This window comes from Procambarus clarkii, chromosome 25 (assembly GCF_040958095.1).
Source record: "Procambarus clarkii isolate CNS0578487 chromosome 25, FALCON_Pclarkii_2.0, whole genome shotgun sequence".
Taxonomy (NCBI): domain Eukaryota; kingdom Metazoa; phylum Arthropoda; class Malacostraca; order Decapoda; family Cambaridae; genus Procambarus; species Procambarus clarkii.
The window spans coordinates 5,223,227-5,295,315 of NC_091174.1; the positions used below are offsets into that span (position 1 = coordinate 5,223,227).

General features: G+C 38.8%; 3 protein-coding genes across 9 annotated transcripts in view; 2 read left to right on the forward strand and 1 right to left on the reverse strand.

Moving 5' to 3' along the window:
* Positions 1-8,160: 8,160 nt before the first annotated feature.
* Positions 8,161-16,941, forward strand: LOC138368614 (reticulon-4-interacting protein 1 homolog, mitochondrial-like). 3 transcript variants are annotated; one of them, XM_069331202.1, is made up of 10 exons: positions 8,161-8,253; positions 9,542-9,738; positions 10,213-10,381; positions 10,751-10,846; positions 12,276-12,415; positions 13,441-13,638; positions 14,518-14,627; positions 14,856-15,003; positions 15,428-15,553; positions 16,738-16,941. In XM_069331202.1, exons 2-10 carry the CDS (start codon positions 9,571-9,573, stop codon positions 16,846-16,848), a joined length of 1,266 nt encoding a protein of 421 aa, XP_069187303.1. In that variant the 5' UTR covers positions 8,161-8,253; positions 9,542-9,570; the 3' UTR covers positions 16,849-16,941. The 3 variants fall into 3 exon arrangements, with proteins under 3 accessions (XP_069187303.1, XP_069187304.1, XP_069187302.1); XM_069331203.1 differs by lacking the exon at positions 8,161-8,253 and adding an exon at positions 8,277-8,454; XM_069331201.1 differs by lacking the exon at positions 8,161-8,253 and adding an exon at positions 8,461-8,609.
* A 15,689-nt stretch (positions 16,942-32,630) lies between these two features.
* On the forward strand, positions 32,631-59,146 carry LOC138368615 (uncharacterized). Of its 3 annotated transcripts, none has more exons than XM_069331204.1 (21): positions 32,631-32,999; positions 37,279-37,468; positions 38,352-38,767; positions 39,915-40,033; positions 41,038-41,174; positions 41,920-42,102; positions 43,402-43,664; positions 44,294-44,380; positions 44,661-44,848; positions 45,277-45,418; positions 45,724-45,883; positions 46,381-46,562; positions 47,147-47,310; positions 48,536-48,637; positions 48,730-48,841; positions 49,214-49,380; positions 51,537-51,633; positions 52,314-52,555; positions 54,339-55,458; positions 56,654-56,794; positions 56,898-59,146. In XM_069331204.1, exons 2-21 carry the CDS (start codon positions 37,279-37,281, stop codon positions 57,075-57,077), a joined length of 4,392 nt encoding a protein of 1,463 aa, XP_069187305.1. In that variant the 5' UTR covers positions 32,631-32,999; the 3' UTR covers positions 57,078-59,146. The 3 variants fall into 3 exon arrangements, with proteins under 3 accessions (XP_069187305.1, XP_069187307.1, XP_069187306.1); XM_069331206.1 differs by having other exon boundaries at positions 32,632-32,999; positions 41,041-41,174; XM_069331205.1 differs by lacking the exon at positions 32,631-32,999 and adding an exon at positions 36,092-36,237.
* Positions 59,147-63,054: 3,908 nt separating this feature from the next.
* Positions 63,055-72,089, reverse strand: part of LOC138368616 (unconventional myosin-XV-like) — a 114,310-nt gene continuing 105,275 nt past the window's right edge. For all 3 annotated transcript variants that reach the window (XM_069331208.1, XM_069331209.1, XM_069331207.1), the window contains 11 exons: positions 69,649-69,766; positions 68,813-69,030; positions 68,238-68,591; positions 67,546-67,716; positions 66,800-67,013; positions 66,364-66,545; positions 65,799-65,960; positions 65,477-65,632; positions 65,160-65,364; positions 64,851-64,984; positions 63,055-64,649 (listed from right to left, as the gene is read on the reverse strand). In XM_069331208.1, coding sequence (XP_069187309.1) covers positions 64,413-64,649; positions 64,851-64,984; positions 65,160-65,364; positions 65,477-65,632; positions 65,799-65,960; positions 66,364-66,545; positions 66,800-67,013; positions 67,546-67,716; positions 68,238-68,591; positions 68,813-69,030; positions 69,649-69,766 — 2,151 coding nt within the window. In that variant the 3' untranslated portion in view covers positions 63,055-64,412. The remainder of the gene's footprint in view (positions 64,650-64,850; positions 64,985-65,159; positions 65,365-65,476; positions 65,633-65,798; positions 65,961-66,363; positions 66,546-66,799; positions 67,014-67,545; positions 67,717-68,237; positions 68,592-68,812; positions 69,031-69,648; positions 69,767-72,089) is intronic.

The window sequence follows — 72,089 nt, forward strand, 5'->3', positions numbered from 1 at the left end:
TCCCACCTCCCATCCCTCTCCCCCTTCCTTACACACCTGCAGGATGATCGACCACGGTTGTGTGTGTGTGGGGGAGAAAGGAGGGGGCAGGATAGTGTAGGCAGACTCCATTCCAGTGTTGTGGAGGCAGGTTCCTTACACGGGTTGTGGAGTGGTGGAGGGAGACTCCGTATAATGTACATGTATTCAAAATAAGACATAACAGAACCCAAATGGTAAGGGACCAACTAAATCGGTCGCCTGAAGGTTGAGAGGCGGGACTTGGGAGATAAGGTTCAACCCCGCCAACACAGCTAGACATGTAGAGAAAGCAGAGACATGAGCGGACATGATGTTAGTGCGTGTGCCAGAATTGGGGTGAGTCACCTCCCCACATCCTCTGCTGCTCTCACTCACACTCTCACTCACACTCTCACTCAGCCAGTAAACTCACTCAGCCAGTAAAATCACTCAGGCAGCAAACTAACTCATGCACTGCACTTGTTTAATACACCCGTTGAATGTACTCGATCACAATATAACGCACTTTTAAGTGGTTAGGTCACTACAAATGTATATTGCAGGATTTAAAGATTATTGAGATCCAGTTTCCTGAGCCCATTATTACGACTAACCTTTCCGCCACCGCCCACAGGATTGGTGGGTCTATGAACTAATCAATCTAGACAATCCTGCCGCAACCTGCAAGCCTCCTGGGGGCCTCTCACGTCTGACTACTGTCATATTCCATCTCTACCTATTTCTGTAACTACGTAGGAGAATGAACTTACATAATTGCTGTTCTCTTAATGTGAACGTTATTTAATCTTCTCCCGGGGCAGTCTAATATTCGGGTTAATTAGTTTAGTAGAGTTTAAGTTGCATTTTATCGTGCCAAGACAATATTGTAATCAAGAGTAACTACACCATAGAACTTTGTAATACTGGGTTCTTGGTGACCTGCTGCTACACACACGGGGCAGGTCACGGTGGCCTGCTGCTACACACACGGGGCAGGTCATGGTGGCCTGCTGCTCCACACACGGGGCAGGTCATGGTGGCCTGCTGCTCCACACACGGGGCAGGTCATGGTGGCCTGCTGCTGCACACACGGGGCAGGTCATGGTGGCCTGCTGCTACACACACGGGGCAGGTCATGGTGGCCTGCTGCTACACACACGGGGCAGGTCACGGTGGCCTGCTGCTACACACACGGGGCAGGTCACGGTGGCCTGCTGCTACACACACGGGGCAGGTCATGGTGGCCTGCTGCTCCACACACGGGGCAGGTCATGGTGGCCTGCTGCTACACACACGGGGCAGGTCATGGTGGCCTGCTGCTACACACACGGGGCAGGTCATGGTGGCCTGCTGCTACACACACGGGGCAGGTATATTCATTATATTCTTGAACTGGAACAGCGCAAAGTAGTACAACCGCCCACATGAATTATTCATAGAAAATGGGCTTGACGGGAAAAGCGTCTACACGTGAAAGAAGCAGGGAACAATGGCATTAATGTTATCCATGGAACAATGTTACTCACGGCCGATTGAGTAACATTTGTGCGACCCAGCATGGTGAAGTGATTTGATGAAATAGCTGTGCCCAAAACTGTCACGAGAGCTGTCGAATATTGGGGAGTCAGATACTTTTGTACAATCTGATGGTAGAGTGGTTATAGTACTGGACACATCAAGGGACATGGAGACCCTGGCTGACCGGGATCGAATCCTTCAAGGGTCAAGAGTTTTCTGATGCATGTTGGCTTGGGGACCATTCAAGCTTGACTCATATTATATATATATATATATATATATATATATATATATATATATATATATAATATATATATATATATATATGAGTCAAGCTTGAATGGTCCCCAAGCCAACATGCATCAGAAAACTCTTGACCCTTGAAGGATTCGATCCCGGTCAGCCAGGGTCTCCATGTCCCTTGATGTGTCCAGTACTATAACCACTCTACCATCAGATTGTACACAATATTCCCAATATTCGACAGCTCTCGTGACAGTTTTGGGCACAGCTATTTCATCAAATCACTTCACCATGCTGGGTCGCACAAATGTTACTCAATCGGCCGTGAGTAACATTGTTCCATGGATAACATTAATGCCATTGTTCCCTGCTTCTTTCACGTGTAGACGCTTTTCCCGTCAAGCCCATTTTCTATGAATAATTCATGTGGGCGGTTGTACTACTTTGCGCTGTTCCAGTTCAAGAATATAATGAATTATACCTGCCCCGTGTGTGTAGCAGCAGGCCACCATGACCTGCCCCGTGTGTGTAGCAGCAGGCCACCATGACCTGCCCGTGTGTGTAGCAGCAGGCCACCATGACCTGCCCCGTGTGTGGAGCAGCAGGCACCATGACCTGCCCCGTGTGTGTAGCAGCAGGCCACCGTGACCTGCCCCGTGTGTGTAGCAGCAGGCCACCGTGACCTGCCCCGTGGTGTAGCAGCAGGCCACCATGACCTGCCCCGTGTGTGTAGCAGCAGGCCACCATGACCTGCCCCGTGTGTGCAGCAGCAGGCCACCATGACCTGCCCCGTGTGTGGAGCAGCAGGCCACCATGACCTGCCCCGTGTGTGGAGCAGCAGGCCACCATGACCTGCCCCGTGTGTGTAGCCAGCAGGCCACCGTGACCTGCCCCGTGTGTGTAGCAGCAGGTCACCAAGAACCCAGTATTACAAAGTTCTATGGTGTAGTTACTCTTGATTACAATATTGTCTTGGCACGATAAAATGCAACTTAAACTCTACTAAAACTAATTAACCCGAATATTAGACTGCCCCGGAGAGATTAAATAACGTTCACATTAAGAGAACAGCAATTATGTAAGTTCATTCTCCTACGTAGTTACAGAAATAGGTAGAGATGGAATATGACAGTAGTCAGACGTGAGAGGCCCCCAGGAGGGCTTGCAGGTTTGCGGCAGGATTGTCTAGATTGATTAGTTCATAGACCCACCAATCCTGTGGGCGGTGGCGGAAAGGTTAGTCGTAATAATGGGCTCAGGAAACTGGATCTCAATAATCTTTAAATCCTGCAATATACATTTGTAGTGACCTAACCACTTAAAAGTGCGTTATATTGTGATCGAGTACATTCAACGGGTGTATTAAACAAGTGCAGTGCATGAGTTAGTTTGCTGCCTGAGTGATTTTACTGGCTGAGTGAGTTTACTGGCTGAGTGAGAGTGTGAGTGAGAGTGTGAGTGAGAGCAGCAGAGGATGTGGGGAGGTGACTCACCCCAATTCTGGCACACGCACTAACATCATGTCCGCTCATGTCTCTGCTTTCTCTACATGTCTAGCTGTGTTGGCGGGGTTGAACCTTATCTCCCAAGTCCCGCCTCTCAACCTTCAGGCGACCGATTTAGTTGGTCCCTTACCATTTGGGTTCTGTTATGTCTTATTTTGAATACATGTACATTATACGGAGTCTCCCTCCACCACTCCACAACCCGTGTAAGGAACCTGCCTCCACAACACTGGAATGGAGTCTGCCTACACTATCCTGCCCCCTCCTTTCTCCCCCACACACACCACAACCGTGGTCGATCATCCTGCAGGTGTGTAAGGAAGGGGGAGAGGGATGGGAGGTGGGAGAGCGGCATATAGGCCTCCTATCCCAGCACCTTCCTCCTCCTGCTCCTTCGGTCGATCATCCTGCAGGTGTCCACTCCCTCCCCCCCTCCCTCGTGCTTCATTTGTTTTGATGTTTACCTTTCTTCTTATACCTTCCGTCTCTATAATAATCCCCCAGTTGCCTGGTGGTTCTTGAGCCATGCAGACGTCTCCATGTTCTCACCTAGGGGGCTTGTGGGGGTTGAGCTCTGGCTCTTTGGTCCCGCCTCTCAACTGTTAATTAACTTGTATTCCTTTCTTCATGTATTCCTTCACCTTTGTTTATGTCAACACGAATTCCAGCTGTGATATATATATATTTACGGTGCTGAAACTATATAGATTCATAAGATACAACCTTTATGATAATTTAAGTTCAAGTATGTTTATTGAGACAAGAAAAAATACATCTCAAAGGGATAGAGTAGCTTAGGCTATTTCTACTCCCCCTTTATGATAATATATTAGCCAAAATCTTACCCAAATACCCAAAGTTATGTTTATTGTAGATAACATATACCATAGATGGCGTGTGTACTGTTTGTAGGCTTGCTTACTCTTGTTCGTCCGAACATTAACTACAGTGACGTATTAAGACTATTACCACTAGTGACGTTATGTCCCACTCTGTGTGTGTGTATCTCCGACCATCCAAGTGGTTGGGCACCATTCCTTTCCCCCGTCCCATCCCAAATTCTTATCCTAACCCATTCCAAGTGCTATATAGTCGTAATGGCTTGGCGCTTTCCCCTGATAATTCCCTCCCTCATTGTGTGCGTGCGTGTGTGTGTGTGTGTGTGTGTGTGTATGTGTGTGTGTGTGTGTGTGTGTGTGTGTGTGTGTGTGTGTGTGTGTGTGTGTGTGTGTGTGTGTGTGTGTGTGTGAGAGGAGCAGAGGGCAGACGGAAGAGCTTTTGTGCAGCTTCTGAATACAAATAAGTCATGTATCATTGTTCGACTCTCCCTAGAACAGTGGAGGAACAGGATGAGGAGGTTAATATGTGATTCAGAAACAAGTAGTGTATTGTGAAGACTAATAATAAACAGAAGCTCCCCTATGACTCTGAACTATTATGTATTAGCGATAAGACCTACCATTAATGTATAATGACTTACTGTAAATATGTAGCTCTTGAAATAGCACTTTCTCCGTAACTAGCTGACATTGTAATTATAAGGTGTGAAGAATAGATGAAATTGTTTATGTAATAATCTAAGATGAGGTCTGATAAAGACCTTTTGTGTCCTCTGAAATGCTTTTTGCGCTACCGCTCACAGGATAGGTATGGGGTGCATTTATTGTGCACCCCATACCCATTAAATGGGGAATCAACAAAATGAAGAGAAAAAAGTAAATCAGAAGAAATATGAGAATGAGGAACATAAGTAATAGCAGAAGAAAGAGGAATATGATTAAGGAGAGGCTAGAATGAACATTTTGACAAAAACAGGAGAAAAGGAGTAAGAGAAGAAAAAGAATACATATATAGAGAGAATAGGAGCATAATATGAGAAGGTGAATAAAGTAATGGAGTAGTAAGAACAGAATAACAGTAAGATGCAAGAGAATCAGGAAGAAGAGGAAAGGAAAGTAATGGGGAAGTTGAAGAAGAAGGTCGAGGAACAAGAAATAAGAGAGAGAGAGAGGAAGGAGAGGTGCTTCGAGGCGTCAGCTGAATCATGGATGAGGTTTTCGGATAAATTAAAAACTGGAATTCACCTCTGAGGCGAGAACTGGCGATAGCCAGTGACCAACCCTCTCCTCGGCTAATACGACAACAGTGTTCTGGCCAAGAGCTGCCGGGCATAGTAAGTGACTCCCCCTGTTCCGGAAAGGAGGGAGGGAGGGAGTGAACCTGAAATTGAAATAATTCTATTAAGATAAATACACACAGAGGGATGAGGTAGTTCAGGTTATTCTCACCCCGTTCAGTACAACGTATATATTTATCCATCACAAACTATCGACATGTTAGTAAACATTCTGGGTGAGGGGGAAGAGGATGGGTTGGGGGACTGTGGCAGTCTGAAGGATGTTAGTATCTTGGACCCTTTCACCTCTTCGAATACTTCTTTCTTCCTCTACTCCTTGAGTGTAGCACTGTTAGAAAGCTTTGTTGGGTCTAACTTAAGGTAATGGAGTGCACCCAACTGGGGGTTAGGAAAGGCCCGGCCCCCAGGGAAACAATTTCCAATAAATACAATAAGAATAATCGTCCGTCGTCTAGAGCAGCTCACCTAACTTCTCTCTGGAGAAAGTGCAACACCGGGCAACAAAAGTAATTCCAGAGCTAAGTCATTTCTCGTATGAGGAACGGTTGAGGGCCACCAGGCTAACAACACTGCAAACCAGGCATGACAGAGTGGATATCATTGTAACTTAAAATACTGGGGGCAGATTCACGAAGCAGTTACGCAAGTACTTACGAACGTGTACATCTTTTCTCAATCTTCGGCTGCTTTGTTTACAATTATTAGACAGTTAATGAGCTCCGAAGCACCAGGAGGCTGTTTATTACAGTAACAACAGTTGAGTGAGAAGTCTTCATGCTTGTAAACTGTTTAATAAATGTAAACAAAGCCGCCAAAGATTGAGAAAAGATGTACACGTTCGTAAGTTCTTGCGTAACTGCTTCGCGAATCTGGCCCTGAACATTTTGGAGGCTGTTGATCCGAACAATTTCTCCAAAAGGTTAGATGTCACACAAACGAGGAGCAACAGTTTCAAGCTCAACAAACCACAATGTAGGACTGAGAATAGGAGATGCTTTTTCACCCACAGGGTGATAAACCCATGGAACCGCCTACCCGCCGAAGACGTAAATGACAAAACTGCTGGGTTTTAAAATTCAATCGGAAAAGTTCATCAGGGCAAACTGGGCTGACATTTGACAAGCCGCCGGCTTCCTGTCCTTGTTGAGGCCACTAATATTAGGGGCCCTCAGGTAAATTCAGGTAAATATACATGGATTGTTCAAGAAATTTGAAAGTGATTAAGTAAGTCTTAAGTGATACTAAATGTGGAAAAGCATAGACTGCTTTATTATAATATTTAATATGTATAATAACAGCAGAACACAAAGCTGATTTATTTTGATTAAAGAAATGTGAGTGACATCTGTTACATGATGTTAATTAGATATGTCTTAGACTTTCTTTTAAATTGGTTGACAAAAGCGCATCTTTTGGTTACATTTGAGAGATTCAAGTTCAAGTTTAAGTAAGTTTATTGAGACAAGAAAAAAATACATCTCAAAGGGATAGAGTAGCTTAGGCTATTTCTACCCCCTTCTACTTCAAGTCCCTCAAGGGGCGCACAAATTCAATGAGTACAAATATATACAAATCACAATACAGCACAAGAATCCCATTTAACATAGCAGGTTAATATAGTAAGCACAGCATATAAGTGTTACACTCTTGGGGCAAAATTCTTGTAGCTCCTAAGTATTCTATCATACCATTATCACACATCCAAACAATTTGATGTGGTACATCCCACAAACTGAGACCCTTAAGTAATGTGCCTTATATTTCTGCTCTGGATGAATCGCATTTTTGTAATATCAAATACATAATGTAAATAATTTAAGTTGTTTATATTTACTCTGTTATTATCTTTATTGTTCTCTTGAAAACTGCGAACTCTGGAAATTTGTGTTAATTTACTATTTAAAATTAAAACCAAATGTTTAATAAAAAATAAAACTACAACATATTAATATTTTTAATATTAATATTAAGAATAATAAGAACGTAAGCCTATCCTGCTTCTTTTTCTCTAATTACCTGTTTATAAATACAAATTAGGATATATAAACACAAATTTGATAATCTAATATCTCAAATTTGATAATCTAATGATCTAATATCCCATTTCACAGGATTATTATTATTATTATTATTATTATTATTATTGTTATTATTATTATTATTTATTATTATTATTATTATTATTATTATTATTATTATTATTATTATTATTATTATTATTTATTATTATTATTATTATTATTATTATTATTATTATTATTATTATTATTATTATTATTATTATTATTATTATTATTAATTATTATTATTATTATTATTATTATTATTATTATTATTATTATTATTATTATTATTATTATTATTATTATTATTATTATTATTATTATTATTATTATTATTATTATTATTATTATTATTATTATTATTATTATTATTATTATTATTATTATTATTATTATTATTATAATAATAATACATGGAATCAGGAGAGAACATGAAATGTAAGGGTGATCTATTAGCCTCCACTAGCAAAGGTATAGCACAAGAATATCTTCCAATATTTCTGAGTGTATGAAGTGATTACTGAGCTCAAAATACCTCATACCATTTGGTCTGAAATCACTGATAACAGGACAATCACAGATATAGTGTTGGAGAGTATGTTCTAGCTCTTGTTCACATAGTTTACAATTGGAATGGTCACCGTAATTTATATAACTTTTATTATTTTTAAAACAAAAAACGAGGTGAATCGTAATCCGGCTTAAGCATCCGATTTTTTGACCACGAACGGAAATGTAAACAAATTTTCTCAAGAAACTTCTGTCAACTTGTCTGCTGTCTATATTAGTAATAATATTTAGCTACGCTTTTGTTTATAGTTGTATTTTGTTACAAAAAGTGATTATTTGTAATTGAAGAGACTCATATATTGCTGTTATGTATATGACATAAGCTGCAGTAGTATTCTAAAGGTATCTCTGTATCAGGATAGCTTATAGGTAGTGGTTATCTTATCTTGTAATAAACTGTGGACAGTGCTTGAGTCATGTACGTGCATTGAGTGTGTGTGTACACTCTTAAGTTGTACCAGTGGGCATTTACCTATTTTTTACAGGATTTACCTGGGGGCCACAACAAGGACAGGAAGCCGGCAGCTTGTCGAAGGTTCCCCCTCCCCCCATAGCCTTGAAGATTTTTTCCAGGTATATTTTGAAACACAACACAGTTTGGGCAGTTACAGTTTCGGCGGGTAGGCAGTTCCATGGGTTAATAACCCTGTGGGTGAAAAAGCATCTCCTGTTTCCGTTCCTACATTGTGGCTTGTTGAGCTTGAAACCGTTGCTCCTAATTTGTGTTACATCTGACTTTTTGAAGAAAATATCCGGATCAACACCCTATAACTTGTTCAGTATTTTATCAACTTAAATGAGATCTGCCCTGTCATGCCTGGTTTGCAGTGTTGCAAACCTTCCTGTGGCCCTGTGGCCTTCAAGCGTTCCTGATACAAGAGATGACTTAGCTCTGGATTGACTTTTGTTGCCTGGTGTTACACCTGCTCCAGAGCAGCTATGTCCTGAAAAGGTGGTCTCCATGCTTGGATACAATAATCCAAATGCACATCTCACTAATGTCTAGCACCAGTTGACACCATCTTCATTTATATATGGTATTGTAGAGTTGCAACATATTCATGTATACATGTGGTACTCTAGTACATACTGTATAGAGGAATACTCTGCATATTATATACTTGTAATAATACTAATTTTGAACAAATTCACAAGAGCCTTGATGAGGATTCGAAACTATGCACTGGATGTTCCTAGACAGGCTCTAGTCATCTGTACCACGACACGACTAATTTTAATAATTAAGGTCACAGCACGTTTGTATAAAATGATTAAATTATCGGTTATGAAACCCTTGGATCACACATTATTATGGACATATAATATACAGTACAGTACATACATAATTTTCCATAATTACGGTACTGTACGGTATTTATGGTGATTTGTGAATTACAGTACTTTATATTAGTTGCAAAGCTCTCAGTTCTCAGAGCCTTAAGACTGTAGATTTACTTTAATCTTATTCTTTAATCATGAGAATAATATGTAAAATCTTTATTTAGTTTCATATGTTGGACATCAAAAAATAGCAATGATTGGTGTACTATGCCAAGTGAAGAAGGTGCAGCCAATGGGGAGGCATGCTGTTGCTGCAGGACGAAGATCTACCCCAAATGTTTTTAGAAAGTCTCTACACAAGACACCGTGCTCAGTGCGGGGCCTATCGGTGTCTTGTCATAAAGCTATGCCTTTTACTGAGGTTTGTTTGTACTGTACTTGTGTTATGTTTTGCTTAATGTGAGAAATAAATTGATCAGTTTCTAATGAAAGTGAATAACATCCATATTATATATGTTTAAAGGCAAATACTGTAAATAGATATATATTTACTGCAGTACGGTAGTGTCATTCATTATGATACATAAAAAATTAGAACTGCAGAATTTATACATATTATCCATTCTTTCCAAAGCAGAATATTAATATCCATCTTATATCCCTTTTAGTCATGATAAACATATATTACGTACATAATATAACTTGCTTCTAACTAGTCTTGGACTCCCTAACAAACATTTGCCTTTAAGGACGATTATCACTTGATGTAATACCAATTTAGAAGAAGAATTTGAAAGCCATATAATATCTAAATTATAATTGCATTATATGTAATGATACTTGAAAATCCTGTTACATATTTTTTTGGTTATATTTCTTATCATGCTTGCTCTAGGCTGACTCAGCTAGCGGGCCTAGGATGAAAGCGTGGCAGACATCTCGTTACGATGGAGTTGATGGGCTTTCGCTTTGTTCTGTGAGGACACCGGCAGTCCTAGACCCTGGAGATCTGCTTGTGCGGGTCCATGCTGCCTCTGTAAATCCTATTGACACAAAAATTATTAGTAATTACTGGTATTCATTTTGTATTAATTTTGCTTGATTACAGAGTGTGACATTTCATTAATATTTGAATTCTGCCTTGTTTATTGAATTCGAAATATAATACAGTATGAAGTAATGTTTACCAGTTGATTTTCTGCATAAAATAATGTTAAAAACTAGTACAGCATCATTTAAAAAAATAATAAATATGTACTGCATAGCACATGCAAAATTTAGATAGTGTATATATACTGTATACTGTACTATACTGAATATGCTGTATGTACAATAACCAGTGTGAGTGGGAAATAATGAAAGATTATTGTAATGAATAAAACAAAATAATCCAGAATGATTCCATAATTATAAAACTAGCTAAATAATTCCAGAGGGTTATGGTGATAAAGTTTTGAATATGATGCGGGCAATGGATCGTGTTAAGCAAGGAACGTTTAAAGAAGAGGAAAGGAAGTTTCCATTAACAGGTTTGTATTAAGGAACTTAATAAATGGGATAATTTGGATTTATAATCTTCATACTTTAACGCTTCTTATTTTGGACTGTGCAGGTTGATGGAGCTCTACAATACATTTTTAAACACAATTATTTATTTATTTATTTATTTATTTACTTATATATTCATAAATTTTTATATAAACACATACACGTGACATGCGAATCATACATGCCAAATATAGCTTTTGCTACCTCACTATTTCTGTTTTACTTTAGTTGTATGTTTTACATTTAGAGAATGTTCATAGCAAAGCAGCTCTCATTATTTGTATAAAAAAAGGCTTTGAAATGAAAAACTAATTTCTGAGCAGATCATTTGGGTTGCACACTAATCTAAAATCCATCATATCCATAGGACAGGATCATGCACAGTCAGGCAGGTGAGTGGAGCCCAAGTTTTAGAGAAAGAAAATTAGCATACACTAAACATGTGCCTGATGACTTAAAAAGTCATGAAAAGAAGGCACACACTTTAGACATAAAACATCTCTAAGAAGGAGGAAACCAATCTAAGCTTTGTGAAACCCAGTGTTGTGCAACAACACTAATTGAATGAGAAATAGTGTGTAACTTAGAGTAGCAGTGTATGTGTTTAAAGAAACATATTTAATTTTTTATGTTACAAGAAAGAATGCTAAATACTTCCTGCATAGGCATGTGCAGCAGCCATAGTGTACCACCACACACCTCTCCGGGAGGAGGCAGCTAAGTCACTGACATAGACCACATGGAACATGACACAAGGTTCCACGTTCCACACAGAAAAAGCAGCCTGACTCATTGACCCTAAACATGGAATTGTTAAACAATTGTGACATCAAGACACAAAGACTTGTGAACCCACAAAAGAAGCATTATATATACAATATAAGTATAGACCCACTGACCACCAAAAACTAAGATTAGAATGAAATTAGTAAGTTTAAATGAAATTCATCCTCTCCTGTTGACTGACATGAGACATAATCAAGAAGAATGAGGTGGCTGGTTAGGGAACCATGTTGTGAGGATAATGTGGCAGGTTTGCATAGGTGGGGGTGGCTGGTCAGTAGGTAGTTAGTGAGAGCCCTACATTGGCAGTCACTTGTAATGACAAGGAAGGCTTGGAAGGGTTTTTTGAAAGAACTACAGGTACAGTAATTGAAAATATCCCTATGGTGCTGGTGAGAGAATATCATCCTGTCTTAATACATAATCCTGTTCTTTGGACATAGTGGCTTTAGAATTTTGAATATATTTAAAAAAAATATATCAATGTTTTTGTTTATGATTTTTTAACAAAGTAATATGTTGTAAAAGAAGTAGTAAGTATGGACAATTAGGTAATTGTTTGGTTACACAAAAACAGGTGTTAAAGATAAATTAACTTTCTAGCTAGGGTTTCTTTGAATTTTTCAGGTGGGCGAGACTTTGCAGGAGAGGTGGTATGTGTGGGTCAAAACGTAAAGGGTGTGGTGGCTGGTGACCAAGTGCTTGGTGTAGTCAGTCCCCAACATCAAGGTTCACATGCGGAGTATGTTGTAACTGCAGCATGCAATGTAAGTTGGGAAATGGAATCGAGTCTTCTCCCCAGGAAAATATTTGTAGCAAATATATTTCTAACCCACAAAAGTTATTTGTTATGTGTGTATGAGTTTAAACATTTACTTTTTAGTTATTTTAATACAGATTAATTTATTTACAGTACCTAATTTACCTTTTGAGTGTAAGAATCAGAGTTTTCATATTGTAAAAATTCCACATTTTGCTATAGTTCAAATAAGTTTATTGAAAAAAAAGAAATACATCTCAAAAAGGATAGAGTAGCTTAGGCTATTTCTACCCTTGATTTTGCTATAGCATGAATTATGAAAAAATATTAATTGTTGTATCTATAATGCTGCCCAGTGAGGCAGTTTAAATACAGTTTCAGTCAGCTCACACTGTGCTCTGGTAAACCTTCAGCATAAGTGCATTTGAACAATAAAACACTTATCTGAACATTAATACAATTGTGTATGAATTTATCCTCAGGTTTAAACACTACCCTCAGGTTAAACAGGGTAGCAATGTACTATAAACTACAGTATATAGTATTTGTATTTAGGCCTACCATGATGCAGATTTTGTTTAAACTATGAGTATAGCTACTGAATCAAGACATTCATTACTAAAGGTAGGGGGTCCAGAAACTTGAAACCCAATATGGCTGTGGAAGGCCATAGTCTATGGCCTTCCTCAGGTTTTGCAAAGTTAGTGTGAATTCTGTTCAATGGTGTCCAGATGTAAAGTGTACAGACAGACTAACTTTTCAGTTTATCATTATAGATTTATTATAATTATCCAAATACTGTAATATCTTCTTCAAAATCAATGAAATTATATAGAAAATTGAATTGTATTCTGAAAATTGAAAACATTTCTTTATCCTTATTAGCTGATTTTCTGCATATTAAAATGATTGTAATGAAAGAAATCTTTTGCTATATAAATACTGTACATTTAAATTATTTTTGTAATTATTCAGAACTCAAATTTTATAGTGCAATGTAATACTAACCTAAATTCAATATATTTGTGGCAGGTTTGTTTGAAGCCAGAGAATGTTAGTACTGAACAAGCTGCATCCATCCCATATGCGGGTCTAACAGCATGGAGTGCTGTAACACTGACAGGCATGGTGACCGCCACTACCGCCCCACAGTCTCGTGTCTTGATTATCGGCGCCTCAGGGGGTGTGGGAATCTTCCTCTGTCAGCTCCTCTCATCATGGGGTGCTGAGGTCACTTTGATTGGTTTAATTACAACCTGTTATATTACTGAGTAAGAAGTAGAGTGACATTCCTACATTATTAAATTACAGGAAATAGTGTACTGTACTAAGCAAATATTACATTATCTTATATTAATAACACTAATTTGTTGTGTCAGGGGACAGGCAGACAGTGTTTATATACCTTGGATAACCTCCCAATGTCAAACTACTGACACTCACCAGGGTGCAACCCCACAACAAGCTGACTAACTCCTGGTTATTTATTTACTGCTAGGTGAACATTAGGAGCATTAGGTGATACTAATGTAGAAAATGTGCCCAACCATTTTTCTCCTTCCTGGAATACGAACTGGGAATTCTCGACTGGGTTAAGAGTGAACCCAATTGTTTGTCAGCTCTATTTAAAAGTATTGTACTTTATAAATATATAATAATCATGACTGTGTGTCTAGTACTTTCAACAAGGCTGTAACTTAGAATACTGTGGGTTTGAAAGGAGAATTTCTGAAAATGGCACTTATTTGAAGACAATGGGAGACTTTAGAGAAAACAGATATGTACATTATTAGAAAATTATTAACAAATTACTTGGTATGCAGAACAAATCTTAGTGATTTAGTATGTTAGCAGCATTTGACTCTGCATAATAGTGTGTCTTTGGCTGGTGATCCTTTTAACAAGTAGAGGGTTACATGGATTCATGTTGCTGTTAATGAGGAATGTAGCAGACTCAATACTGCTGTATATCAAAGATCAAGAATTGCTAGGTGTTGGTCAATCTTTGTTTAGATCAATATTAACTTTGTCAAATGCAAGTAAATCTCATTGGATCATGGCAGAAATATTCCTAAGCTCATCTGGCATTAAAAGCTTCATGTATTACAGGTTGTTGGCCTCTGCTCTTCAGATGCACAAGGTATGGTGGCAAGTTTTGGTGTAGAAACAATGGATTATAGAGATGCAGCTACCAAAAGTATGCTTATTGCAGATGGAGGGTAAGTGAAAAGCAGATACAGCACATGGCATTTGATTTTGTAAATTCTTACTTGTAGCTTATAGTGAGATAGATGCATGTGTGTACAAAAAAATTATAAATAATAAATATAATAAATAAATAAATATAAATCCCCTTATAGAAAGATAAATTTGCATTCAAAAAATAATGAAAAAGGCAAAATATTGTCTTAACTGTTTATTTTATAAGAATATTATTTTCTCAACAGTTTTGATGTTGTGATTAATGCCTCTGGTGTTGAAGACTTAGACTACATGAAAGCACTGAAGCCCTGGAAGGGAGCTTCCTATGTTACGCTCACATCACCGTTGTTACGAAACATAGATGATCTGGGCATGATGGTTGGCCTTGTCAAGGTATTTCTTCACATACATTCATCATTTTATACATGAATATTCATCTATATCTAACATCACGTTCTATCCATCTATATATATGATTTAACATTGTATAGCTTAATTACCTGTTTTATTTACAGTTGCATGCCTTGGCTTTTACTACTATATGGTATATATCTTATCTCATGCCCACATTATGATATTTCTAAACCACTGTGAGGTTGAAACACATAAATGCAATGGAAGGGATACTAACTAACCACACTTGATGTAATAAGGAAATGACATTCAAGATTCAATGGCATATTTGTCTAATGGACATGCCCTTATACAAGCTAGAGGTTTAGATTACCAGGCATGATATTATAACTTGCCACATACATGTGAGAACAAACTGAATGTTTGTATATATACTAAACACTTTTTTTATAACTTTTTTCAGAGTACAAAGGACCTTTTGTGGAGGAATGTTACTTCCTTGTCAGAAGGGCGAACTTACAAATGGTCCTTCTATACGCCCAACCCATGTGCCCTAAAGCAAATCACAGAAATGTTAGCCAGTCAGAAGGTAGGGTTTAATATCATTATTCTCATTAGGTGTTTTGGTATTTTTGTTTATTAAAAATAATGATACTGTAGTAATGTAAGTACAGTACTGTATAATTTTAGCTATATTTATTTTTAAATTTCTCCTTGAATAGTGAAAATTATATATGCATTTTCTTACAACTAATGGCCATGAACCATCAGGGATTCAGGGAGCTGAAAAGTTTAAGGTACCATGTGTAGTTAATTTAGTGACTACATAGGGTGTTGTGAAGTTTATAGCACTTTGACAGTGATTCAAGGCATGTAATTACTTATTGTGTTTGTTCCTATGGGGATGGGAGCTATGTACGTCATGTTTCATATTTCCTATATTCATAGTTCATGGTGCTTTGACAAGGGTTGCAAGGCATGTAACACACAGTCGATGTTCCATAGGTGTAAGTATAACATGTTAAACTTGCAAACATGTTCCTTTAAGTTCTTTTTAGGGTGGCTATGCAATGCAATGCAAAACTGAGAGGAAATATTGCTTAATTTTAGAGTTAGCATTAGAATGAGAATATACTCATAAGATGCTAAATTGCTCTGTATGGAACATCATAGAAAATGTTCTTTGATATCCTGGATCATAATACAGTAGCGAATGTTTTTTGATATCCTGAATCATTATAGAGATTTTTTTAAAAATTAAATACATGATCTAGAGCAATCTTGGGATATTTAAGAATACATTATAATTAATGAATTAGGTACCATATTCCCCACATTCTCTGCAGTGTTCAGTGATACATTTGGTTGTTCAGAGGGGTTAAAGGATTCTTATAATGATGTTTTGGTATCCTGAAATTTCTTTTTTGTATTCAGACTTGATGAATGTAAGGTAATACACACTAAATATTGTTTTTAATTATTTATTTGATTTATTTATTTATATATTATATTCAGGAAGGTACATTGGGTTCATGAGAATACATAGCATTAATGATTTTACATTCTTGTAAAGTCACTAACATTCATAGCATTTCGGGCAGGTCCTTAATCTAACATAAGTTTAAGTAGGTAATTTGTAGCAAATTATGGGTTGGGTGTCTAATTTTCAGCAACATTATTATGACTTATTTTCTGCATTAATTACTTCTTAGAGTGTTAAGAGTTGTAAGAATTGGAAATGTCTACTGATTAAAATGTTCTCCTTAATTTCAGATTCGACCAGTGGTTGATAAAGTCTTCCCATTTACTGAAACGCCAGAAGCATATAGTTATGTTATTAATGGTCATGCTAGAGGAAAGACTGTTATTAGCATGTCTCAATAAGAGGGGATGAATGGGAGACAAGATAAGAAGCAAATTAATTACTATAACCAAAACTTCTGTATATAGTTGAAAATAATAAATGTATGAATTGACTGTCTATTTTTTGTCTTTTGCCCTATGAAACTTATTGCACATAATGGTCAGAGTACAGAGGGGTTTATGTATTTATAAGAAGGCAAGGACTACTATAAAGGGTCCCGGTAGAACATTGGGTTCGTTCTCAACTCACAATCGAGAATTCCGGGTTCGAATCCTGGGCGAGACAGAAATGGTTGGGTGCACTTCCTATCGCCTAATGCCCCTGTCCACCTAGCAGTAAGTAGGTACTCAGGAGTTAGTCAGCTTGTTGTGGGGTTGCATCCTGGGCGGGGTCAGTAATTCGATCTTGGGGGTGGGGTGGGAGACTTCGATATGAGCTTGACGAGTATGAATTCACTCTGGCTTCTTGTCATTTGACACAATAAATTATTGGTGTCTTTTTTCCTAAAAGGCATGCCTTGTCCATGCTATGCCATACTTTGTCCATGCTATGCCATGCCTTGTCTATGCTGTGCCATGCCTCGTCCATGCTATGCCATGCCTTGTCCATGCTGTGCCATGCCTTGTCCATGCTATGCCATGCCTTGTCCATGCTCTCCATGCCTTGTCCATGCTATGCCATGCCTTGTCCATGCTATGCCATGCCTTGTCCATGCTCTCCATGCCTTGTCCATGCTATGCCATGCCTTGCCATTCTGTGCCATACCCATGGCTAACATTTCTCTTGATGTAACATTCCTTGCCATGACATCCATTCCAAGTGCTGTGGCATGCATAAATACTGCCATGGCATGTCTTCCCCTGCCACAGCATGCCTTTCCCTGCTCTGGCATCCCTTCCACATGCTGTGACATGCATAACCCGTGGCATGGCTTCCCACTTGATGTGACAATATCTTAAAAAAAAGATAAGAATAAGAGCCGGCTAAGTTATATAACGAGAAAGGGATATAACCTACGAGTATTCAGATAAAAAGCAACAACCTGTCAAGATGGTATTTTTTTGTTTGGTCATAGTAGTAAACATCCCTAGAGTAAAGTGAAGTAATCACGGAAACTGCGACACGTATGAAATTGAAATTGAAATAAGTTATTGAGGTAAAATACACACAAAGAGATGAGGTAACTCAAGCTATTTTCACCCCGTTCAGTACAACGTGTTCATACATATATAGACACACATCACAAACAATAAACATTTTGCGGAACATTGTGAGAGATAAACATATACAATTCCTGCTACACGTATGTGGTAAGCCTGAAACTGAGTTGGATATGGGCATTCCAGTCTCTGCTGTAAAAGCTACAATATTTTATGAAATTATGGAAGCCAGAAGAGCAGTTACTGACACTCAAAATGCCAGACAGCACGAGTATGAAGAGCTATGACATATTTAGAACCGAGAATTATATGTACGGGCAGCCTTAAACATCCACGAGACTGTGTGACATTGTAATTGCCAGAATTAGGCTGGGATATCGATATTTAAGGCATGAGGCTACAGGTAATGAATCCCCCCAATGGTGAACATTGCAATTGTAAACTATGTGAACAAGAGCTGGGATATATTCTCCAACACTATATCTGTGATTGTCCTGTTATCAGTGACTTCATACCAAATAGTATGAGGTACTTTGAGCTCTGTAATTAGTTCATACACTCAGGAATATTGGAAAATATTCGTGTGCTGTACCCAAATTTTGCCAGTGGAGGCTAATAGATCAGCCATACATTTCATGGTCTCTCCTGATTCCACGTATGACTGGCCGTCCTGTGAGGTGGGAATGTTGGATGAGCTTGTAACAGGTTTTTGATCTACATTGTATGATCTTTCATAAAGAATAGGCTAGCAGCACTTTGCTGTGTAAACCTAAGCTTTAAAAAAAAAAAAATTGGTAATAAAGTTCATTATTGCACCTTGTTTATCTAAACAAATATTTCTGAATCCTTTAGTACATATTTCGGCAACAAAGAAAAATAAATTCATGTTTCCTTAGACCATTGTTCACACAGATATATGCCCGAAACGCTATGCATATTAGTGGCTGTACATATTATATGTACTAGCTCGATCTATAAATCCAACATTATGTTTGTACCTCATCATTAAATATGTACTTTTATCTGAATAACCATTTGAATTGAATTTTGAATTTGGAAGACAGGACGTGTGTGTGTCAGGACCCTGCGGCGGGCGGGAAAATGGGCGGGAAGTATAAAAGCCGGTGGCGGCGGCGCCCCGGGGGCAGTCCACGTGGGTCTTCAGCACAGGTAAGTTGTGCCGCCGTGACCTCTCCCCTTTGACTTGAATTTTTATATTTTTAGGATGTGATTTGTTTTTATTTCAGGTTACATGTTAATGGAGTAATGTCAGGAAGGATATTTGAGTGGCTTTAGTAAGGTTTATTATACTATTGTGTCACTATTCTGTTCCGCCGGCATCATGTCCTCCCGTCCCGCCTGCATCACCCCCCCCCCCTTTCCCGCCTGCATCACCCCCCCATTTCCCGCCTGCATCAACCCCCCTTTCCCGCCTGTATCACCCCCCCTTTCCCGCCTGCATCACCCCCCCCCTTTCCCGCATGCATCACCCCCCCCTTTCCCGCATGCATCACCCCCCTTTCCCGCCTGCATCACCCCCCCCTTTCCCGCCTGCATCACCCCCCCATTTCCCGCCTGCATCAACCCCCCTTTCCCGCCTGTATCACCCCCCCTTTCCCGCCTGCATCACCCCCCCTTTCCCGCCTGCATCACCCCCCCCCCTTTCCCGCCTGCATCACCCCCCCCCCTTTCCCGCCTGTATCACCCCCCCTTTTCCGTCTGCATCACCCCCCCTTTCCCGCCTGCATCACCCCCCTTTCCCGCCTGCATCACCCCCCCCCTTTCCGCCAGCATCCCCCCCCTTCCCGCCTGCATCACCCCCCCCTTCCCGCCTGCATCACCACCCCTTTCCCGCCTGCATCACGTCCCTTCCCGCCTGCTTCACCCCCTTTCCCGCCTGCATCCCCCCCATTCCCGCCAGCATCCCCCCTTCCGGCCTGCATCACACCCCCTTCCCCCCAGCATCCCCCCTTCCCGCCAGCATCCCCCCCTTCCCTCCTGCTTCACCCCCCCTTTTTCCCGCCTGCATCATCCCCCCCTTTCCCACCTGCATCACCCCTCTTTCCCGCCTACATCATCCCCCTTCCCGCCTACATCACCCCCCCCCTTTCCCGCCTGCATCACCACCCCCTTTCCCACCTGCATCACCCCTCTTTCCCGCCTACATCACCCCCCCCTTTCCCGCCTACATCACCCCCCCTTTCCCGCCTACATCACTCCCCCCTTTCCCGCCTACATCACCCCCCCCTTTCCCGCCTACATCACCCCCCCTTTCCCGCCTACATCACCCCCCCTTTCCCGCCTACATCACCCCCCTTTTCCCGCCTACATCACCCCCCCTTTCCCGCCTGCATCACCCCCCCCTTTCCCGCCTACATCACCCCCCCCCTTTCCCGCCTACATCACCCCCCCCTTTCCCGCCTACATCACCGCCCCCTTTCCCGCCTACATCACACCCCCCCTTTCCCGCCTACATCACCCCCCCTTTCCCGCCTACATCACCCCCCTCCTTTTCCGCCTACATCACCCCCTCCTTTTCCGCCTACATCACCCCCCCCCTTTCCCGCCTACATCACCCCCCCTTTCCCGCCTACATCACCCCCCCTTTCCCACCTGCATCACCCCCCCCTTTCCCACCTGCATCACCCCTCCTCTCCCGCCTGCATCACCACCCCCTTTCCCACCTACATCACCCCCCCCTTTCCCGCCTACATCACCCCCCCCTTTCCCGCCTACATCACTCCCCATCACTCCCCCCTTTCCCGCCTACATCACCCCCCTCCTTTCCCGCCTACATCACCCCCCCCTTTCCCGCCTGCATCACCCCCCCCACTTACCGCCTGCATCATCCCCCCCCCTTTCCCGTCTTCATCACCCCCCCTCTTTCCCGCCTGCATCACCCCCCTCTTTCCCGCCTGCATCACCCCCCCCTTTCCCGCCTGAATCACCCCCCCTTTCCCGCCTGCATCACCCCCCCCCTTTCCCGCCTGCATCACCCCCCCCCTTTCCCGCCTGAATCACCCCCCCTTTCCCGCCTGCATCACCCCCCCCCTTTCCCGCCTGCATCACCCCCCCCCTTTCCCGCCTGCATCACCCCCCCTTTCCTGCCTGCATCACCCCCCCTTTTCCGCCTGCACCCCCCCTTTCCGCCAGCACCCCCCCCCCCTTTCCGCCTGCATCACCCCCCTCTCCCGCCTGCATTACCCCCCCTCTCCCGCCTGCATCACCCCCCTTCCCGCCTGCATCACCCCCCCCTTTCCCGCCTGCATCACCCCCCCTTTCCCGCCTACATCACCCCCCCCCCTTTCTCTCCTACATCACCCCCCCCCTTTCCCGCCTACATTACCCCCCCTTTCCCGCCTACATCACCTTCCCTATTTCCCGCCTACATCACCCCCCCCCCTTTCCCGCCTACATCACCCTCCCCCTTTCCTGCCTGCATCACTCCCCCCCTTTCCTGCCTGCATCATCCCCCCTTTCCCGCCTGCATCACCCCCCATCCCGCCTGCTTTACCACCCTTCCCATCTGCGTCACCACTCGTCCCGTTTACGTCACCACCTGTTCCGCCTTCATTATCACCCGTCCTGCCTATATCACGATAGGACGATAGGGGAATATGGTCTAGAGAAGGACAATAACAATTTGTAGTACCTGATATCTTATTCCTATAAGATAGGGTAACACAGATACTGGCTTACACGCCCTTGCTGTAGGTAGTTAATAATCTTCACCAACCAGAATAGAGGTACAGTAATTTACTGGAACAACCTTTAAGGGGGCTTATCACACTAAATTAAAAGTTGTTCAATTTGCTTATAAATTTTTTTATGAAATGGTTATAGAAAGGGCTGCAACTGGTCCAAGTTTCACCATCACACCCTAAACAGAAAAGGAGAAAAAAAATACACAATGTATTATGCAACGAATGTTCAACATTCTCAAATAATCTCAGGAAACACATGTGTCAACTAAAATGTCTACTATGTGCTGTAGAAGCACAAACTCTTGTAATAATTGTAATATGTATGTGCAATATATTTATATGTAAATTTTTTTTTTTTTTTTTTTTTTTTTTTTTCTCTCGTTTGTTATCAAGGGATTTGCATGAAACTTGCACACCTTGCTCAATGGATGCCTATCTGCAAGGGTGCCAATTATGAACGAAATCTGTCGAAGTCAAGCTCAGCTACAGGTGGCCGAACTTGGATCTTTATTTTACTCTGGAAAGTAATTTACAACTTCAAGGCGTTTCTCAGCTTTCATTTATTAATCAATTTACATGCAAATTACACCTTATATGTAGAGTTTGTGCTTCTACAAACCTATTGAGACATTTTAGTCCAAAGTCCATTTGTTGATTTTATAAAAATTTATAAACATCATATATTGCATATTTTTGGAAGGGTAACTTTGAAAAATTATATTATTGCACTAAACACTTTCTTTGATAAAACTGATCAATACAATCTATTATTATGTGTTAGTTTAATATCTGAGTGTTATAGAAATGATTTTAGTTGACACATGTGTTCCCTGAAATTATTTGAAAATGTTGAAAATTCGTTGCATAATACGTTGTGTATTTTTTTCTCCTTTTCTGTTTAGGGTGTGATGCTGAAACTTGGACCAGTTGCAGCTCTTTCTATAACCATTTCATAAATAAATTTATAAACAAATTGAACAATTTTTACGAAACCCGTAATATGCCCCCTTAAAATGAGCGATATCCAGGAACTAGCAGATACCGTGTCATCTTCATTGTTAAAGCATTGTCTTTCATTAAAAATTTAATTGCCTTAGGCAAAAATTTCATTTATTATAAAGTTAAAATTAAAAAATACAGTACTAATTCAAATAATTCCATATATGAGATTTATTATTTTCAAGAAAGTGCTCTAAATTTGTCATTATGAATTTTGATAGCCAAAATAATATATATATTAATTCTTCACATTTTCTTTCCAGATCGCCACTTCCTTGTCTAATCTACTTACTGAAAGATAAATGGAGATCGAACTTTTAAATTGGTGAAGACCGACAATGCGAAGATTCAAAAATAGGCGTGAGAGGGGTCGACTACTACTGTTAGTCGAAGTTTATAAGACGGGCACAGGAGCTGGTGCTCAATTCCTGCAAAAACAGTTGGTGTAGGTGAGTACACGATCAGCAACCTAATGGTCTGAGAACCAACTGGCAAAATTTTGGGTATGATATATGTCGTGTAATCATTATGAAGTTTTGTATTTCAAATATAAAAATTCTGGCTCTTAGTTAATTTGTTGCAATGGGCAGAGGATATAAACTATTAAATAAAACGGTTTATATATTGTCTTATGTGGAAATCTTTAAACTTGTTTTGTAGGCCTATAATAATTTGCAACGAATTATTTTTGCAAAAGTTCATAATATATCCTGCATTTTTTACTTTGGCTTCTGAAGAATGCTTTCCCCAGGGTGTAGTCCTGGGAACCACCTTTACTGAAATTTCTTATGTATGTACCAAACGTAGTCATGTTGTAACTGATTTTTCTTGTACATTTCTTTACCCTGGGTAGTCTTGGGGGAAGGTCTTAGCCCCAGGCAGTCCTGGGCCACACCTTTACCCCCAGGAAGTCTTGGTATGCCTTTAACCAGGGTTGCCCTGGTGCATATCATTACCCCGGGTAGTCGTGGACATGCCATTACCCTGGGTAGTCTTGGACATGCCATTACCCTGGGTAGTCTTGGACATGCCATTACCCTGGGTAGTCTTGGACATGCCATTACCCTGGGTAGTCCAGGACATGCCATTACCCTGGGTAGTCCAGGACATGCCATTACCCTCGGTAGTCTTGGGCACGCCATTACCCTGGGTAGTCCTAGACACGCAATTACCCTGGGTAGTCCTGGGCACGCCATTATCGCAGGTAGTCCACGGGCATGCCTTTACCCTGGTTAATACAGGAGCATTCCATTACCCCGGATAGGCCTGGGTACACCTTTACTTCAGGACTTTACACCAGGTAGCCTCGGGGCTCACCTTGACCCCGAGTAGTCCTGGAGCATGCCTTGTCATGGGCACGCTTTTACCCTGGGTAGTCCTAGGGCATGCCTGTGCCCTAGGTAGTCCCAAGAATGTACATTTTCATGTAATAATTTATTTACACAATCATTTTCATATACGATTTGTACTAAATGATTTTGTCATTTTCTTTTACACCCCTAATAATTATATGAAGTATTTTCCTAACCGTAATTTGTTCCTTTACAGTGACTATTTTATAGTGGTTTATTGATTTTTCATTATTGTCTTGTCTGTTTAGAAAGAAATATAAATATATATGCAAACTTGTTTTCCATTATAGTTTATTTATATAACCCTTTGCAGTTTATTTATATAACCCTTTGAAGTTTATTTATGTAACTCCTTGCAGTATATTTGTATAAATTCTTCATCCAATTTATATGAATACTTTCCTTACAGATAAATAATTTTTCTTACAGCCTATTCAAATCGATTTACTTGTATAAATATATTTTAGTGTTTTCCTTTCAGTTTGTACAGGTGTTTTATTTACAGGTTAATTATATAATGACTTATCTTACAGTCTCTTCATAAAATTGTGTGTAATTGCATTTAAGTTACAGCCTAATAATGCCATTTTCAGTAATTGTTATGTCCTTAGCCCCAGGCAGTCCTGGGGCACACCTTTACCCCCAGGAAGTCTTGGTATGCCTTTAACCAGGGTTGCCCTTGTGCATATCATTACCCCGGGTAGTTCTAGACGCCATTACCCTGGGTAGTCTTGGACATGCCATTACCCTGGGTAGTCTTGGACATGCCATTACCCTGGGTAGTCTTGGACATGCCATTACCCTGGGTAGTCTTGGACATGCCATTACCCTGGGTAGTCCAGGACATGCCATTACCCAGGGTAGTCCAGGACATGCCATTACCCTCGGTAGTCTTGGGCACGCCATTACCCTGGGTAGTCCTAGACACGCTATTACCCTGGGTAGTCCTAGGCACGCCATTATCGCAGGTAGTCCAAGGGCATGCCTTTACCCTGGTTAATACAGGAGCATTCCATTACCCCGGATAGGCCTGGGTACACCTTTACTTCAGGACTTCACACCAGGTAGCCTCGGGGCTCACCTTGACCCCGAGTAGTCCTGGAGCATGCCTTGTCATGGGCACGCTTTTACCCTGGGTAGTCCTAGGGCTTGCCTGTGCCCTAGGTAGTCCCAAGAATTTACATTATTTTCATGTAATAATTTATTTACACAATCATTTTCTTATACAATTTGTACTAAATGATTTTGTCATTTTCTTTTACACCCCTAATAATTATATGAAGTATTTTCCTAACAGCGTAATTTGTTCCTTTACAGTGACTACTGTTTTATAGTGGTTTATTGATTTTTCATTATTGTCTTGTCTATTTAGAAAGAAATATAAATGTATATGCAAACTTGTTTTCCATTGTAGTTTATTTATATAACCCTTTGCAGTTTATTTATATAACCCTTTGAAGTTTATTTATGTAACTCCTTGCAGTATATTTGTATAAATTCTTCATCCAATTTATATGAATACTTTCCTTACAGATAAATAATTTTTCTTACAGATAAATAATTTTTCTTACAGATAAATAATTTTTCTTACAGATCAATTTTTCTTACAGATAAATAATTTTTCTTACAGCTTATTCAAATTGATTTACTTGTATAAATATATTTAGCGTTTTCCTTTCAGTTTGTACAGGTGTTTTATTTACAGGTTAATTATATAATGACTTATCTTGCAGCCTCTTCATAAAATTGTGTGTAATTACATTTAATTGCAGCCTAATTGTCATTTTCAGTAATTGTTATGTATAATAACCTAAGATATTTATAATTGTTTTTCTTAAGCATAAGTATTTTTCCTTACTGCTTACATTTTTTTGACATTGTTATATGCATCCACATTGGGTTTTCCTAACGGCTTATCTCTTTATAATATTTTTCTCTTCACAGCTTCATTGTATAATTCTTGCAATGTTGAATAATCACTTTGAATATGTTTTTGTGTATCTTAATTCCTTTTATCTGTATTTTTTTAATATACAGTATATTCATTTTGTGACAGTTTATAATGACTGTATACTGTACTATTTCTCTTAATTAAGCATAAGTGTATTTTCTTGCAGCTTAATTAGTTTATATTAATATCATTTATTGCAACCTAATAGTGATTTACATACACATTACCTACCATTGTAATCATTATACCCTACAGTTTTTCCCGGGTAAAATGTTCTTATTACAGCTGAAAGTATTTTTTATCAGTGATTGGTCTTTCTCAAAAAGGTAAGTTTAATAACAGTTCACTATACAGTTTTTAATTCTTGTGCAAATAATTGTATAACAAACTTAATATAGCTCAAGATTTTGTTTTACATTTAAATACAAGTACAGCAAGTTTCTTGTAAATTTAAAAACAAATTGTCAACTATTAGTAGTAACTATTGTTAAATGTTATTAAAAGATATAAGTTTTCTGGTAAGCTTTTATAAAATGTTACAGATTTTCAGTCAATTGTATGAAAATGTTTGAACGAATTTCATATTTGCAGATTTGCTGTAATTATTGGTGGCTGAGGTTTTACGTACCCATAACAGTTCAGAAAGTGATGGAACCGTAGGTGGCTTTGAAGCAGAAGGCACCATGATCAGATGACAAGTAAGAGTACAAATATGCACAATATATAATGTGTGCAACGAGCTAGAGTTCATATAGGATTATAGGCATCATAAAATATGTAAAATAGGGTTAAATATTTGCTAATAAAAAGTACAGTAACATAGTAATAAATTAATTCTAGCAGTCTTTAACGATGTTGTAAACATTAAGTATCCTAATCCTACCCAACCTGCTGATTTTCCTTGGTAGAATTTTGTTCGATGAGGCTTTCTCAAATGAGATTGCCCGATGAAACATGCCTACCAAACCAACCTTGCCTAATAAACCTAATGATCCTACAGTAACCTTAATCTTCTCTAACTACATTTTCCCACAGAATCCTGTATATAACATCGTTTTCCATTTTCTTGCTTGTTAGGTTAAATTTAAATTATATGGCAAGACGCTTGAGTCTATTGCTTCATCATCAGCTTAGCAGCAGGTTTCTTAATGCAGATGGTGGACATGTGCCCCAAATTCCTTTTCAGTTAATGAAGTCGCCAACCATAATTACGGATTCAGAGATTGGTATTGAAAATATAGCGCAGATGCTTTCTTGAAAGGACCCCTGTCCAAGTTATTTCTCAAAGAATGAACTCTGCCATTATATATTTCAAGAGCCTCATATTGCATTCTCAAGATAACACATCTGGCTATCTTTAGTGGATTCTCCATGTTTTCCAAGGATTGGACTTTCAGGAGAGGCCATCTGGCTTCCTTTTGTGGACTCTATCCATATTTTCCAAGGACTGGACTCAAACTATCATTGGACTCAAAAGATAACCCATCTGGGTTCCTTCTTTGGACTGTGTCCATGTTTCACAAGGATTGAACTACCAAATTCTTTGGATTCTCAAGATAACTCATCTTGCTTCCTTTATGGACTCTGTCCATGTTTTTCAAGGATTGAACTCAGGAGAGCCCATCTGGCTTCCTTTTTGGACTCTACATGTTTCCCAAGAATTGGACTGCCAACCTATAATCTGATTCAAGAGAACCCATCTAGCTTCCTTCTGTGGACTGTGTCCATGTTTCCTAAGGATTGGACTCTTAGGAGAGCCCATCTGGCTTCCTTTTGTGGACTACATATTTCCCAAGGATTGGATTGTCAAACTATCGTTTGACTCAAGAGAACCCATCTGACTTTGTCCGTGGACTCTGTTCATGTTTACCAAGGATTTTACTGCTAAACTATCATGATTTTGAAGAGAACTCATCAGGCCTCCTTTTATGGACTCTGTCCATGTTATCCAAGGATTGGATTCTCAAGAGAACCCATCTGGCTTTCTTTTGTGGACATTGTCCCTGTTTACCAAGGATTAGACTCAAACTATCATTGGATTTTGAAGAGAACTCATCAAGCTTCCTTTTATGGACTACATGTTTCCCAAGGATTGGACTCCAATTATCATTGGACTCAAGATAACCCATCTGGCTTCTTTCTGTGGACTGTGTCCATGATTCACGAGGATTGGACTGTACCAAATTCTTTGGATTCTCAAGATAACTCATCTTGCTTCCTTTGTGGACTCTGACCATGTTTTCTAAGGATTGGACTCTGGAGAGCAAATCTGGCTTCCTTTTGTGGACTACATGTTTCTCAAGGATTGGACTCCAATTATCATTGGATTCAAGAGAGCCCATCTGGCTTTTTTGTGGACTCCCATGTTTTCCAAGGATTGGACTCAGGAGAGCCCATCTGGCTTCCTATTGTGGACTCTTTCCACATTTTAAAAGGATTGGACTGCCAAATTATTGTATTTTGAAGAGAACTCATCAGGGTAACTTTTATGGACTCTGTCCATGTTTCCCAAGGATTGTACTCCAATTATCATTGGACTCAAGATAACCCATCTGGCTTCTTTCTGTGGACTGTGTCCATGATTCACGAGGATTGGAATGTACCAAATTCTTTGGATTCTCAAGATAACTCATCTTGCTTCCTTTGTGGACTCTGACCATGTTTTCTAAGGATTGGACTCTGGAGAGCAAATCTGGCTTCCTTTTGTGGATTACATGTTTCTCAAGGATTGGACTCCAATTATCATTGGATTCAAGAGAGCCCATCTGGCTTTTTTGTGGACTCCCATGTTTTCCAAGGATTGGACTCTCAGGAGAGCCCATCTGGCTTCCTATTGTGGACTCTCCACATTTTAAAAGGATTGGACTGCCAAATTATTGTATTTTGAAGAGAACTCATCAGGGTAACTTTTATGGACTCTGTCCATGTTTCCCAAGGATTGGACTCCAATTATCATTGGACTCAAGATAACCCATCTGGCTTCTTTCTGTGGACTGTGTCCATGATTCACGAGGATTGGACTGTACCAAATTCTTTGGATTCTCAAGATAACTCATCTTGCTTCCTTTGTGGACTCTGACCATGTTTTCTAAGGATTGGACTCTGGAGAGCAAATCTGGCTTCCTTTTGTGGATTACATGTTTCTCAAGGATTGGACTCCAATTATCATTGGATTCAAGAGAGCCCATCTGGCTTTTTTGTGGACTCCCATGTTTTTCAAGGATTGGACTCTCAGGAGAGCCCATCTGGCTTCCTATTGTGGACTCTTTCCACATTTTAAAAGGATTGGACTGCCAAATTATTGTATTTTGAAGAGAACTCATCAGGGTAACTTTTATGGACTCTGTCCATGTTTCCCAAGGATTGGACTCCAATTATCATTGGACTCAAGATAACCCATCTGGCTTCTTTCTGTGGACTGTGTCCATGATTCACGAGGATTGGACTGTACCAAATTCTTTGGATTCTCAAGATAACTCATCTTGCTTCCTTTGTGGACTCTGACCATGTTTTCTAAGGATTAGACTCTGGAGAGCAAATCTGGCTTCCTTTTGTGGACTACATGTTTCTCAAGGATTGGACTCCAATTATCATTGGATTCAAGAGAGAGCCCATCTGTCTTCCTTTTATGGACTCTGTCCATGTTTCCCAAGGATTGGACTACCATATTCTTTGGATTCTCAAGATAACTCATATTTCTTCCTTTGTGGACTCAGTCCATGTTTTCCAAGGATTGGACTCAGGAGAGCCTATCTGGCTTCCTTTTGTGGACTACATGTTTCCCAAGGGTTATACTGTCAAACTATCGTTTGACTATCAAGAGAACCCATCTGACTCTGTTCGTGGACTCTGTCCATGTTTTCCAAGGATTGGACTCTCAGGAGAGCCCCATCTAGCCTTGTTTTGTAGACTGTGTCCATGTTTCACAAGGAATGGACTACCAAACTATCACTGAATCGTCGCGAGAACTCGCCTGACTCCCTTTTGTGGGCTCTGTCCATGTTACGTAATGATTGGACTTGTCATACTCAATCTGATTCCCAAGATGACTGCTTGGGAATCTGATTCCCAAGGAGTACTTTTTATGTTTACACTCCAAATTCTCAAGAATCGAGAATTCCGGGTTCGAATCCCGGGCGGGACAGATCACATTTTGATCTGATCTCATTTCATTTCACCTAATGGTCTGTTCACCTAGCAGTAAGTAGGTACCCAGGTGTTAGTCAGCTTGTGAGGTTGCATCCTGGGCGGGGTCAGTAATTCGACCTTGATGGGGGGGACCTTGATATAAGCCTAACGTGTATCCATACGTACAGGCTTCCTGTCCCCCGACACAATGAATTACATCCAAATTTTCCCATTTCCTTTTCCCCCCTTTTTTTTTACTGCCACTCCTTGTGGGTGGTCATCAACACACATCACCAGTAGCTTGCTATTGGTGAGCGATGTCTGGCGATAGTCTAACTATCACCAGATATCCCGAAGTAACCCTTGGTGCGTTGTTTAGGGTTCAACGCAACGAGAGAGTTCCTTCTTGGAATTCCTTCATGAAGGATATCCTTGGAGGATTCTCTCGGACGAGTAACCCTGGTCCAGCTCGTAGTCGCAGACCTCACCGTGGTGAGCTGGTGAACATGAAATAGTTTGAATACTATTTCCATGGCCAACATGCGACATCATCGTTTACTTTTAAGCATATGGATGACAAGGAGAACTGGATAGTTATTTCAGATTAAGGTAACTGTAATTTAAATCAAAATATTTGTTTTAGTGAAGTATGCTTAAAATAATATACTGTTAACATATACAGTACAGTATTTCGAAGTTGCTGAACACATGTTTGAATTTTACCTCTTGATTCTATATATATTTAGCCTTTTATTAACTTATTTTTCAGTATAAATTCTTCTGCACTTGGGGCTTGTTAATAATATTCACAATTTAAATTTAATTTTCACGGCTGTCATTCTGCCTAAAAGACCTTAATATTTCAAAACTTTTATATTAAGATTGCTTAGATGATGCCCTTTGTTTTGTTTCAGCTTGATTGTCAAAGAATTTTTTACCTTTGGTTTTACCTAATTTTGTTGTCCTACTACAATATATATCTTTCTCAGAAAATCCTTCATAGTTACATCTCGTTGGGAAAAAATGCAACATACATTCTAATCAAGAAAAATGAAAACTAAGTTTTATATGTAGTACACTATACCATCTAAAATTTGTAAATTCAGGTAAATATTCTGGGACAAAGCCTGCTAGCAACCCAGGTAATGGCAAGCATTAATGGTACTAAACTACCCAATGATCAAATCCACAAGGGCTGTGACGAGGATTCGAACCTGCGTCCGAGAGCATCCCAGACGCTGCCTTAATCGACTGAGCTACGACATGGTAAAAAGAGTTGAAACCGAAGTTCTACTGAACTTACTGGATCCTGTTCATTTTGTTCATTTGATGCATCACGCAATTGTGATTTCTGTGTGTTACCCAATGATACCCACATCCACTTACCTTTCAATAATAAAACTAGATGCAGTAAGTATATATAGCTTACTAAGGCCAACTTTTTAAGTATTTTGTAGCTAATAAAAAGAAGCATTTAGAACTTCAACATATGTAATGTTCCTCGTGAAAATCTTAGTTCACTATGGTATTACAGTAAACTTGAGTGCTAGCAAAGTACACAACGCACCAGCTACTATGTCATAGAAATAACCCAAAGGCTCATTTAAGAGAAGTTAACTGAACTAGTTTTCCTAATAATTCTAGTGGGTTTACGATAATGTATTCAAGCATTGAGAATTTGGTTATGGTTTTATCTGTACTTGCGAGTGATAGGATTAGGAATTGACAACTAAGCAAGCCTAAAATAAGCATTTTATATTACTTTCAGAGATATTTTGTAGTCTTATTGAGATGTAAATTTGTACTTCTTCTTGAATAGCGTTTTCCTGAAGGAGGCGTTATATATAATAGTGCTGGAGCTGGTAGGTTGGCAGATATAAGTGTGGTAAAGGACTAAATGGGTTCACCAAATGTAGTTAAGAGGCCTGACAGCAGAGTGGACAGCTCTTTGGATTCGTAGTCCTGCGGTCCCGAGTTCGATCCCGGTGGAGGCGGAGACAAATAGGGAAAATGCTTCTTTCACCCTGATGCCCCTGTTACCTAGCAGTAAATAGGTACCTAGACAGCTGCTACGGGCTGCTTCCTGGGGTGTGTGTAACAAATAGAAGGCCTGGTCTAGTGCCCAAATGAGCCACAGACAGAAAGAATTTATTTTTAGTGTCTAAGAGTAGTTAATAAATGGAATGCATTAGGAAGTGATGTCGTGGAGGCAGACTTCTAAATACAGTTTCAAATGTAGATATGATAGATCCCAATAGGCTTAGGAATCTGTACATCAGTTGAGAGGCGGGACCAAAGAGCCGGAACTCTACCCCCGCAAGCACTAGGTGAGTACAGGTCCATGCCCCACCCACTAGCACATCTACACAGCTTCATTTCCCAAGGTTCCATTTACCCATTTACATCTACTCACACGAGTAGCATCTCATCCACATTTTGCCCACCGCCCAATACGCTTTCCATTGCTGTATCACTATTTCAATACATCAATAGTGATAGGAATAATTATATATCCATGGGGGAAATTGGCTAACCTGCATCTCCTGAGGTTACCATGGCAATGGCGTGTTCAGTAGTCTCAGGAACCTCCATACAGTAATCAATTCTTTATGTTAAAATTATGTATTATTATTATTTATATGCTATATTACTTGGGTTTACTTGTTTTATATTAGGTCATAATTATAATACGCATTTTGCGTAAGGTAACCCGTATAAAGCCAAAGTCATTATAGCAAAGTTCTGCCTAACGATTGAGAGGACGTGTTGCCCACTCTGGGTCCCCCAAATATTCTTCAGTGACGCAGGAGGCAAGGAGGGAGCAACAAGGAAGCTGCAGAGCGCTGCTTCAGGAGGCAGAGGACCAGTGTACACGCGGTGAGAAAAGGCAGTCCTGTCTTTAACTGTATCATACAAACGGTGGGTTATAGTAAGAATTGGGGAAGGGAGGAGGGTGTTTTGAGATGCTTGTATGTCTTGGCGGAAATTTGATGGATCGTGATGCCGGCAGGGAAACAAATTATGATTTAATGTACCCAGGCCTGTTTCTACCTGTCCCGTGGAGAAGTCTGAGACATAATTGGTTCAGACATTGGATTCCAATATATTTCTTATACTAAACTAATTGGTGATGATTATATACCATGCGTTATACAGTACTGTGTATCATGAAATTTGCCTAGGCCGTACCAACTTATTAGTTTACAAAAAGATACACGGGGTTTGTAAAGTTGTTGCATAATTACAATACATTCATATGAGCAGGTTACAGGTATATATATCTACTATGTATATGTATGTATATATATATATATTATATATATATATAATATATATATATATAATATAATATATATATTCAATGTGCTTTTAATATACTTACTAATCTTCTAAAATTTTCTTTCAATGTACCTGTTAATTAACATTTTATAAATTTTGGTAGAAAAATTACCTACTTAATGTCTGCTAGATTAAGGACCTGCCCGAAACGCTGTGTGTACTAGTGGTATTACAAGAATGTAAAAACATCATGCTATATACTCTCATAACCCAATGAAACTTGTATATGTATAAATAAAAAATAAAATAAATACTATAAGAGAATGTCTATCCAAAGCTTAAGGTCAGACTCTTGGGGAGAGCCTCACCCAAATTTGCAGGGAAATAGGCTGGGATAAGGGACGAACATAGACTGGTCAGGGTATGTCAAGTTAAGTGGTTTAAATAAAATAGCATTTATTGACACCCATCCCTGTGCAATTTTCATATAGTCAAGTGAAACATATGGTGCGGTTTCCCTAGAGTTTTAGTCATGGCATACGTTCACTCAAAACCACTAAAAGGTCTTTATTAAAGCCACTATAATAGACCAACGCATGTATTACTACTGTATAACGTTTCTGGAAAGTCTTAATTTGAGCTAACAATAATAACTAAAATACTCGATATAAGTTCTGGAACTCAATTTCCCAAGCGTCATTGATAAGTGTGAATTATGTTCAATACTTTATTCTGTAACATAATTTGGTTTCAAGAGAGAACTTGAAAGAGTTTTTGCTTGATTGCCTCTTATTATATAAAGGCACTTTAAACGATTGGACAATCAGCCTTTTAAGAAACTCGAGACAATTTAACATGGACCTGAATAGCCAGCGGACATACGAATCAAAACTGTTTATACTGAGGGTAGACGATCGACCTTCTATGCAATATATGTTGTTGCAGAGAATTAAGACAGTCTCGCTTGCGTGTGAGTGGGTTATAATCGATGCCGGTAAGCAGAACGAATTGCTGATTGATTGGTGCGAGCCACGCCAGGTATTGTTAAGTTATTGACGGGGTAACTGATAGTGAGACCCACGCTAGTTACTGTTAGTCATTGGTGATTGATGGTGCGAGCCACGCTAGTTACTGTTAGTCATTGGTGATTGATGGTGCGAGCCACGCTAGTTACTGTTAGTCATTGGTGATTGATGGTGCGGGCCACGCTAGTTACTGTTAGTCATTGGTGATTGATAGAGTGAGCCACGTGATGTAGTTAGTAATTTCTGGTGGTCAACCAGGCAATTGGACGCGGCTTCTCGTAGGCTGATGTATGAGTTACAACCTGGTTGATCAGGAATCATTTGAAGGTGTTTATAGCATTCTCTTTTGAACATTGTGAGGAAGGTGGGTGGGGGTTAGTTACAGTCATTGACTGATGGTGTAAGCGACGCAATTGAATATTTACAGACATTGGTGATTGGCATGGTGAGCTTCGCAAGCATTGATTTGTCATTGATGATGTGTCACACATGGTAATTAGTCATTGGTGATTATCGGTAAGCCACATGTTTTCTGGACATCTCTGAACCACATGGGTGCGGGTAATGGAATGTGGACATGAACATGTGTGTGAGTACTGGCATGTGGGCGTGAACATTGTGGGTACTGGCATGTGTATGTGAACATCGGTGTGGGTGCTGGCATGTGGGCTTAAACATGGGTGTGGGTGCTGGCATGTGGGTTTAAACATGGGTGTGGGTGCTGGCATATGGCGTGAACATGGGTGAGGGTGCTGGTACGTGGGCGTGAACATGGGTGTGGGTACTGGCATGTAGGCATGAATATAGGTGTGGGTGTTGATATGTGGGTGTGAACATGGGTAAGGGTGCTGGCATGTGGGTGTGGGTGCTGGCATGTGGGCGTGAACATGGGTGTGGGTATACATAGGTGTGGGTGCTGGCATGTGAGCATCGATTTCGGAAAGTGTATCAGGAGATGATTGCATGATGTGTCGGTAATGGGTGTGTTCGTGTCGGGTGAGTGTGGGTGGGTGTCAGGAATGGGTGTGAGCGTCGGGATTGGGTGTCGCCTAGTTGTGCTTGCGGGGGTTGAGCTTCGGCTCTTTGGTCCCTCCTCACAACTGTCAATCAATTGGTGTACAGATTCCTACCTTTGTGTGAACCTGTGTGGTTTGAGCGTCAGTGTGTCTCGGGAGTAGGTGTAATTAACATGTAGGTGTGGGTATCGGTTTGAGAGTGTCTGCATGTGGATGTCAAGGTGTGGGACTAGGTTTGTGGGTTTCAATTAGAGGGGTTTTAATATTACATGAAAAGATCACATTGTTGTCGAGTTGCGGACCTCATACGGACTCAGTGACCCACAAAATCACACACGACTGATACATGATGAATCTCATTTGGGAAATAGTTAATTTGTTTACTTATATTATACTCGCAAAAATTACAATGGTTTTTGCATCAGTTTAAGGCATATAATGTCATATCATTCTACAAGAGGGTCTCGATAGTACAAACTGGTTCATTCTCGACGCACAATCGAAAATTCTGGGTTCGAATCCCGAGCGGGAATAGAAAGTTGGGCACATTTCCTTTCACCTGACGGGCCTGTTCACCTAGCAGTACGTTAGGGGTTAGCCAGCGTGTTGTAGGGTTGCATCCTGGGCGGGGTCAGTAATTCGGCCTTTCGGGGGAGGACTTCGATAAAAGCCTAACGTGAATGAATACACAGTGGCTAACTGTCCCCCGACACAGCGAATTATTATATTAAAAGCCGAAACGTGTATAAATACTCTGGTTTCCTGTCCACCGACACAATGAATAATTATTAAGAGGTGATATGTAGTGGCATGGGTTAAGTGGGGTGGATTGAACAGGAAGAACACGTGTAATTACCGAAGTAATTTACCCAATTGTGTGTAACTGTGATCGTCCACCCACCTCTAGGACTTTATTTGGTGTCCTGTTTGATATGTCTATTCAACCTGGCAGCTGTCTAGCCTGATTGCCAGTCTAGCTTAACAGTTTGACTCTTGTCAGACAGTCTGTTCAGCCTGATAATCTCTCACCTGACAGCTTGTCTAGTCTGTCATACCTGACTGTCAGTTATGCCTGAGTCTGTTTCCTGACAGCCTATCTAGTCTGTCATGTCTGACAGCCTGTGTAGCTTGAAAAGTCTATTAGACAGCAGTCTATTTCCTGACAGTCTGTCTTACTTAACAGTAACATGCTGACAGCCTGACAGCATGTCTAGTGTGACAGTATTTTGCTTGAAAGCCTGTCACTCATGACAGCCTATCTGATTTTTTTGCATTTTTTGTCTTCCTCATCCATTCCCCACTGTCTGATGAGACTTAAGGATATCTCATCCCTTTCCTCATTTCTCAAAACTGGGTAGCCGGTGGGCATATGATCCTCTAGTTGTGTTGCCCCTAAACAAATAGCAGTAACATCTTTTTCACTACTCATTAATTTCATTCAGACAATCCCAAAATGAGAGACCGGCATGTCTGAATAAGTGTCAGGAGAGCATGTGACTGGGGTAGTTACAATCAACTGGTGATATAAGGTGTGATCCATGTAAGGTAATCGGTCATTAACTAGTGATTGACAATGTTAGACTATTAATGTAGTTATTGCTCTCATTATTAGTAAGGGATTATTATTATTAGGATGAACCAGTGGAGGAAGGGGAGGGATTATCACAAGGAAGGAAGGATAGGCATGTGAAGCATAGGTGGGATTGATTAGCTGGCTGGTAAAATTCTATTGGTTTATATTGCATTATTATCACAATTCTACATGGATTTGAGTAATTTGAGGAATGCTAGGTACAATAAACTTGATTCATACCTGATTAATTATTTTCTTAACAGATGGCATACCCTGTGCGGCTGGAGGTGGCTTCCTTGGCAGTGGAAAAGGGAGAAAAAGCAACTCCAGCTACAGTATTGCCCCAAACCCGCACTGCTGTAACAGATCTTCCACCAGTGGCTGACACTTCTAATTCGCCCACCAGACCTGTTTTTGTTATAAGTGATTCTGTGAAGCGCCCTAAAACTACAGGTATGAAAGTGTTCTGAGATGGTAAAAATCAGTCAACCAGACAAACACAGGGGATAAAGGTACTTACTGTACATGGTTGGGATGTGTCCAGTTAAATTAGGACTATGGTACTGTACATACAGAAAACATGTCACATTACAAACTCTCTTGTACATTTGGTTGTAGGAGAATAAGTACAGTATATCGTTCCTAAAAAAAATATGAATTTATATTTATTTATTTATTTATTTATTTATTTATTTACCCAAATTTACTTGAGGGGCCACAATCTCTCCAGTTGCCTTGACAAGGATAGGAAGCTGGCAGCTTGTCAAAAGTCCCCCCATTTGTCCTGAGGATTTTATCGAGCTGGATTTTGAAATTCAATAGTGTTTTGGCATTTACGACTTTGTCTACTGTATATATGGCTGTTACTAAAGATGTTTGGATAGTAAAAACTGTGAAAACAATTAACTAAGTATGCCTGTGTTGAATTGTCCTAATGTAGTGAGGTGCTTCAGCCTAACAGTTATCCAATTCCATAGAATAAGTTTGTATTTGTAACCATTTTTTTGTATCATGAACTGTTCTATTGATTCTACACTGTAATCTTATCATAAGGACCATTCTTCATTAAATTCTATGATATAATCTTGCTTAAACATTAAATGGTTTTAGTGGTTAAGTTTTCTTCAAACTTTAATGTGAAATATTGGGATATTGATGAACATTTATTAATTAATTTATTTATATACAATAAGGTCCATTCGGTTTGTGAGACAACATATCATTGGTATTCTTATATTCTTGCAAAGCCACTAACATGCATAATGTTCTCTGGCAGGTCTTAAATATTGTTGCTACATTTTCATCCTTTGTAAAGTTTTTGTTTATATATTAACAGGTATAATGGGCTCAGGACGAGTGATAGCCATGACAACTGCTGGTACTTTATATCCTTCCACAAACAGCACTGCATGTTACAACCCAACACCACGCTCTCGCTCCAGCCCACTCATTGGGCGACGTTGTACTCGTGTTATGCCATTGCTACCCACCACCCAGTTGCAAGCACCTGCCAATACCAGAAACACACCAGATCATGGTCGTAAAAAAGTAGTGCAGCAGGGAATGAGTAATGTTTCTCATCCTTTAAAAATTCCAAAATGGAACAGGGAACTGCGGAGGGAATCCCAACAGAGCACCGTGCAAGATGGGAGTGAGGTGTTGTGGCCCAGATCTTCCCTAGATAGTGGGACACTAAATCATGACTCCCTGATGGCCACTACCAACGCTTCTCCAAACCTGGCTCCTACACAGGTATTTTAATCTTATTTTACAGCGCATCAAAATATTATAAAGTATTTTACAGTATTAAGAGGTTATGCTAAGGTACATTTCATTATTTTGTCTCCGTGTGAATGAAGTTGAGAGATTAATCTATTCTCATGCTTGTTACCGCATTGAGCCCAGTGGCTTTGTTTCTCCATATTCAAGACACATGATAAAGCAAACAGATGCCTTTTGATAGCTGGGCTGTATGAGGATGTAAGAAAAGTCCTTAATTTGAACTTTACCACAAAACTGTAATTTAAAGTAACTTTTGTCCCCTAACTATTAGACAAAGGCATTGAAAAGTTTATGGCTGATCATTGCATTAGTGTGGTTATGTAAATTTATTACTTTAATTGCCATTTAGGGATATTATTTTGTTGCATTCATTCTTGATAGTGTAATAATCTTGTTAGTAGGTGGGCTGTTGCAAGTTAATGTATGAAATGTTTTGTGTTGGAAAGGTACTAAGTGTTAGTCCATTTATATATAGATGCAACAGTTTAGCAAAGTTTCTAATTTCTCAACAACTTTTTTGTGCAAGCTATTATATACAGAAACCTTTATTTTAGAAAGTACAAAACTGCCTTATGATAATCTACAGTATTTAATCATAAAGACCCCATTTCCAAAACATTACATCACTAGCAAACATTCAATGCAGGTTAACCAAAACCCCCAAGAACTTAATCATTTAAATATTAGAAATATTTGAGATACTATACTAGGCAACATAGAAGAAAGTTAAACCTTAATCACTTCAATCAAATGTCTACTTATACATTTACTTTAAGGTCCAAATAGACCCATTTATTACACTGTTTTTCCAGTGTGGTTTGATATATGTATATTTCTATTGCTTCACAAATATGTGCAAATACACTCATCTGATGCCTCTTCACCTAGCAGTAAAGTACTACATGTAAGTTGGGCAACTATTGTGGATCACATCTTGCAGACGGTCACCCGTCGGTCTAGGGGGAACCCAGATAAACCTAACACGCTTCTTGTCCCAGACAATGGGAATCAAATGACATCTGCTACAAACATGCAAAAATAATTTCAACATTTATCAGATCACCACTGTTACTGGTGCTTGCCAAGTGGTGATGTAACTTGTGTCCTCCACCCACAGGGAGGCTACAGCCCCTGGATAGGCAGGTATACTGTGCCTACCATCAACATTGCTTCAGAACATTCCTCTACTCGCCCCCTCAGGTCTTCTGCCTCACTCAGCAGCAGCAAGAGTGACTTGTGAGCAGAGAGAATGTTGTGTGTTTGTGTCCCACATGTTGTTAATGTTACACGTGTGTGAATGTGTAGCAAGCTATGTAGCATCGGTCTTGTGTTTATGTGCAAGTTAGGTTTCTTGAGCAAGTCTAACTGTATTGCTGACTGTATGGCAGTATATGAATAGTTACTGCTTGTATGGCAGTACTGTATATGAATAGTTACTGCCTGTATGGCAGTACTGTATATGAATATTTACTGCCTGTATGGCAGTACTGTATATGAATATTTACTGCCTGTATGGCAGTACTGTATATGAATATTTACTGCCTGTATGGCAGTACTGTATATGAATATTTACGGCCTGTATGGCAGTACTGTATATGAATATTTACTGCCTGTATGGCAGGGGTGTTGTGGCCTGCCACAGGCATGTACTATTCAGTAACATATGAATAGTTACCAGTTTGATAATGTTAGTACAGTACAGTACTATTCTGTGTTCACCTTTTTGTATGTTGCATGTATAATAGTCATATTGTAGCCATCCTGTGACTATGTGTGACTATGCATTTGCATGTTTCTCTAAGACTGAACATACTGTTTTGACCAGAAAACTGAGTAACCATTATTGTTAGTTTACATACTTGTACAACAATTAACCTAAGGTACAAAAAATCATTTCTACAGTATAAGGCCAAATACTCCTAGCTCTAGTCTTTAAACAGTAAAAAAAAGCCCAAGACAGTTCTAAAGTTAAGAATTTTACGATTGACTAAAATCTAACTTCTCCAATACCACATTTTGCAATACTGTGTGGTAGTGTAGGGATCTTATAAGGTGTTAATTTTTCTCAAGGCCTTGTTATTAAATAATGACCCATTCTGTTTATACCATGGACAGTATACTGTTCATCCTTCCTATCCTTGCCTGGTTAAGATTTAATTTGCATTTTGTAAACTGTGAATCAAACTGATAAACCAGCATTAAATGACTTGAAATAACTAAAAATAATACTTCTCTTCAAGCAGTACCAGCTTGGAGCACAGCCGATATGTAACGGAGCGTATTCACCACTTGGTCTCGGCATTTAGTCAACGGGCCAATCGAGTGAAGGCACAGATTACTCAGCCACCAACACCCTCCACCGAACTCTCTGATGGGGGTATGTGGCTCACATTTGCACATTGCTGGCTATTTAGATTTGATTCATGTGTGATTCATTCCTGTCTCATATTTTTAGGTATCTTCTGTCTTCTATCATTCTTTGTTTCTTATTCTTCAGTATTTGTTGTTTTGTTATTATGTACAGGTATTTTGTTTTTGATGCCTTTGTTTCATGTCACTCTCTTATTCCATTTTTGTTTCTTTGTCCATTCCAGTCTATATTACATTTTTATTTACAGTACTATATCTCATTTTTTAGCTTTTACTTTTGACTTAACAATCTATGCTAATAGGGATTTTGTTCACTAGTGTCACGAGTCAGACTCCAAAGATGCATGGATTTAAATGCAACTTATATTGTAGTTTTGGATGGTTTAATGAGAAAGTTGGTATACATTGATAGCATCATTACCACTCAGATCTCTAGGTCATAGATTAAGGTGAGCTTGAACTTTAACGAAACTTTCTTCTCTTTGCATGCCTTATTATATATATTCAGTATGATTTACAGTACTGTATTTCTGTCTTTGTCTCATGTTCTTTTCATTCCTCTGTACAGTACAGTATTTTTTGAATTTTTAATCATCGGATACAAATGCTATATTGAACCAGGAAATAAAATGAGGTAGAGTGAAGGCATATGCTAGTTTTTAATATAAATACGCTATATTTTAATAAAAGGACGATGGAATAAAAATGTCATGAAACCTTTCATTAATATACACAATATCCACATCTTGCAGGTGATGATTCTCACAAAGCTCCTGACACACGGCAGCGACTAGACTCCCTCAATCACGAGATCTCCTCCAGGTCCCAATCTCTGCCTCAGCTGGTTGGGGTCAACACACGTCGTGCTTGGCTGCTGCGGCATCTGTATGGGTGTAGGAAGACTCTTTCCTTCCCGCAGGCCATGGAACCTCAAAGTGAACACTTACTCCTTACACTGATTTTGTTGCAGTGTTTTTTGTATGATATCACTGAAATTTTAGTTCTCATGGTTCCACATCAGTCACTTAGTTATCAAGCTCTTGTTTAAGTTGATAAAGCAGTAGCTTCACAGTAATTAGAATTTAGAACTTGATGGGTGTTGTGAGCAAGGTGTTATTGGAAAGATTGCAGTTTGTAGTTACACATCTTGTATTTATAAATTTGAATTAATAATTAGTATGGTTTGTAAAAAGAGATAAGATTTATTAGTGTAAATGTAGGCATGAAATTGAAAAATAACATTGTCGTTGAAAAACGTTGAAAAATAAAATAAAATCATAAGTAGATGACGAGTCACAATAAAATTGAATCACAAATTTCACATGGCTGAAAAAATCCACAGGAGCCTTGATGAGGATTGAAACCTATGCTCTGGCTATTCCTAGAAGCACTCTAGACGATTAGATCACAACAGGGTAAAAAAATGCAACCTGGAACCTTATCGTGGCCTAGTCATCTATAGTGTGCGTCTGGGAATACCCAGCGCATAGGTTCGAATCCTCATCACAGCTCCTGTGGATTTTCTCAGTAATATATATCACATTACTGTGATTTCTCTGTAACATGGCTGAAGATATGATGACCAAACCACACATCAGAAAATGGAGAAATGACAATGTTTCAATCCGTCATGAACCATTAAATGACTGATAATGGTCCAAGATGGACCTAAACATCGTCCATTCTCCATTTTCTGATGTGTAGTTTGGTCATCAAAAACACAAGTGTTGTACAGTGTTATAACACTTTGTTCATGGAATAAAATAAAAATAAAAATGGCTAGTACAGTATGGGAATTTTTAAAGTTCAGTATAAAAACAAATTTCAAGATAGGAATTTAATTCTAACAGTAGAAAGATATGAGTGCAGAGAAAAGAAATTCAAGAGTGAAGGATAGATTTCTAAGATGAGATTACAGATTTATGCAGACAACTTAAATCACTTTTGCTATCAGTAATAGTAATGAGAGTAACTTTAACAATTAATTGAGCATTCAAACAGTACTTTTAACCAGATTAACTGATAAGAAAGTAAGTAAGAATAAATATGGAACAATGTGGGGGCCCTTGATAAGCCCCTGGCTTCCTGTCCCCATCATGGCAACTAGAGATGGTGGCCCTCAGGTAAACCCAGGTAAAATATCCGGGCAGAAATACAGTATCATGGAATCAAGGTATTAAACTGATAGTGATTAAGATTTGTTGTTGTTTTAACCTTTTCTTATCTTTCACCAGGCAGACTATACATTTCTTGGCTTCTGGTGGTGTGCATTGTTTATGTGTACAATGCATGGGTCATCCCCCTACGATCTGTGTTCTCGGAGTATCAGACAAGTAGCAACCTTGTCTACTGGCTTACTGCTGATTACCTTGCTGATTTTGTTTACATCCTCGATATTGTGGTATTTAAGTCTAGGGTCATGTACTTGGACAATGGATTTTGGGTTAATACGCCGAAACTCATGCGTCGATATTATTGGAAAACCTCCAAGTTCAGGGTAAGTTATTTCTATTTTGGTTTTTGAATATGTGATTAACATTCATTCCAGTACCACCTGGTGGCTAACTGTATATTATTATAGGCATGAATGCCATCCTGTGGCAAGCTTTTTATGTTACAGGCATGTCAAAACACACACAGCTATTATTTACTATTGTATATAAAAGAAAATAGTCACCAGTACATCAATGAAAATCTGTAGAGGTGACTATTATATATTTACAATACATAGGACTATTTTAATAATAATAATAATTCATTGTGTCAGGAGACTGGCAACTAGTGTGTGTTTATACCCATTAAGCTTATATTGAGGTCCCCCCCCCCTCCCCGAGGTCCAATTACAACTCCTCAGGATGCAACCCCACAACAAGCTGACTAACTTCTAGGTACCTACTTGTTGCTGGGTGAACAGGAACATTAGGTGATAGGAAATGCACCCAACCATTTTTGTCCCATCAGGGATTCGTACCCGGAATTCTCCATTGTGAGTCGAGAATGAACCCGACTGTATTACCGCAACTCTACCTAAGGTAGTACCTTTATGTACTTCAGTGGGTAACCTAAGTGAAGATGGGTTAAATGGACGTTAGAAAGTACTATATATGTATTTGATTTCCTAAACAGTATGACTTGGCATCACTCCTGCCTCTTGATCTGCTGTACTTCAAGTTTGGACTTGTCTCTATACTGAGGCTGCCTAGACTTATAAAGGTAAGTGTTGAAGTATTACAATTGTTGGTAATTAATGCTAGGTTGGATCACTATTGTAGATTATTGAAATTAGGCAGACTTATTATTGATAATTTTTGCCAGTCAGACTGTTACAGGCAAAATTCATCATTTAGGTCAGTCAGACCGTTACTGTAGATCATTTAGTCCAGTCAGTCCTGTTCCTATCAAGGCCACTAGAGATGGTGGCCATAATAAAGTCATACAGTATATACTTATAGGTTTTATAAAATTTTTACAATTGCCTGCATCTCTCTGTCAGATCCACACCTTTTGGGAGTTCTTCCACCGTCTGGACTCGGTGCTGTCTTCACCTCATGCAGTCAGAGTAATCCGTACCGTCATGTACATGATTTTTCTGATTCATCTGAACACCTGTGCTTACTATGGTTTTTCGAAGCTTGAAGGCATTGGCTCCAACAAATGGGTTTTCCAGGGTGTAGGCAATGCGTGAGTTGAAAATCCCTGTTAAAGCACTATAATTTTTTGTTGCATTTTGTCTGAATTAAGGTTGGGAAATAAATATTATAATTAATTCACTGTGTTGAGGGACAGGAAGCCAGTGTGTATTCAGTCACATTTGGCATTTATCTATATAATTTAAAAATGTGTGATAATCTGTATTCTAGCTACAGTATCAACTTTTGTTTCCATGTTTTAATTTTAAATAGTCTACAAAACTTTTATTTCGTTTTGAAATTTTGAAAGAAGATTCCTTTTAAGGGTAATGTTGAAGGGATTTATTTTCCAATTTTTTTTTTATTAGATTTGAATTGTTTAGTACAGGTCACATATTTAGAGTATTGTAGTTCATTACATAAAAAAAAATGATCAAATTTTATCTGTTGGTGTACTGTACTGCCATTTTCCTCCCTCAGATATATCCGGTGTTTCTACTTTGCTACAAAAACAGCCACCAGTATTGGCAAAAACCCCAAACCAGAGAACGAGGCTGAATACCTCTTCATGACATGTTCCTGGCTAATGGGTGTGTTTGTCTTTGCTCTGCTTATTGGTCAGGTGAGGCTAAGTGTTGTTTATTAGCTAATGTTTGGATAGTTAAGAAGGTATATTCATATTTTAGCTCCTCACTAAGCTTAGGCAGTTAGTTAAGTCTGGTAGCCAGGTAGTGTTTTAACTAGTCCCAGTCAGCTTAGGCAGTTAGTTAAATTTGGATTTATTTTAGTAGAAATTAATAAAAAATTATTCTGTATTTAAGTTGCATGCTTATATTTATATATTTATGGATTACAGGTACTGTATTATCATATCTTTTTATTAGATGCAGTTTTTCCAACCAACTGAGGGATATTGTGGAATTGCAGATTCGAGACATTGTGGCCACAGCCACCCGTAATCAGAATGAATTCCGAAGGGTGATGGATCAAACCCAAGCGTACCTCCACCGCCTCAACTTGCCAGCCAGCCTTCAAGAGCGGGTCCGCCTCTGGTTTACCTATACCTGGCAGAACCAGAAAACCCTCAGTGAGCAAAGAATAAATGTCTCAGTTCTATGGTGGGAACAAACACTAATGCACACCTAACGATCCAGGACACACTGGTCCTGGGCCTAATGGTCCAGGTCACACCGAAATGTTGTAACTTGCTCTTAGTTAATGTGATGGTTTCATGTACAGTACAACTTGCTCAATCCTCAATGAGGACTTTGCCAAATTTCAAGTAAATATCAAAGTCCTACGAGGCTTTTTCTATGGCTACTACATTTTTTAAGTGGCCAAGTTATTTTTTGGAACTATAAAATATTTGGTCTTGAAACTTATTAGAATGGTTCAGTACTTTCATAATATTGTTTGTATCAGAACATATGTGATCATAGGGGGAGTGGGACTACCTTTTATTATGTCTTGTTTAAATAATGTATAATATATTTTCCTCTCTAATACACTTTTTAGCACAGAGATATGCTTGTCTTCACAAGTATTATCTTGTTTTAATTCCAAGTTGGCACAATTAATTTCTAGATGAGATGAAGTGTCTTGAGTCACTACCAAAGAAGATGCGAACAGACATAGCTATCAATGTGCACATACAGATCTTATCAAAGGTTCAGCTCTTCCAGGACTGTGACAAAGCTCTGCTGCGGGACTTGGTACTCAAGCTGCAGCCAGTTCTCTATCTACCAGGAGATTATGTCTGCAAGAAGGTGAGATGTAATATATAATCTATATATTATATTAATTAAGAGTATGGCATTTTGGTATTGAATTTGTTTAAGGTATTGCCTATTAATATTGAAATTGTTCTTGGTCATGCACATTCTGTGAATCATGAGAAAACTAGATGCATATTTTATGTGGCTAAAGTTCAATAATAGTACAGTACTGTATGACCAAGTTGTGTTTTCTGCTCCTAAAGTATAAGAAATAATACTGACTAAATGGTATTTATATTATTCACAAAGCTAAAGCTGGGAATTTGAGTGAATGGGAGGGGGGACAGAGTAAGGGTGTAATTACCTAAGTGTAATAACAGGATGAGAGTTATGCTTGTGGCATCTCACTCTTCCATACATGTTTTTGAAGCTACTGATGGTTTTGGCATCCACTGCCTCCTCACTTTGATTCCAAATATCTCTTGCTCTGCAAAAAGAGAGCTTTCTTATATTTTGGGGGTATTTTTTTTCATGTATTCCTTTACACGCATGTAAAGGAATGTGTGCCTCTAAAAGGATACATGCATATAAAATGATGACCTATACCACAGCGTCAAATCTCTATGTATTCACAGGGAGAAGTGGGGAAGGAGATGTATATTGTGCAGGCTGGACAGGTGTTGGTAATGGGAGGAGAACAAGGTGACGTTGTGCTGGCTACTCTTGGTGAGGGCAGCGTTTTTGGCGAGATCTCCCTTCTGGCTCTTGCTGGGGGCAATAGGCGTACTGCTGACGTAAGGTATGTAAAGCAGATGTTTAAAAAAAGTAAAGGGGAAAAAGTTGTGAAAAAAAGTAGATAGAATGCCATATACCTTTAATGCCCTTGCTTTACAATTACAGTAGAGTACTCTAGTAGCCAGGTAATTACCTAAGTGTAATTACATAAATGTAGTTACAGGATGAGTTATGCTCATGGTGTCCCATCTTCCCAATATTCATTATCATATAATGCTTTGAAACTACAGATGGTTTTGGCCTCCAAGTGTGCATGTACATTAGATGTGTTCTTCTACATACTGTACGTGGAAGAATTAGAAGAATCTTGCATTTGAACAGGATACAGTTGCAGTATAGTAAATCTTGTATAGTATCTTCAAGATTTTCTGTTCAGCAGCTCACAGTTTTGTGAGCAAAATGTGAAGCTTGTTGAGGTATCTGAATATTTGCAAATCTTGTATATATTGTGTATCCAAAAACGAGGCTAATATGTACACCAGCATGACAACTGATACTCATAGCAGATAAAGATGACATTCCAAGTTGATACTCCAATCATTTTTTTCATAATTTGCATAGATGGCCAGAACAATAGAAGAAAGAGTTGGAGGCTCTGGAAAGTCATTGAGCATACTGTATTTAAAATGCTATGGTTTGTTTCCATTTTAATTTGACACTGTTTTTGTTCACTTAGGCCCTGCTACCTTTGAAAGGGGACATTTTGAGGCTGGGAACATAGGAAGTAATTATGCTACATGTGAAATCTCTTTACAGACAGGTTCTCCTTGTTGTTTTGGACATAACATAGGTTAAAACTAAAATTTTGCATTTAGTTTGCCGAGTGAAGGTTGCACCGAACTGAGGCTTGTATCGTGATTCCCCTTCCCTTATGTTGAACCTTTCTTCTATGATCTTTCCTAAGATGGAACCCACAACATGCTTAGCTCCTGGGTATCTGTTTACTGCTAGGAGAACTGAGGTGAAAGGAAATGTGCCCAACTGTTTGTTTTACTCGAAGATCAAACCCGAGAGCCTAAATTGTGAGTCGAGAATGTAGACCTCCATATTACAGAACTCTTGTACAAAGTGAGGAGGTATATTGTAAATAGAAGTTAAAATATAATGCTGTACAGTACCGTAATATATAATTGTTGATATACAGAGAAGCATTAAATGTTTTACAGCAAATGATACTGACAAAGAAGACATAACCACTAAAAAACAAGGATAATTTTTTTCTTTTATAGATCACGTGGTTTCAGCAGTCTGTTTGTGCTGAGCAAGGCTGACCTGCAGGCCACCATAAAAGACTATCCTGAAGCACAGGAAATACTCAAGAAGAAAGCCAAGTAAGTTATTCTATTGTGATCTACGATATAGCAGTTACAGTAATTTATTTAATGGTTTGATTTAATGAATCATTTTAATTTACTGTGGCTAGGCGACTGATCAAGCAGAACGAGGCTCGAGAGAAGATGGAACTAGCCGCTGATGAGAATATTATCATAAAATCAAGAGAGGCCACACCTAAATTGCTGCATACTGTCCTCCAGGTCAGTAATTTTTAATGTTAAAAAGTTGGGTCACTCACTCTTATCCTCTTGTCATCTTTTTGTATACTATGTCACGACCAGATCAGTCTCCTTGCCTGCAAGTTGCTAGTTTTAAGTTTTATTCCAATCTAGGCTCTAAATTTTAAAACATGATTTACTTGCCAGTTTTTTATAAACATTTTTGAAATGTTATTAAGCTGAGCTCACTTTGGGCTTGACAAGAAATATTGTATAAGGTACTAATATTATCCCCATGATTTCCTTATATGCCATACCTATGTAAAGTTTCTTTGATAATATGCTGTTTTCAGCTGACAAAAAATAACCGAGTATATTGCCATTCACATTTCATCTTGCTACCATCTCTCACAGGTTGTGCGTCCAGATTCTTATACAGCCAGCATTATTCGCCGATCATCTCGCACCATCTCTCGCTCAACAGTGGACATGACGTCCATGGAGGCGGTATCTCCTGTTAGTGCATGGCCATGGACACCATCTTCTATGTCTCTGGAAGTCCCTATAAGGAATAGTAGGAGGTATGCCACACTATGCATTACAGTACTACTCAACTCAAAGGCATTTGACATGAGGCTCACAGGCTTTCAAGTTTCATAATTTGTAGGTTTAGTTGATATAAGGAAAAAATACACACACAAAAAAGACATGTGCCTTGCAAGAGCCAATGGTAAAAAAAAAGTCCATACTTTGCATATTTTATGTATTACTGTATTTGGAATGGTTGTTTTTTTGTGAATTAGCCTACGAAAAGTGCTTTTTATCAGTTGACCTGCATTATTCTTTTCAGTCGTCATGCAAAGTAAACATAAACAAGTGTTCTTCATTTGGGTTTGTTAAACCGTTTTCAGCCAGATGGGTTTTCCTCCTGGTCCCCCAATCAGGGCTTCATCCTGGCCCTGACTAGGTACTGCAGCCTCTGGACCCTGGCTAAAGGGGATTTCACACTCTTACGGATACTTGGGGTCAATAGGTTTACAGTATGTAACATTGTTTACATAGTTTTACTCCATGCCTGGTAGTGACTACACTCCATGTTTGGTAGAGATTAAACTACAGGCTTGCAAGTAGTAACTCTTAAAGTAGTGGGTATAGTTGGTACCCTTGATGCTCACAGTTAGCCAGATTTTTGACTGGATAAGTAATGGCTATGCATGTCTGTTAAATCACCTGTTGATCACCATGTATATTAGTCGTAATGGGAACAAGGGCCCCCAAAGCTTGTTTTAGGGTTCTCTTGTTGCCTAAAGTTGTGCACTGTTTTAGCTTTGTCACTTTGAACAGGTAGACTTGTATGTAGCCTGCACTTATCTCAGTCTGTCTTGCTAACCTTTACTTAATCCCATTAACATATTTCAGAGCAGATACATGGAGCCTTCTCGGTGCTACAATAATAGTAGACTTGTGTGAATAGTGGTTACCCACAACCTTGCAGTTTCTTAATGCCGATATTCTTCTGTTAATACTGTACTTTTATTCATATATTTATTGAATTCATCAGATACTGTTTATAGCATTGACAGACATTCATTTAATACAGAGAAATGCACTGTTTTCCACTCAAAATGCCTATACTTTTGAGGAATATCCTCAGACTTCCTGGAATATGTACTTGGTGGTCCATCTAATTACCCAAAGGTACCCAAAGCCACCCAAAGCTTCCTGGCACTATGTTAGTAATGAATAAATATGATATATTTACTCATTATAATGTTGATTCTGAATGTAGAACATGATAAAACATACTTTACTCTGAAAAAGTATAATTTCATAACGAAATTAGACAATAATAAGCTGCTGGTGGTGCCAAAGGAAGTCGATGGGCCAAGCAACAATGTTGTGGAGCGACTTATCCAAGATATATTGTTGCGTACAGGTTATATTAACTTAGGTTTAGATAGGTTAGGTTAGATAGGTACAGGAGGCTGATACGCAGCAAATGCTCTTTAGGCAACAATGTGTCTTGGATAAATCGCTCCACAACATTCTCTTGGACCGTCGACTTGCTTTGGCATCACCAATAGCTTATTTTCTTTTAATTTCGTTACGAAATGATACTTTTTCAGAGTAAAAATATGTTTTTCCGTGTTCTACATTCAGCACCAACATTATAATGAGTAAATATATCATTTATTCATTACAGTACTAACATAATGCCAGGAAGCTTTGGGTGGCTTTGGATAATTAGACGGACCTGTACTTGGCTCTGTTCAGTACGTTGTGGAAGACATTATTAAAAATTAAATATGAGGATTAATGATTTTAATTGACACTGTAAGCCAATGTGCAGTATTGAATCAGAATATGTGTACAAATTCATTTATATCTTCATCTCATCATACGTGTGACTGTAAATTACTTTTATTCTTACAAGATTTACTGACTAGCCAAAGTAAATTTCAGGAAATATTCTCGTAACTGGTATTTATTTATTAACTTTAAAGATTGCTAGTTCATAATTAATAAATTAATGTTACTAAATGACATACCAATGTAAGAAATGCTATTATATATAATAAGGAAGATAATGGGAATTGATAATGGCTACTTATGGAAACCATAGGGTGAATAGAACCATAAGGTGACTTGCATTTTTACTAGTGCAAAGTGTACAAGTTAAACAGCATGCACAGTATAGGTGAACAGCACTGAACATTACTCAAAATTCACATTACAGATCATCGATGGAGGTGCCCTGTAGTAGTAGTCGTCCATTGATCAGCAGCATACCCAAGACCAGTTTATCAGAAAGTCTACCAGAAGAGGAAGAGGAGGTCAGTATTTCATCCCATCAAACATCCTGGATTTGGTGTTAAGCTTATCAACCATGGGAGGGTTATTAAGTTTACTACAATAGCTTACTGATCTCCATCAACATCTAAACTTCAGTTGACGTATGATCTCGAGTGTTGACGGGAAGGAAGGGGGAGAGGGGGCAAGGGCAGGGACCATCGACAAGTCGTCGGCTTCTTGTCCCCACTGAGGCCACTAAGAGATATGGTGGCCTTTGAGTAAATTCTGGCAAATTTTCAAGCAAATTCTGTTTATTATGACTGGGTTTTTGCTTTCTCTGTTTCACCCAACATGTGCTTTATTAGCACAAATGCTAGAATACATGTTTGCACATTCTATCATTACAAACATATGAATAAAGTTTTAATATATCAGTACAATAATAAATTTTTATTATTTGAATATTTTTACTTTTCTCTGACAAATTTATTTCATCTTTAATATCCAAAAATCTTTAACTTATAAATTTGTTTAATTCTAATGTATAAAAATAATATCCCAATATCCTAAAGGACTTCAGATATTGCAGGACTCTTATCCAGTTTGGTTTGGTTTGGTTTTACTTTGGCTAACCCAGTCTATCTGATAATCTAGTTTCATGTAATTATGTCACCACTGTATTACATGTGATATTTACATGCAAGTTTGGTATTCATTTCAGTTTTTAGTGATAGAGAGAACTGATGTGGAAGAGTCTGGAAAAAACCTGCCAGGAAGTCCTGCTTCATACTGCAGTCAGCACTCCATATCCCTCCATTGTGGGTCTCGGTCTCAAACGTCCCAGTCAAACGTCTCAACACATTCCTCGATTCACTCTAGTACCTCTTCACTTCAGCCCCAACCTTATCTTAACAAGCTGAGCTCAAACCAAGCTGATGGAAGCCTCAGCACAAAGACAAATAAGTAAGTCTTAATGGCATGTATATTAAAAAGTGAATTGGTTAGGTAATCTTTTGATATTTCTCGTCCATTAATGTTAGAAATTGTTTTATACATTATACAATACAGCGAGATCAGAGCTTGTGAAAAGTAGCGCATGCAGTATTACACTTGACTATAAATGAATGCCTAATTTACTAAACTTTCCAGAAAGAGAACACTAGACTAAATTTTATTAAGTGAAGTCACCCACCAGGTTTTACCAACTTTATCACATGATAAATTACAATAAATGCTCCTAAGGGTGAAAGGCATGTTATCTGCTAATTCACTCTGAACTACACATAGGAACTCCTGTAATCTTTGATTACAGTGTTATGGGCAGACATCTTTTCAATAGTCAAACTAATGTCAGTGTCATTACACACAGAAATCACAATTGCATGATGCATCAAATGAACAAATCCACAACTTGCCATCACGGCCCTTGTGAGTTTGTTCATTTGATGCATCACGCAATTGTGATTTCTGTGTGTAATGAAGTAAGAGCGAAGAGAGAGAACGGCCTAGTGACATAGCTCGAGTGCATGGGGGGAGTTGTGTAAAACCCTTGTTTGTGGCTCGGAGAGGCTGCAGGATCCAGTAAGTTCAGTAGAACTTCGGTTTCAACTCCTTTTACGATGTCGTAACTCAGTCGATTAAGGCAGCGTCTGGGATGCTCTCGGACACAGGTTCACAGGGATGCTCCTGTGATGCTCCTAAGACACATAGTGCCTTAGGAGCATGATAATTCTAAGTGTACTACAGTATCAAGTTCTGTAGTAAAATCCTTTTTATCTTTTAACATCATAATTTAGAGAAACTCTAGATAGCTTTCAAACAAGGGAAAAGATTTGTACTGGGATTCAGAAAGGCTTTCCTGATTTACAAACTTTTGTAACTTTTAAATACAGTAAGGCTAATGTAAGATGTATACACAATGCTAATTTTAAAGCTATATTAAGAGGTTTCCTTCTAAAACAAGGCAATCTTTGACTCTTTCTTATTCTGACATTTCTCTATTTGACAAGTTATTGTACCATGTGGCTAATCCCCAAATTTTACCATCTGTATCTACTCTGAAACCAAAAGAGCTTTTTCCATCCTAAACCTGATTTGCAACACTAGGAACCCTGTGCTTTGCCCTACCCTCATATCTAAACTTCAATATCTCGCTAATCCTCATCCTGTATTTAGGTTAATTATGTTAGAGAATGAATAGGACTTGCTTCCTGCATACAGAATGAGTTTCTGAAAACATTTTAGAGTTTCTTCGAGAAACACAACAGGGCTAAAAGAATTTAGAATTTTGCACCGTGTTTCAACAATTTTGATTTGAAAGGAGAAACCTCTTGTCAGATCCACCTCAAGACTTCCCTTGCTTCTGCTCACTTTCCCAGAGAACTGGTCATATAATTCTTGAGAGTTTAGCATACACTGTATGAACTCTATGAATATTCATAAAATAGACCATTCCTCAATCCCAATAGAAAGCAGATATCTGATGGGTAATAACTTGTATCACCTTAAATTTTTTAGAAGCAAAACTTATTAATTATGGATCTGGAGATTTCTTATTAAGGGAATAATGAGGCTATAAAAACAGCTGCATGAAGAGTGTGCTAATGAACCAATTCCCACAGAAAAACTTTTTTCTTCTTGGCTAATACTAGTATTAACACTTTAATAGACATGTGCTCACATACTTAAAACTACAATCCTATACATTAAACTTAAATGCTTACCTTTAAATCGATGCTTTCTGCAGAGCTACGTCACAATATGATGACTGCCCGTCACAGCCAGAGCTGGAAAGGTCCATGTCAGAAGATGAGGTTAGCTCTGGAGTTATGTCTGGACTGTCAAGTCAAGTGTCAACTTCTAGTCTTGTACGATACTCACCTGCCACCTTAGCCAGACAGTCTTGTGTCTCCAGTCCAGAGTGCCCATCTCTGTTATCTTTTAAACAGGAACCCCTAGTCCTTTGCCCTTCCACAGTGTCATTTGGCACACAGGAGTCTGATACTGCTGTTACAGATCAAAGGCAGAGCTGTCCTTCAAAGCACAGTCACCAGCAGAGGTCACGGAAAATGTCAGAAGGGAGTAATGGAAGAATCTCCTTACTTAAACAAATTAATAAAGGGAGCAACAAGTATAGGGATCTCGATGCTAATGAGACTAATAAACCAGACACAGTTATTAGTACCCCAAGGGATTTGCTTTCCCCCAAAAATGGAAGAATGGCAGTTACTAATGAAACAAACTCCTTGAAAAAAAGATCTGTTACCACACTAAGAAATGGAAGTATTGGAGAAATACCTTTCAAAACTAATGAAACTCAAGAATGCAGGAAAAATGAAGCTAATAGAAGTCACTGCAGTAAAGGTAACATGAACTTAAGAAATTCAGGAAACCTGAAGAGCAGAAAGTATGATAATGCTAAGTGCAGCAGCAGTGGCTCTCATAGAAGCAGCTGCAGCATGCCTGATGATGCAAAGCATAGTCTGGCTCAAAAATACCAGGGTGAAGCAGTTATTAAAGATTGTACACACAATTTGGAAATAAGTGATAATCATACAAGTAGATATATAGTTTCCAAGCTCCAAGAAACTGATAATCCGAGAAAAAGGAGAAAGATAGCTAATGAACAACAAGCTACCTCCACCTATTCAGGTACAACTCACAATTCTGAGTCTGGCAGGAGTGCACATCTTGAAGGCCGAATGAAGCAAAAAGAAGCGATTTCCAACATGAACGGCTGCATGCATCCACCCAGTATCCAGGATGCTGTTGATCTTGATTCTTCCCGCAGTGTTACTCCATCGCTCAACAAGCATAGCAGCTGTAGCTTTAATACTATCAACAGTAATGAGGACTTTCTGATTAAGGTAGTGTATACATTGATTTTTACTATAAAATAGGATGCCCATGTCTGAAGTAGGTGGCCAGACATTTGCTCTAGCCTCACTTGACTTAACAACATTGAAACATGGCTCATATACGAGTGTCATAGCCTAGCTGGGGGTCAACCCAAGTGTCGCCCTTTAAAATATGTTGACATCTATAAGGACCCTCCTGCAATTTTCATAAAGCCTGGAATGAGGAGAGGGGAGAGGGAGGAAAGATTGTAGGAGAATGAAAAGGGAGAAAGGGGAAAGCAAGACCAGGGCACTGCTGGAAACCCTATCTAGTATATATATTTATACAGTACAGGTAGGTATAATGGAATGTATCAGCACTGATTTGGCAATTAAATGCTACATTCTTGCAAAGCCACTAACCTACATGTAATGAATAATGGACAAAATGTTAAAGAAAAATTACATTTATAGCAAAAATTTAATTTGTGTGTTATTGCATAAAATGTAAAGCAAAATCAGATAAAGTTGATCAGAGAGTTTACTCAATGGAAGGACAATTTGAGTTTTAGGAATTTCCGTTCAATTAGTTATTGAAGTGTGTGTGGAAGAGGCTTTGTTCTGGGAATCCAGAGATGGATATGGTGCTACTACCTATAACAATGTTTATTTTATAAAAAGTATTGAGGAATGATTAAAATGGTTAATTAACAGGTGTCTACCTACCTTGTGTAGCTCCCGGGGATCAATTGTCCCTTATATTCCCGCAGCGTGGTTGGACTGCACTGTACAGTATTTGCACATTTTATAAAGCCATTCATTATGCATATTATTTCATGAATAACATGAGATCATGAGTAAATATAGTTTTTAATTTTTGGTGACAGTGAGCACAGATGCCAGGTAGGCAGGTAGTGAATACCAGTAATACAACTGTAGGGCTTAGAAAGGTTTTGAGTCTTTATGAATGGACTTGTATATCATTCTGAGCTTAACTGAATGCTTTCCAGTAACTATTACCTATAACCCATGCATGGATCACTTCTAAGGTTCCCTGTAGAATTACAGTGTGTCATCTTGTCATATCTATGAACTGCTCAATGTGATTGTGAAAAAAAATAAAAATCTGCACCATCTCAAATAGAAAAGAAAATGGCTATTAAGTTTGCTTAATCTATTCCTTGTTCTTAATCTCACTTCCAACCATTTGCATCCTCATGGGCAGTATGGGCTAAGCAGCAGTGTGGAGAGTGGCATCATTCCTGACACAGCCATGTCATGCTTTGATTCTATTTCCACGGGAGGAGAATCTTATGATCTCTTCCTCACTGAGCTCTCCAAGACCCTACCCACCACAGGGATTCAGGTGAGGCATGACAAGTTACTCTATTTGCATACAGTGATGATAAATGGTTATAATTTTTCTCCCTTATATAGACAGTAACAGTACAAAAGTTCTTATTTAACAGATTCCAGATGCTGCTTCACCTGCCTCAACTAGCCTGTCATCAGATCCAGAATTACAACCCCCTTGTGACCTGACATCGTCTACACCACCTTCAAAGATCTCGTGTTCAGCCGTTGTCCATCACGAGTGTTCCTCACCACCAGAATCTTCGCCATTTGATGCCCAGGAGTCCAAGTTGTAATATTAATGAAGCTGGTCACTGGCATTCAACCACATTTACACAGCTTGTGCACAACAAAATTTAGACAAGATTTATCAGGTCAGTTACTGCACTTCTTACTTTCCATATGCTTATGCATGTCATTTTGTTGGATGTCATTCTGTTCATTGTGATTCAAGGAAATCCAGAAAATTTTGCACCGAAACTGAAGTTGTTCTGTTGAGGCAGCAGACACGCTGTAGCAGATGGCCGTAAATAGGTGCAATGGTCACAAGTCTTCATGTAGAACAGTATACAGGTATTTTTAGGTCATTAGATACAGATGAACTGGCTGGTAGAGTCCCAACTAAACATTTTGACCATTCTCTACAGGAAATTGCAGTAAATAATCTTCATGGTACTAGTGCCTTGTATTTTTCTTTGTCAACTGTTTAACACTTGTCACTTTATACAGAACAATACTGGATTGAAATAATTTTCTGCTCACCTCTTGGATGGGTGGTCTATATTAACCACATCTGCACACATTGTAATTTGGCCATTTTTATTTCCGAGAAAATGTTTTCTGCAACTCGCATCTCAAATAGTACTTCAACAGAAGAGGGTCTATCAAATATCTGAACTCCAGCTAGATAGCTACACAACAATGGTACACATGTATCATTTTATTTTTGGACATTACACATTTTTTTTAGTAAGTACTTGTAATGGAGCAAGCATTTAACTTTCACCATTTATATCATGGTCATACTGTTTAGTTTAAAATTTTTAATGTTTAATGTAATAATCAACAGGCACACATTCAATATAGTAATGTGATTAGCCACACACACAAAAACATTCCTATGTTGACCAATCCACACACTAGAAAATGAAGGGATGATGACGTTTCGGTCCGTCCTGGACCATTCTAAAGTCGATTGTGATGAGGGAAGGAGATGAAGGCAATAAATAGGCAAAATGTATGCAAGGTAAGGTGTAGTAGAGGTTTTTGTTGTTTCAGATTTAGTTACTCAGAATGAAGTGTTCATGTAGCACGGGCTATGGTGAGCCCATCGAAGTAGAGGGGATAGTAACAGGAAAAAGAACAAAGGTAACTGCAGAAGGCCTATTGGCCATACGAGGCAGCTCTTATTTATAACCACCCAATAAGAAGATAGTAATGGAATAAGAAGAGGATTCTAAAGAGGATAAGAAATTCTTTTATTCCATTACTATCCCCTTCTTATTGCGTGGTTATAAATAAGAGCTGCCTCGTATGGGCCAATAGGCCGTCTGCAGTTACCTTTGTTCTTTTTTCTGTTCCTCTGCCCTCTACTACACCTTACCTTGCATACCTTTTGCCTTGCTCCTCACCTCTCTTGCCTATTTATTGCCTTCATCTCCTTCCCTCATCACAATCGACTTGAGAATGGTCCAAGTCGGACCGAAACGTCGTCGTCCCTTCATTTTCTAGTGTGTGGATTGGTCAACATATTTCAGCCACATTATTGTGACTCATCGCCTGCAAAAAAATTATTTTTTGGGACAGGAATCCGGTTAGGTTTATCATCATCAAAGTACAAGTATGATTAGCGAGCATTTTTTGCATTTATAAAAATCTCTCTACCAACTGGATTTTATATTTAGAAGATGTCAAGTTTACATTGGTTAATGTCATGGAAATGCTATTCCAAGGGTGTGTGTAAAATCATCACTTTGTGTATGTTCAATCAATATTGGACTGTAAAATGCATAATAGAACAGCAACCTCTGGTTATGTGTACAGTAAGAATCTGCCAGCAACATTGCTACCTGGGCTATTTTTAACAATACTGTATTCCATAAATTTAACTGCACTTGTTTATAGGTAGAGATCCATTCACAGATCAATGGTAGAAATCAATTCAGAGAGCTTAATAACACGAGCCAGGAATAAGCTTAATGTTAGTTTAGTTACTTTTGATGGAAGTAATTTTATGGAAGTTAGTAATTTTGGTATAAAAACATAAATTTATACTACAAAGTATTTATCACTTGAAAGATTAGTGGAATATATATTTGACTGAATTGTACAATTATATAAACAAATATACTGTATTTTCTGGCAATTCGTAATTCTTTGCAACCTACAGAAGTACTTTAGCCATTACTTCAACTATTGTATGAAATGCAGTGAAAATTAAATAGGCCTTTGTCTTCAGTTCTCATTGTTGTATGCAATGATTAGAACTTAATTTTTGTTACATCTGCCATAGTATATCGATTGGCAGGACACCCGTCCTATTGCTTCTGCTCTGACAAAAATTCCAGTTACAGAACCTACTTTTGTCCTACTGGCTTGCCATAACTGCTACTCTAATATCTGTTAAACTGATGGATTAAAAAAAAGTTCTTAATTAGTGGTTTTGTAGGAGAAAACAAGACTTTCTGTATGTAAATACAATACAGTATATATTTGGTTGGTGGTGGACAAGAAACATACATTTTATCTGCAGGTAAAATCAGTATACTTTGGTATGGTATTTGGTGGTAAAAATCAGTATATTTATAATGGTGCCTTCTTTCGAACGGTATACATATACAGTACATTATAAATTAATTATAAATGTCAACATATTAAAATATTAGGAATAATGGAGGTCTTTCATAGCAGCAATAAGTAGTGTAGTTCTGCACAGAATTTTGAGAAAAATCAATTACAGTATATATAAAATTATAATATATTGAAATAGCTCAGAAACCCATAGCTGAACAAGTTATGAAGGTAACAGTGTATAGCACAACCCCCAACTCATTCAAGGTTATACTATGGGGGCCTGACAGCTGAGTGGATAAGTGCTTCAGATTCATTATCCTGAGGTTCCGGGTTCAATTCCCAGAGGAGGCGGAAACAAATGGGCAGAGTTTTTCACCCTGTTGCCCCTATTACCTAGCAGTAAATAGGTATCTGGGAGTTAGATAGCTGCTACGGGTTGCTTCCTTGGGGTGTGTAACAAAAACAAAAAGCAGGCCTGGGGGGACCGGGCCATGGGGGACGCTAAGCCCGAAATCTTCTCGAGATAGATTACAGTTACTTTAGAAATGAATTAATGGGGAAATAAGTACACACTTGGTTCTATATAGCACTAGCCAGCAGGATGCTTGTATGAGAAAAACTTGTCGGATAAAAAAAAGTAACTATATATATTTTATAATAAATATAATACAGTAATAATAATGTTTAAAAAAAATACATAGAGGGAGTTTGATTACAGGAAAAATATAGTATGTACAGGTTCACTTTCTTTTCAAATACAGTAGCTTTCTACCATGGGGGAAAATATTTAAATTTTTTATATATTAAATACTGTACAGTACTAGGATTACCTGAAGGTAAAATTTGTAACTTGCACGATGTAAGAGCCAACAAGACTGCAAAATGATAATAGTAAACAAAAAAATAGTAGTAGTAATTGTGGTGGTGTTAATAGTGATGGTGGTTGGAGTAAAAGTGGTGCTTGTACTGATGGTGGTACAGTATGTCAGTTTCATGTCAGTTTCTCACCTTTTATGAAGTACATTTTCACACAAGAATCACACAGTGGATGGCCGCACACGTTAACCATCAGTTTCATCTGTGGGTTACGATACTTTGTACATCTACATGCCGGACACTGGATCTCAAACGATGCATCGTAATAGTCCCCCATCTTGTAACCTGGAAAATATAAAGAGCACTATGAATTTGTTGTACAGTAATTTCCTTTTGAAAATTATATTTCAAGAGGTAGAAAGGAATAGCAATTTCATGTGTTTTGTTTGCATGGCTATGAATAGTTCCCAATGAAAATTTGGAACTATTCCCAATAACCAATGACATTATAGGAAAATGTAAATACTGAATACCGTTTTGGAAATCGGAAAATAAGCTGTCGAAAAGTATTGTGTATCATTTGGCCACACCCCACCTTCCCTAGTGGGCCGTGTGGACAATGTTTATATATTCCACCACCAATGGCTGGTGGGAAAACTAACAACTGGTCATGTCTTAAAATTAATAAATTATTAAATTAATAATTATATACATATAATTTATTATTAAATATAGTTTAAAGTTAACAAATTACTAATACCTTGGGTATCAGGATAAATGGGTTAGTGCTCCCGAGTTTAAAGGGCCACTATCTCTCTAATAGCCTAGACAAGGACAGGAAGCCAGAGGCTTGTCAATGGTTCTCACATGATGATTTTTATCGAGCCGGATTTTTAAAAATCTGCCAGTAACCTTGCCAACGCTACTAACAATGTACCTGATTCATGCGCCGACAGATTATTTATATTATAAAAACGTATCGCATTTGACCACGCAGGAAGGCATTTACACACCTACTATCGTAAACACTCACCGTAGAGTGGTAAATGACTTCAGAGATGCAAGGAGGAGACGAGAGGCCCCGTGTTGTTTTGGTGGTCGTCTCTGGGGACTACGACCTCATCACTATCTTTGGCGACAATTTGAGTGTTTCTTAATAAATAAGCTTTGATATGTCGGTTACTAGCGTTTTATCATATTAATGTGTGTTGTAGTGATGCCTATTTATCGGTTGAATTAGGTTCATTGGCGCATACGAGCGTAATACATTTTGGGTGCGTTCCCAATCATTTGATGTCACTCAATGGCTCAATTAACCAATAACCAATGACTTTATTCAGAAATAGATGCGCATAAATATATTACTAATAACCATTAAATATATCTAGATTGGTATTATATACTTTCACACTAGGGACGGTTGAGGGCTGATATTAATTGACAACTGTAAAATACTGAAATATTTGTATAATTTTTACCCAAGTTTATCAGAGATCCACTAACACCAGTGGCCTTGACGGGGACAGGAAGCCGGCGGCTTATCAAAAATCCCCCCATAAATTGCCTTGATAATTGCCTATTTAAAGAGACCACTTCTTTAAAAGGTCAAATATAAGGACAAAATGATTCAAGCTCAAGAAGCCACAATGTAAAACAGAAAATAAGAGTTGTTTTTCACCTATAGAGTTACAACCCACGGAACGTCACTGAGTCTGAAAATGGTCACACATTACTGATGAAGTATGGATTTTCCTGGTGGATAAAATCATCAGGAAAAATGGTGGTTGGTGGAGGGAGCTTTGACAAACCGCCGACTTCTGGATCAACCTTAGGATCTGCGGGTTGGTACAAGAATTCAACCAACTACGAACCACTTAGTTTGATGAAAGGGAGCAGTACAACAACAGAAGTACACTTACATCGCATCAGGCTTGGATACCCATGTGCATGGGAAATAGGCTTACAGGTTCTGGAAGATAACAGGAAATGTCAGCACTGTGGAGAAAAGCCCGATAGACCACTGGAACATTATTTAACACAGTGCACAGTTACAAACCCATTAAGGTTTCAACTTAGATTCAACAGAGGAGAAGAAGTTGTTAAACACATGGGGCAAAATCTTACTGAAGCGACCATATAAGTCATAGATACTCATACTCGGTCCAAGTCTCTTTGATATCCCCAGAGTTAAACTTAATCTGTGTAAACACTATGCAAATACAGGGACACAGTTTATGGAACTCACTCCCTACTGAATTGAAAAGCTGTCCAACTTTTATATCATTCAAAATCAATACTAAAAAGTGGATTATAGATGCCCAGCAGGTTCATCAACTTCAACTCTTCATTATTCTTTGTATAATATTGACTTGCACCCTAGTTCTGGCAAATTTTGCCTTTCCCCAATCAGAGGATTATAAGTATGAAGTATAGCCATGTATCAAGAAAAATGCATGAACTCAATGGACAAACAATGCAATTTGCAGGTTAAATACTTAATGGGACAAGAGTGTCTCAAATTTTATGTCTACAACAACTCATAGGAACACTTACCTGCTTTAAGTAGTCGGATCATGAATATTTTTTTTTATTTTGCCTATAAAATTTCAATAGAAAATGCCATGTAAAAAACAAGATTCAAAAACTCGTGAAAGATTAAGAAGCTTTTAGAAACTTGCAAGTTTTATTAGGAAACAATTACTATAATCTTACAACATGTGCAAGTGAAGAGCAGAAACATGGCAATAGAAAAATATTGAACTTAAATATTAAATAAAGACAAAGTTGATCTATACTTTTGAATTTAGTGTATAAACAACTAATCAAAGAAGGTTTATTCATGTTTTGAGAAGCTCTACAGTTTTGAGTGATGCACAAGTGTAAGAAAATAAAATTATACTGTAGTTAGTAAATTGTAATATTACAACGTAAAAATATACAAAATCACATATTTGAGCAGTGCAAGAGACGGGCTGATGATTTGCAGAAATACATTTTCGATTTAAAAAGCAAATTTAGTTTCTCATTTCTGTGTCTTCCTTTACATTGTAAAGATAATTTTGGTCATGCACATAGTCAACTTAATAAATATTTTATTACTATATATACATACACAGTCCCATTCATTTGTGAAGTACTCTGCATGGTTAATCACACTAATTGTTCATAAAAATTGTGCTAACAATTTAGCCGGTCTTTTCAACCATTGTAGCAACAGTTTAAAAAGTTGTAAAATTTTAAAATGGCATGTCAGAATCTATGTACATTCACAAGGACTACAATGATGTTTATGATCTGATCAACTCCATGCAGGAAAAAACGTTAAGAGGTTATATGGCATCGGTACATCATATACACCATTCATCGCTTTCACATTTCATCTCACAATACAGTTAATCAAATTAGTTTATCACACATTAAAATTAATTTTGTCCCGTCAACAGATCAGGCAAACGTGTCTTTTTATTCTATATAAAAATCGTTATATGCACTTCCCCCCTCGCATCATGAACAGATGCAGAATTTAACATGGTACCATAACTGAATACTGAATCCATGTTTTTCTCTGTACCGTTAGGGAAGGCAAGAATAAGATTTGTTAATAGTGACCAGCACTGATCACTGCAATCTCCATGTAGCACCCCGTTTCCTTTTCAAATGAACTGTAGTGCATACTTAACTCTTTGTAAATGTCTGGTAATTCTCATTACAAAAGTTTCATTCTATCACTATTGGCACATTCTTGTGCATTCTAATGTCACTTTAGATGTGCACAGTTTCTTTTTTTTTTTTAAGACACCATCACAGGCCTTCATGAATTAAAAAATCTCCTTTTCCGAGGAATAATTAGGATATCCTATACACAATTCATAATTTAAAAATATAAGTCAATTATCAAATCTTTTCATATTTTTCTTTCACGGTAAACTGTGTGCTTGACAATGTTCACATTCATCCGACTGTCAAGTACAATAGGGACATCAAAAATTGATTTTTAGTTACAGCAACTCCTTAGTTGCAGCTCATCTAGAAAGCGTCAGATCTTTAGGATTATCTCCTCTAGTGTGCCCTGTTACACGCTGCTCAATGGTGATGTATTGGCGGATGAGGCGGGAAATTTCATGTGCTTGGTCAGTTTGTATTCTAGTGATGCGTTGCTGCATTAAGTTGCCACATTTCATATCTAGGTACAGATCATCTTCACTTTTGACTTTCCTTGTACTCATCACCTCAGCCAGACTGTACCTAGTCAAGGTTTCCTGTAGGAATACCGTTATATTATGCATTTTGTACAGATATTAGTTATATTTCAATCCTAATATAAAATTATAATGTTCCTCAACATTCAAAATGCTCATTATTATTTGCAAAACAAGTTGGCTACTTTGTGGTTTAGTGTGCATTGTAATATTAAACAGTATCCAGTAGCATTTATTAAATTATAAAGAAAACAGACTTACATGAGTGAGGAGATCAAGAAAATGAACTCCATTTTTGTTCAGAGCGAGGATATGGTCTGTTCTTTCCTTTGGTTCCATTACTCTCTTAACAGCAAAGAAGGACGACCCAAATAGTGGCCACAGTTGGAGGATTTCTAAAACATTAAATATAATTAGCGAGTTTTTCTTGTACTTTTTTACAGTACAGTATTTCATATTAGTGCAAGAGTTTACCTATTTAAACAGTCTTTTCACCAACTAATGCAGTTAATTTTAAAGGAAACTTAGCATACAAGGAATTTTAATTTCAATCAAATTTAGTATACATACCAAGAACCTGTGCTTTGGCTTGTAAACTGGTGAGTGTTGCAACTTCTGGCCAAGCTGACTGGACCATATTGACCCATTGTGGAGGTTTAACATCCCGCACAGTTAGCGCAGGCTTTGGCAACAAGTATTTCACTTCTTTCATACTGGGCATGTCTTCCAGGTCAGCAGCTCGGTGGAGAAGGGCAGCAACTTTGGCAATATCATACTGCAAACAAGTTGCACTTAAGTTTGTAATGCAAGTACATTAAATGAAAAGTAATAATAAAATCTGAAATATCCAATATACAGCAGTTCTTTATATTACAAATGTAACTCACAATAACTTCTTGCTGGAGTTGCTCTCCTGGTGTCACCAACAGAAGACCTTCAAGGTAGTCTGGAGCGATCTGATTGAACACCACTTCATAGTACAAGGGGTTATCAGATCGCAATGGGTAGTACCACACACTTCGACAGAATATTAAGTAGAACACCTGAAAAAAAAATTACCAGAGCATTATGGTAATTGGTTTAATTAATGTACTGTATATCTAATCAAAATGCATTAAACTGAAAAGAAAAAATCAATTATGTATCAGCTAACTTAACCATGAAGCCCAGAACTTTAACTTTAGTAATTTTGTACAATTAAAACTTTACCTGTTGGTTTTTCAATAGTTCTGTTGTGACGTCTAGAATATACTCTTCTCTGGCCAGGGGCATGGTGAACGTGTCACCCTCAACGATACAGTACAAGCTGTATTCCTCCTGTTCATGCGGGGATCTCACACCTATCAGGTTACACATCTCTTCAATAATATCCTGTTGAAAATAAATAGATACTTGCTGAATTGCATGGTTTACTGTGCCAGTTATATCTCAAATCGACAACTATTTCTGTAACCGACTAAAGAATTCTGTAATAAATTTTGTATAGATTCATCCTCCAAGTAAACAAGTTTTTGCCATACTTTTTACAGTTTCTCAATCACTAATAGTCAATAACATACAAATTAAAAACATTCTAAACACTAAGTTTTTAAATTAACAATTAAGGTTTCAATACTGTAATTTGGAATGTGCAAGTTGACAAATTGAAATTTGTTGCCTTACTCTTGAAAGAAATGCAACCCCTGACAACAGTCTCTGCTTATCAGCAAAGTGTTAAAGTATGGCTGGTCAGCAGAAGGAAAAGTTAATTGCACATATTACAAGCAGCTCTTACCTGCACTACTGAAGTACTCTTTGTGTTTATAACTCTTTCAGTTCCTCCAGGAAGTCTGTAGATTTGCCGCTTAGAATTGCGACCAGCAGTTATGGCAGTAATCTCTTCAATACTTGGAACATTCTTGCGTCCACCATAATTAAATGTTTTACGAAGATTCTGAAGACATACCATTGCTGTACCTGTAAATTCATTCAGTACAAAATTAAATAAAAATTAAACCACACGTACGATACATATACAAATCACAATAGCTAGTGAAACCTTTACAAGTTTATCACAATTTGGCATGCTATACTTCTACTGAATTGTTGGTATACTGTATTTTGTACAAAATTTTTGTATGAAAATGCATAAACCAAACCAAAACAACCTTTCCATGTCCAGATGCCAAAAAACAAATTCAAGTTAACTAGAGGTCAGAAGAAATGCTCACCGTGATATGCTCTTCTCTTATCATACGCTGCCGTTTCAAGATATTTAAAGAGGTAGGGCTTAAGGTTTTCTGAGCAAGTGAAGTAAGCTGCCACAATGGAGAAGAGTCTCCACCCCCTCTGGCAAGAGTCTGGGATGGAGGATTTATTATTCGTTGTCTGCTTCATGATCTGACAATACACTTCATCTCTCAACACATGGTGCTTGTGACAGTTCTGTTGGCATGGGGAAAATTAATTAAAAACAGTTTGTATACAGTACCTTGTAATAAAGATAAACACTACCCAATTTTCTACTGAAGATGGTCAACATTACACATACCCTTGTTCATCCAAGTCAAAGTATGTGTGTTCTCATTTTAATGCCACAATTTCTTAATAAAATTGCCTTAAGTAGAACACAAACAAAAGGAAAATGGTAGGAGAAAGAAAATATTGAACATTGCTATTCCATAATGGTAAATAAATACACTTTGTATGCATATTAAACTAAAATACTGTAACTGATAGTCTCTGTGCAAGCAAGCAGTAATTAAATATACAGTATATATAAATTACATACCAAGTCATGGTCATACTGAAGGCAATATGATCTAATTGATATTACCAACCTCGATAAAGAAGCAAACTTCAATATTCTCTGTAAAGTTATGCAAATAATGAAAAAAAAAATTAAATTACCAAGAAGAATGCCAATGATTAAATAATTCATGCCACAAGAAAAAAAAATGCCCAATTGCTCACTAACCATGAGAATTGTGTAGACACAATGAACCTCTGTGTGTTGTGGTGCCATTGGATAATCTCCCATGTACCGCATCACTGCCACAAAGCTCTCAACTGCCATCTGGCTCAGCTCTGGCTCCAGTGGCAGTAGAGAGGCAGAGATTGGAGACTGGCTGAACTTTACCATTTCAACCTGAAGAATAATTTAGTGTTTACCAATTTGCAATAAACATTTGCAATTCAGTCTGCAACATTAAAAATAATTGCAAGTGTTAATAAGGTTCGTCAATTATCTAGCATTTAAACAGAGATACTTTCCTGCTTATAAAATTTTTTGCCCTTTCTACTACTAGCCCACAGGATGTGTATAGGGTGCATTAAAGATGAACCAACTCAAACTGCATGCATCCTTCACTTTTTAAAAGTACTTGTTACCGCCCTCAAACTTGCCCAAGTTTCCCCTCCACCTTATCCCATAGGTTATTCAGACTTGAACCCTGCTTCCTTACACTCTTGTCTTCCCTTCTGCTTCTTAACCTTTGTCTTTTCCAACCCTCAAATTCACCGACACTTCATTCTATCGTCCATGTCTTTAGTATGACAAAACCATATCAACTACAGTGCTTTGCTGTACACACTAGTACTACAGTGGGCATCCTTTTTCTAACTATGCTGCATCATTATGGCAGAGTTCAAACAAATAAGATTACAAACCTGATCCTTCCAAGTCCACTGTGCAACATTGTCTTTATTGCCTTTCTTCTTCTTTTTGTTTGTCTGAAGTGTACCATCAGATTGCACAATGCCTTGTTCTTTGGATAATCTGAAATGCTGGAGAGCAAATTGTAACAATGAATGCTTGCCATCATGCACCACTGGCTGGCTGCCACCACCCCCACTGCCGGGCCCTCCACCTCCCTCTCCACCCGAGGAGTGGCCAGAGTCATCGTGGTGGGAGTGGAGGAGTGTGTTGGAGTGCATCACCTGTTGCTGTGTCCATGTGCCTGTACCGATACCACTGCGTATTTCAGACTCATTTTCTATTAGTCCTGTTTCGATGATATCAGCCTGAGAATATAAAAAGGCATGTCAGTATCAAGAATTTATACAATTTACTAATCAACTAGTAAAATCGATGCAAGATACTTTTTTAATGTTCAAGTTTTGTTTTATTCTGCCAAGGAAACCCAGTGCATTGGTATAATGACTACCATGACTATCTGATTTACCCCGAGTCATCTTCAAATACTGTACATTCATTTTTACCCAACTTCCTCCCGTTTCTTTACCTTGGTGTGGGCGGCAACAGTAGTGGTACCAGCAACAACAGCATTCGTAATATTATTAGTCGTAACTGTATTATTGTTTGTAGTAGCAGTAGTAGTAGTTGCGGCAGCAGCAGCAGCGGCAGCTGCAGCAGCATTTCTGGCTTCAGACCGGGCAATTGGCACGACATAATCAACAGGAAAGAGCCCTGTGCGGCCATCCAAGGTGCCCTGCAGCCATCCTGTGACGACGAGAATCATGATTGTACCAAGTAAATATAGCCACAATGAATCGGTACAATTATCAAAATAGAATCGATATGATTTACAATATCTAGTATTAGAATACTACTGCTGAGTATTATGTATGTATTGCAAATGCAAGTAATTACAAAGATTGATATGCAAGAACACAACGGTCCAGCCTTAAATATTGCATGCATAACTAAAGAAGTCACGTCATGCCTGTCACAGGTAAAAAAAAAACTATTCTTCTGTCACATTAGCAAATAAATTAAGTAGTGATGTTATTCTGGTTAAAAAAAATCCAACCAGAGTAATTAATAACGGCAACAACATAAGGATGTTGCCCAACAGGACCACAGGGGATTATATCCAAGAGAATGAAACATACCATCTACAATTCTTTGAGTAAAGGAAAAGCATTACAACCAACTTCCAGCTCTCGTGATTACTGGAAGCTAATTTCTGGCACAAAGTTAAGGTGTTCCAATGCGAAGCTTCAGTCCTAGAAGTTCTCTACTTCCAGACTGTAATGTACATACTTAGAAGAAAATCAACCTATAAATATGCAACACATTTAAACACACACATTAGCAGTATGATAACTCTGAACTCACCATTATCTTCATATCTATCAGCACCGTTGACCCTGATGATATCTCCCTTCTTGAAGCTGAGGAGCGTGTTCTCCCTGGTAATGTAGTCTGCTACTGCCCGGACGAACTCCTTGCTTCCCTAAAATAAAAAACTGGTCAATATTGGTTGACGGAAACAAGGGGGCCAAGGTGCCAAAGCAGGACCAAAGGATTGTCCAAAACGAGATTAAGGTGCAAGCAACGGCTTAGGAGCCCAAGAGAGGATTTACAATAGATAAGCAAGATCAATAATTGTATATGATTACCTAATACACAACTGTCGACCATAAGATCAAATGATGGGGGGAAACACCACACCAGCACTAGCGTTTATTGTACAAGTTTGTCTAGAGAAAAACTGACCATGCAATGACGAGTCTTTACTGCAGGTTTCTGTTAACACTTGGACGAGAACCATAAATTAAACTGGGTAATTATTAATTTACCTGAAACACCTGCCAGAAAGTAAACTTGAATACGAGTGGAACACATTAAATAGTAACTGAATAGTGAAATGGTAAAGTCCTAGATGATGAACCACGTGTTTACAGAACATGTACATGATCACAACTTTGATATGTTAGGTATTTTTACCACATCTAGCATCACGTGGGAGGCGAGGACGAGGACAGCAAAAGGGGGAGTTCAACACTACCTGGAAAGCTAAGCGAGCGAAAGCGTGAGGCTTGAAGTTGTTCCTGACGGCGTGATAGAGGATGAGGGCCCATCCCAGGCGAGAGGTGGCTCCTAGGGTGTCATGCCAGTCGTCCAGGCCAGGGTTCACGCTCGTCACCTCGCTCAGGTCACTCCCATCACTCAGTTGTGACCTCACGCTGCCCTTTAGGGCAGACTTGAGGCCTCGTGACTGTTCTTGCTCATCCACTAGATTAATAGGTGGCAACGAGGGGTCATACACATCATCCTCATCCTCCAAAGTAAAATGCTGGCGTCTATTATCGAGATCTATGGAAGGCTGCAGGAGGGGACGAAAGAACTGGATGGAGGGATCGTACAGGTTCTGAGGAGAGTCATATAATATTTCTTCCAGGTCGCGGCTAGAGTCTTTTCTCCCGAAGCTGTCCACATCACTGTCGTTGAAACTGCCGCCATCACTCTCAAGCCCGTCACTGCGCAGAGCCAGCACAGGAGTCGATGGTCTGGCCCCTGTACTACTACAAACTACCTTCAACGCCTTCCTCTGTGCTGTGGGGAGATCACTCTCCAACTCCCCGGGAACGCTGTACCCGAAATTATCCAAGTAAATGTCTTCTTGTCCCCCGACGCGATTTTGACATTTTACGCCTCTGGCTTCAAAAGGAATATCATTATTTTGATATCTTCTTGCACGAGAGTGTACTTCATCCCCAGACCACAAATGCTCCTGGAATTCTTCCTCATCAGCGTACTCTACAATTACTTGAAGGTCTCTGGAGGAGGATGGACACACATCCGGTTGGGAACTGGCGAAGAAGTCGTCCCGAGGTCGAGCGTAGGTTGGGTGGAGGCGGCCCTGCACCGCTTCATGAGACTCCAGCTCCTGGTCTGAGTAATCAGGGTCCGGCAGCATCCTTGACAACGCAAGTCACTTTCTTCTCATCATTCACTGGTTATCACCGGCCACAGAAAAAAATACCAGTCAGCCTTGCTGCGAGTGTGAGAATCAGCCTTGGTAAATTATACAAACTTGTTTTACTTTTGTCGAGACGCGAGACTTTAAAAACTGCGCCAAATGCTACTCAGACCAAAATATTATCTTGCCAATGCAAGAATACAATTTTGCCTCAGCCGCGGTAAATGTTTTATACGAATCGATAACAATTCCCCCTAAAATACACTATACACGTCCACGGATGTCATGCAGTTGCTTTACTCTTGTCCGTTTTCTTGTATAGAAGGAAAGAATGGAAAAAAAAATGGTCTTGGAAAGTTGGAAGAATCTAAAATCTTGGAAAGAATGGTCTAAAATAAAGTAAGATTATAAAATAATCTATATATTATAGGAGCTGCCTGGTATATACCTGGTATATACCTATCATTATTAGCACTGAAGAGCATTCGCCAATGTCAGCATTAACGAAGTCCCAAGACCCCGCGTTGAGGATAAATATAGGTTATTATGCCTCCCCTCCCCCCCCGTGGTTGGACATGGGAGATTATTTTGTAATTTTATTTTACTCTTCCCCCCCCCCCTATCTTGGTGGCACCGGCAAGTGCATTAATGATACTGTTCGTCTTGTGTAATGAATATTCCGAGACTGTAGGCAGAGCCTAGCCTTACTTTTATATAAAAAGTAAGGCTAGGCTCTGCCTACAGTAGTAGTCGTAGTTCGCCAGTAAAACTACTGGCGACATCTGACCGCCCTCATGAGCCGTGGGCCGTCCGACCTCTCGTTACTCTCACTGCCTCTAAAGTCGGCCAGCAT

Excerpts from the sequence above, each read along its gene's own strand:
- LOC138368614 (XM_069331202.1), top strand. The coding sequence starts at position 9,571 with ATGATTGGTGTACTATGCCAAGTGAAGAAGGTGCAGCCAATGGGGAGG. Across the intron at positions 9,739-10,212 it reads AAGCTATGCCTTTTACTGAG|GCTGACTCAGCTAGCGGGCC; the intron begins GTTTGTTTGTAC and ends TGCTTGCTCTAG. Across the intron at positions 13,639-14,517 it reads TCTCATCATGGGGTGCTGAG|GTTGTTGGCCTCTGCTCTTC; the intron begins GTCACTTTGATT and ends CATGTATTACAG.
- LOC138368615 (XM_069331204.1), top strand. The coding sequence starts at position 37,279 with ATGGCATACCCTGTGCGGCTGGAGGTGGCTTCCTTGGCAGTGGAAAAG. Across the intron at positions 41,175-41,919 it reads CACCGAACTCTCTGATGGGG|GTGATGATTCTCACAAAGCT; the intron begins GTATGTGGCTCA and ends CACATCTTGCAG. Across the intron at positions 44,381-44,660 it reads GGCTGCCTAGACTTATAAAG|ATCCACACCTTTTGGGAGTT; the intron begins GTAAGTGTTGAA and ends TCTCTCTGTCAG.